This window comes from Elephas maximus, chromosome 13 (genome assembly GCF_024166365.1).
Source record: "Elephas maximus indicus isolate mEleMax1 chromosome 13, mEleMax1 primary haplotype, whole genome shotgun sequence".
Lineage (NCBI taxonomy): Eukaryota > Metazoa > Chordata > Mammalia > Proboscidea > Elephantidae > Elephas > Elephas maximus.
In genome coordinates this window covers 60733285-60805373 of record NC_064831.1, presented here as the reverse complement: position 1 = coordinate 60805373, position 72089 = coordinate 60733285, and positions in this window count along the sequence as shown.

The window sequence follows — 72089 nt, the reverse complement described above, 5'->3', positions numbered from 1 at the left end:
GGCTAGAAGAGGGAGGAGTGGGGAGTGACTGCTTAATGGGTAGGTATGGGGATTCTGTATGGGGTGATAGAAAGTTCTGGAACTAGATAGTGGTGAAGGTTGCAGAACATGAATGTATCACTGCCATTGAATTGTACACTTTTAAACGGTTAAATTTACATTTTGTGAATTTAACCTAAAGGAAAAAAGCCTGTCTTACAGCGTCCCTGTGGAAGTCAAATGAGATGATGGATGGACACACTTGGTTAACTCCAAAGGCCTAATCCATGCTCTGCACATAGAAGGTTCTGGTGGTTGCATTGTGCCATATGAGAGGTAAGGTGTTAGGACAGGAATTAGGCACCTTGGGCTTTTCTTCCAGCTCCACCACTTTCCAAGCCTGAGTTTGGGGGCCAGTGACTTCAGCAGGTTGGCCCTTGGCTTTCTGTCTGACCAGGGCTGCCTTTCCTGTCCTGCCCACTGGCCACGGCTGGAAGGAGGAATTAGTGAGTGATGAGCACCTGCCAGACTGTGAGGCCCACCTGGCAGGGCCGTGTCCTTTACCCACACCTGGCACACGCTGGGTGCTCAATAAATCATTGTGAAATGAGTGAGTGAACATGTGAGGGGGCTGGGACAAGGAAAAAGGTAATACTGCTGGAAAGTGGTGTGATAAAATTGAGTTCTCAGTAATCCCAGCAAATTCCTCTGGGGACTTTGTCGGAAGAGACGAGCCAGGAGAGCGTCTGTTGTTCAGCAGGTTGCTGGAGGCCTGAAAGAGACGACAGACTCAAATCAAATGACATCCTGCTTTGGTCCAGAGAACATTTGCATGCTCGGCAGTTTTTGGAAAATATGGAGATTTGATTCTGATTCAAACTTCCACTCAGGCTTTTTCCAAAGGCAGTTTTGGTGATACTGATAAACATCATGGGGACAGGGGCTGGGTCTGTCTTATTCACTGGAGTATTCAAGGCATCTGACAGGCGCTTGATCTGCAGGAGGTGCTCAATAAATAATTAACGGTAAATGCCTGAAGCTCTCTTCCCCCACCCCCCCCCCGCCTCCACACCAAGCCAGGGTGAACACTGGGTGCTGTACAAAGGATAACTTCAGAGCTGCGGCCAAGACATAGACCACAGTTAGCTGAGGCGTCTGTAGCAGGAGAATTCCCCTGTGGGAATGGGGTGATCACGGGGTGGTGGGTGGTGGGGGTTGAGTCTGTGGGCCAGAACTCTGTTGTTCACATTCTTCTCATCTGTAGCCAAAATCTCCTGAGATGTGCTTACAAAGAAAAACCAGACCCATTGCTGTGGATTCCGACTCATGGTGACCTCACGTGTTACAGAGCAGAACTTCCGCAAAGCTTTTTTCCGGGTGGGAGCAGATGACCAGGACTTTCTTCTACGGCACTGCAGTGTGATTTCGAGCCACCAACCTTTAAGTAAGTAAAAAAAAAAAGTAACTAGCTGAGCACAAACCGCGTGTGCCAACTAGGGACCTGGGATGTGCTTCTTGGGGTCGTGATTTTCTTTTCCGGGACCCAGGGACCCTGCTCCTCGCTCTGAGTAGTTACTGGTTTTAGACTACACCCTAAATCAGATATTCCCCCCAAATCCAAGTCCTCCTCCCCGCTGACTTCTTGCTCTGCATTCTCTCAACCTGCCGTGTTCCATTTGCATTTCTGGCAAACCCATACTAAACCCATTGCCCTTGAGTCAATTCAGATTCATAGCAACCCCATAGGACAGAGTAGAACTTCCCCATAGAGTTTCCAGGAGGAGCTGGTGGATTTGAACTGCTGACCTTTAGGTTAGCAGTCAAGCTCTTAACCACTATGGCACCAGGGCTCTGCATTTCTGGCAAGGAGGCTGTTTACTCTCAAGGTCCTCAGGGATGGGAGCAGTACTGAGAGACCGGGGTTTGTCAGTGGAGCTGTAAGGCTGGAAAGAACTCTTCCATACTTTATTGCAAGGAATGCTAGCAATGGCATTTTCCTCTAGCCAGGAAGAGTGTTGATCCATACCCGTTTCTATGACTCTTAAACCCATTGCTGTCGAGTCGATTCTGACTCATAGTGACCCTAAAGGGCACAGTAGAACTGCCCCATAGGGTTTCCAAGGAGCAGCTGGTGGATTCAAACTGCCAACCTTTTGGTTAGCAGCCAAGGTCTTAACCACTGTGCCAATTCGTGGTACTGGGATAGTTTTGTGACTAACTGGCTATTGTTAGAAACACTTAGAAATGTCTCCACCTTTACCCCAGTTTCCCTCTCTCTGCCAATGTCAGCTCTAACAGCTGGAAGAAATTTCTCCTTCATCTGCTATATGCAGTCTTTCACTAAAGCTCCATCAATTTTGCCTTTGAAATTTCTTTTGTGCCCAGCCCGTTCTCTCCTTTCCTGATGCTAATCCCTGAGGCCTGGTTCTCATCTCCTTTGCACACCCTAGCTGCCTCAAGAACTTCTTGGCAGAGTTTCCTGGCTCTGGCCTCTTCATCTTCTACCCAACCTGCCCAGTCAAGCCAGGCTCATCTTTCTCTAGCTGTTTGCATCTAAGGCTGCCTCAGCCTCAAACCCCTGGGCTCTCCAAAGTACTTGGCATTACCCAGACCGGCCAAGCTCTTTCTGGCATTTGTAGCTCCCTCTGCCTGTAATTTCTTCCCGAAGTGGTAGCCAATTCAAATCATCCCTCTTCTTGCTCACTCAGCACTTGAACAGACATTTTTCGAGCACCTACTCAGTTTGGTTTGATCTGGCACTACCACGCTAGGCTCTGTTCCAGACAATGTGTGTAGTGATGACTGACGAGCCTTTCTGGATCCAGGCTCCTGCAGGGCGCAGTGCCCCCTTTCTGGGCTGTTTAACTCTTGGAACATGATATTATTACATGACATGATCATTGTGTTGTATCACACCGATATCTCTTATGTGCTGTCCACCTGCATTTACGTGAGCCCTTTGAAGGCTAAGCTAACTTCTTATTTATACTTGTTCTTAGTGCCAGATGGGGCTTCTAGATGGGACTCAGTGAAGGCTTGTTAAATCAACGACTGCTTCCCTTCTTCATTCTTCCCAAACATATTCATAATTTGGATGCTATATAGATGGCTTCCATAATACATCTTGCCTCAGGATTAAACATTCCGGGTCTGGCCTTCGTTGGGGTTATCTCCTTGAACCTAGGTGGCTTGGACTGCATACCTAGTAGGCATCTACCACTCTGCTGGCCAGTGTTTCATTCTGTTGTACATGGGGTCGCCATTAGCTGGAGCCAACTGGACAGCAACTAACAACAATGGCAACATTATGGTGTGATGACTATCGGTTGGTTTTGAGGGGGACGTGGATGAGGGGAGTGAGCTCATGAGAGCTTTGCAGCCTCCATCAACTCCTGTGCTGCTTGGTGTTGTTGTGGCATGCCCGTCTATACCAGCTATCTCTGAAATGCTGACACAGCTCAGATTTGGCGTGTGGTGCTCTTGGTGCCCATAGGCAGGTAGGACAGATGCCCTCTGTCAGGCCTTCCTCTGCAAGCCCTGGCCACATGCACTGCAGAAGTGGGACAACCTATTACATACTGCCTTGTGTTATTGGTACCATCACTTAGACGGTAGATTAAAAAAAAAAAATTATGTATTTTTGGTACATAAAAAAGAATATACACATTCATAGCTTATTTCATATTAAGTTATGAAAAAATCATAAAATGAAACTTTGATCCCACCACCCAATTTAAGAACCAGAGTATGACTAATAACTGTATGCTCCTCTCTGATCCCAGTTCTTCTCTCCTTCCCTCCTTCCCTTCTGCTCCTCAGGTAAAAATTATTCTGAATTTCCTTGCATTTAAAAAGTGGCATTCTTAAACAGTACATTGATTAGGTTTGCAAGAAAATCGGCTTTATAAAAATGCTGTCATACTGTTAGGATATTCTAGGAGAATGGATAAATAAACTACGGCATATTTATACAAGAAAATGTTATCTCGAGGTAAAAATGAACAAATTCTGACAGCACACAACCACCTGAATGAACCTGTGTGAGGTAGGAAGCCAGTCAAGTCACCAACGCCCATCCTGCTCAGGCCAAGCTGTGGCTCTCATCTTCACCCCAGGATATGGAATTTAAAAGCTGGGCTGAAATTAAAAGGACTCCCCTTCTTCCACCTTGCACACCCCAGTTAGCTCCTATGCAAAAAAAAAAAAAAAAAAAGAATTAATATAGCCAGACTGAGACTGCTATCCTTAGAAAGGCCTGCTTGCAAGGTGGCTCTTAGCTGGCATCTGGGAACTTGGATTTTAGAAGGGTTCCCACCATTGCCTGATGGAAATGGCTCACTGTGCCTAAATTATTTGTACAAATGATATGGCTATGGCTAATGCCTGCTGAACTCTTCCTCTGGGAGCTGGAAATTGTGGTATCTGCTAGGTAGAGGTGACCAGCCCCTAATAAAAACCCTGGGTGCTGAGTCTCCAGTGAGCTTCCCTGGTGAACAGCATTTCATGTGTGCTGTCACAACTCCTTGCTGGGGGAATTAAGTGCATCCTGTGAGACTCCACTGCGAGAGGGTTCTGGAAGCTTGTGCCTGGTTTCCTCTGCGCTTCGTCCATGCACCTTTTCCCTTTGCTGATTGTGGTTTGTATCCTTTCATTGCAATAATATCATAGCCATGAGTATGAGTGTGCTGAGTCCTGTGAGTTCTCCTAGTGAGTCATTGAACCTGGGGGTGGTCTTGAGGACTTCTAACGTACCTCCAAACTTTCTATTGTCCAGCACTGCCCTTAGACCAGGAATAGAAGGGCCTGTATTTAGAGGGCCTGACATTTCTTGCTTTCTGTCTCTCCCCCATCCAGTCTTCTGCCTCCTTCCCCTCTCTCTCAGACACAGACACACACACACTAAAGAACACATGGATGCCTCTGACATTTAGGATACGAAGCTTGGTGTTTGTCCAGCATAACCTATAACACTAAACACCAGCTTTCCTGGCTAACATCATCAGGCCCAGGGGAACCCCTTCTGCACAGCTCTTGTTCTAAGTCGTGGAAACTTGTGTCAAATACCACGAAGGTTGTGTGTCATACATTTACAACAACGTCAGAGACTGATGCTGCTTCAGAGAGCAGGGAGGACTTGAGTGGTAGAAGTGCTTGGGTAAGAGAAAAGACAAATTAATTAGCTTGTCAAATCCTTCCTCTCAGCTTGAATGCAATAGATTCTTGTATAACAAATTGTTGTTTCCCAGTAGTGCCAAGCATTAATTTTCTTGCTTCTCTTCATGTTCCAATTCCTGGTTCTGGAGATAAGAATTAATGCAGTACTCACACCAATTGCACACGGATGCTGAAGCGTGTTTTACAATAGTAAATGATTTACATTCCTCTTAATTTTGTGTAGATGCAGGCCAAGACATAGCACATGCAAAGTGTGAGTCTTTACATCGGCAACCAGATAGACAGTGAACGCTAGAGTTGTGATTATTTACTTTTTTATAAAAATATTTTAAATAAAATTTTCCAAAAAATTAGAAGTTTCAGCTCTATTTAAGTACCTTTGGTTAAACCTTTTGCTATCCATCACTTAGGATTTATCTTTTGCCCTTTACTTTTCACAGGTGATTTTGAATATTTTGGAAGAAAAATAACATGTAACAGAATTACATTTCAAAAATAATTAGATTTTTTTCCCCTATGTTTACATGTACTTTAGTGTATTTTAAAAATGAAGGTATATTCACAGCTTTTTCTCTTTGGATATAATTACATTTTATTTTTCAATCCTAAGCTAATCATTGTTAATAGAATAAAATTTTGTGAAAATTCACAGAATTAGAGATTTTGCTGAAGTGAGGGCAAAGTAATCTCAGGAAATAAAGCTACGACACTGGGTAATACATGAGTTACGTGTCGCTTTAGTACTCATCTGAATCTTGCCAGCCCATCAGTGGGACCCAGACAGCCGCAATAAATATTAAATTTAGCCATCGTTGATATTTTTAAGACTTTCAGTTCTATAAAAGCCACAACTTTATTCATTTAAAAAAAATTTTTGTTTTTATGAAGATGCACTTATCAAGATAGAAGGATAAACATTTTATTTAACGGTTAGCTTGATCTGTAACATTTAAGTGTTTGTTATTTGCTGCCGTCAAGTCAGTTTTGACTCATAGCGACCCCATGTGACAGAATGGAACTGCCCCATAGCATTTTCTTGGCTCCAATCTTTACGGGAGCAGATCACCAGGCCTCCTCCTGCAAAGCCGCTGAGCTTGCTCTAACTGCCAACCTTTCAGTTAGCAGCCAAGCTCTTAAGCCTTGGGCTACCAGGGCCAACATATGGTATGTGGCCCGCATTGGCACTCTCGCCCGGCCACTGCCAGTGTTATGGGCATGGCTCCTTCCTCCTTCCGTCATGCGCGGCTGTAGAAGACGTGGAGTGGAGTGTGGAGTGGACCCTTGGAGCAGAGTGCCGGCAGCTGTGTGGACCAGGATGGAGCAGACTCGCTGTGTGTGTCACCAGAGGGAAGGTCAAGCCACAGCCAGGGAGAGAAAGCCCAGGCGCCTCCCCTGTGGCCCGGGAGGGAGGCTCAGGAGAGCCTTCCTCCACCCACTCGCTCTGGTCTCCCAGCACCATGCCCTGCACACATGGCTCCACATACCAAGTTCCAGAAACATGGATGCCCTGGAAAGAACGTATGTTTCAGGGCATGTGACTTCTAGTTCTGTCACTTTCTGGTGATGTCACCATGAGCAAATTTACATAACCTCTTTGACCTTGTTTCCACATGTGTACAACGGGAATGCTAATTCTCCCTTTTCAGGGTTGTTGTGAGAAGTTAGAGCACATAGCACTGTCTCCGGAATGCGGCTCAATATATGCTAATCGGTATTTTTGGATGAGGAAAGCGGGGAAAGAAATTAAACACGAGGCTAAGGTCATACTAGGGGGCAGTGGTGGTTCAGCGGTAGAATTCTCCCCTTCCATGCGGGAGATCTGGGTTCGATTTCCGACGGTACACCTCAGCACAGCCACCCCCGTCTGTCAGGGAGACTTATGTGTTGCTATGATGCTGAACAGGTTTCGGCAGAGCTTCCAGACTAAGACAGACTAGGAAGAGAGGCCTGGCGATCTACCTCAGAACATCAGCCAATGAAAGCCCTATGGATCACAATGGCCCAATGTACAACTGATAATGGAGGATAACGGGGATGGCACAGGTTGGGCAGCATTTTGTTTCCATGTGCATGGGGTTGCCCTGAGTTGGGGGACTATTTGATGGTAGCTAACAACAACAAAGTCGTACTGGTGGTTACTAGGAGAAAGAAGACAAGCATTTCGATGGCCAGTAAGCCCTCCCCCCTCCGCCCTGTTCCTCTAGCGCCTGCTTGCTCTCCTGACCATCCCCAGGTAGCTGGGATGCCTCCCTTGTGAGCTGCAAGGTGTCCAGCCTGAGCTCCAGCTCACCTTCTTCAGGGTTTAATATGAAGATTTACAGCCAATTTGAGCGTGCACTGGACGTCTTCTTACCTGTAAGTTATTCCACCGGTAATTAGATTTCTTTCCATTGTGGGAAGGCAGCCTGTGTAAATCCAGAGAAACCTGGGATCAGATGATATAAGGGTCACCTGAGCCTCCATGCTGCCTAAAATGCATCTTCCAGGAAAATGATTTCTCTGGGCACATAAGTTACTGCGGTCCCGGGGTAACGATAGCTCAGGCTCTGACCATTCCCGTAATTCTGTGTTCAAGTGATGTAGTGTTCACGGCTCCCTTGGCAGCCTGTGCACCCACCTTGCCCGTCCTCTGAGCAGAGGGAGCCTCACCCGTGCCTGCTCTCGCTGGATACCACAAACATAAAGGGAGGCAGACAGGAGGGAAGGGGAAAACTTCCTTCCCAGCCCCACCCTGCCTTCCAGCTAGATTGACTCAAGTTCAGAGATCCTTAGTCTTTGGGGTGAGCCATTTGGAGGGCAAAGACACCTTGGGATGTGACACAAATGGCCATCCATTTGCAAGAAGACAGCCTTAGATACTGTCAGGGATTGAATTGTGTCCCCCAAAATGTGCGTCAACTTGGCTAGGCCATGATTCCCAGTATGGTGTGGTTGTCTACCATTTTGTCATCTGATGTGATTTTCCTATGTGTTGTAATTCCTCATCTCTGCCTGTGGTTAATGAGGCAAAGTTAGATTATGTTAAAGTGGATTAGGGTGAGATGCAACATCCTAACTCAGGTCACAGCCCTGAGCCTGTTTCCCTGGGATGTGGCCTGCACCATCTTTTATCTTAGAAGAGATAAAAGGGGAGAGAAGCAAGCAGAGAGTTGGGACCTCCTACTACCAAGAACGAAGAACCAAGAGGGGAACATGTCCTTTGGGCCTGGGGTCCCTGCTCTGAAAAGCATCTAGACCAGGGGAAGACTGATGACAAGAACCTTCTCCAAGAGCTGATAGGGAGAAAAAGCCTTCCTCTGGAGCTATCCAGAACCCAGACCGAATTTGGACTTCTAGCCTCCTAGACTGTGAGAGAATAAACTTCTGTTTGTTAAGGCCACCCACTTGTGGTATTTCTGTTATAGCAGTACTAGGTGACTAAGACAGATACCTACTGCATGCCATAGGAGCCCTGGTGGCACAAGGGTTAAGTGCTTGGCTGGTAACCAAAGGGTTCAAACCCACCCAGCAACTCCTTGGGAGAAAGACTGGTGATCTGCTTCCTTAAAGAGTGTACTACCATGAAAATGCTGTGGGGCCGCTCTACCCTGTCACATGGGGCCACTATGAGTTGAAATTGACTTGATGGCACCTGACAACAATCACCGCCTCATGCCATGCACAATAACACACCCGATGGACTGAAGGTCTGCACAGTAAATGCACAACTACTGAGGAATTAAAAGACAGTGTAAAACCCTATATACATATATTCTCTTGGGGTAGAGAAGGCCTTTCTAAGCTTGGTACTAAACCCAGAAGCCACAAAGGAAAAGTTTCACAAACAGGACTACCTAAAAATGAAACAAAACAAACCAAAGCTGTATTGTGAAAGGCACCATAAATAAAGCCAGCCCGTAAATGGCAGCCTGGGAGAAACTATTTGCAACCTAACTTTAGCAGGAAAGCCACGAAGGTCCGTATTCTCCAAAGCATTCCTCCCAATCAATCAGAACAACACAAACTCAGGACAAATGGGCAATTCACACACACTCACATACACACAGACACACTCTCACACAGTCTTACACACAACACTCACACACACACTCACACTCATACACACTCATACTCACACACACACTCTCACACAGCCTCACACACACTGTCACACACACACAACACACACACACTCACATGTACTCTCACACACACAACACTCTCACAAGCACTCTCACCAGCACTGTAGCACACTCTCTCACACACACACACTCTCACACAGTCCTGCACGCATTCACACACACACTCTCACACACAGACACACTCTCACACACTCACACACATACATGCACACAGCCCCACTCACACACACATACACTATACAAGTGGCTCATTAAAGAGGAAAAAGTAAAAAGATATTCAGCCTCACTAATAAAGCAATGGAAATGAAAACAACAGTGGGGAATTGTTTTAGGTTTGCCCGTCCAAGTAAAAAGAATCTGTGAGGGTTTGAAGGAAGGTGCGCACACGCGCTGTTGGTAAGAATGTAAATCACTACAGCTTTCTTGGAGGGTAATACAGCTATAGATATACAAGCTTGAAATGTGTTTGTCGAGCCACCCAGCCATCTCTTTTCTAGGAATTTATCCTCCAAAAATTACTAATGAATGTGTAAAGACACATGTATAAGGGAATCCATTGTAGTCCTGTTTATAAAAGCAAGAACCTGTAAAAATCTAAATTAAAAAAAAAATTAAATTTCCATTATAAAAACCAAACCCGTTGCCATCGAGTCGATTCCCCAGTGGAGCAGAACTGCCCTGTAGGGTTTCCAAGGCTGTGTGTAATCTTTAGAGAAGCAGACTGCCACATCTTCCTCCCTCGGAGTGGCTGGTGGGTTCGAACCACCAACCTTTTGGTTAGCAGCCATGTGCTTAACCACTGTACCACGAGGGCTCTTTATTTCTGTCATAGAGGCTTAAGTAAACTAAGGTATAGCTATGTAATAGAATTCTTTCCAATTGTTAAAAAAAACAAGGTGTATCTGTGTAATAAGAGCTAACACTTTTTGAGCACTTGTCATGTTCTGAGTGCTTTGTGTACTTAACTTCATTTAACCCTCTCAACAAAACCATAAAGCACGTAATGTTGTCATTGTCCACATGTTGCAGAGAAGGCACAGAGAAGTTGTTAACCTGTACAAGCTCATACAGCTTGTAAAAAGTCAGAGCCGGTGTTTCCACCAAGGCAGGGAGGTTCCCCAGGCACCAACTTGGAATGTGATTTCCAAAAAAAAAAGTTAACTGATAAAAAAGTGAGCTGCAGTAAGATGCGGTAAAGCTGCATTTGATTAAAATGTATCTGATTATGTATACAACTGGGGTCCTGGTGGTACAGTGGTTAAGGGCTGGGCTGCTGACTGAAAAGTCGGCGTTTGGAATCCATAAGCCCTCCCTGGAAGCCCTATGGGGCAGCTCTACTCTGTCCTATAGGGTCGCTATTAGTCGGAATTGACTTGATGACAATGTTTTTTTTTTTTCTTTAATGTGTATAATGGAGTCCCTGTGTGGCGCAAACCATTAATGCTCCCAGCTGCTACCTTGAAGGTTGGTGGTTTGAGTCCACCCAGAGGTGCGTTGGAAGAAAGTCCTGCTGATCTACTTCTGAAAGGCCACGGCCACCGAAAGCCCTATGACCAGTTCTACTCTGACACACATAGGGTCGCCATGAGTCCGAACTGACTCAATGGCAACTTCTTAAAAATGTATTTGATATATTAATTTATATATATGTTTGCATTACCACAATTGTGGGAGAGAATCTGCTGAAGGTAGTTAATTTGGTAGGGGTGCTGAAGGGGCAGTGGGAGTACGTTTATGTCTTTATTTTCTTCCAAAAAAGTGGTAGAATTAGAAAAATAAAACCAGCTGCTCAGTTCCCTTCTGTTTTTTATTTTTATTTATTTTTTATTACCAATACCCACGTGACTTGAATGAAATAAAAAAGGCTCCATCTGATGACAAAAATACATCTCTTGAGAAGTAATATCCCCTGGCTCACAGTAGAAACCAAGATCCCAGCTTGGAAACACAGCTTCCCATAGTTACTATTTAGAAATGAATGAAGGATTTTAAATTAAGGCTTTAAAATGGGTTTAAAAGCATGACATCATCATTGTAGAAAACATGGAATCAGAGAACCAATGGCGTGAACTGGTTGTCTTGTCTATTCTGAGAGATGCCATCGCCAGATGACATCAGAGGGTCCATTTACAGGTGGCCAGAGTCTCGGGGTCATGAGGCCTCTAGTGGCTTCACTCAGGAGGGTTCTCTGGGAGTGGCAGGCACTAAGGGCTCCGAGCACTCTCCTGGGCAGGCTGCAGGTAACGAGGAGCGGTTCAGCAAGCCTGGGGAGCAGAGGTGAGAGCCCAGGCTAACCAGGTCATGAGCAGCAGGGCTGTGGGTTCTGGTAAGCCACGTTAAGGAGCTTGGACAGGATCTAGACCACTGGTCCTCAACCAGGGACAATTTTGCTCCTCAGAGGATATTTGGCAGTGACTGGAGTAGGGGACGCTACTGGCATCTGGTGGGTAGAGGCCAGGGATGCTGCTAAACCTCCTACAACGCACAGGTCAGCCCCCACAACACAGAATGGTTGTTGTTAGTTGCTGTCTAGGGGATCCTGACTCCTGGCGATTCCACGGGTACAGACTAGAACAGCTTCATAGGGCTTTCAAGGAAGTGACCTTTCAGAAACAGATACCCAGGCCTTTCTTCCAAGGTACCCCTGGGGGGGTTCGAATCGTCAACATTTGAGCCAGTACTGGAGCACTTAACTATTTGTGCCACCTGGGGACTCTGAACGCAGAGTTATCCAGCCCCAGATCTCAACAGTGCTGGTGTTGAGAAACCCAGCCAGAGTCAAAGCCCTCTGGTTGGCCTTGCAGAAGGAGGGGCGGGGGTCTTGAGGGTCCCACATCTGGAAGTTCCTCGGCCAGTGTGCTCCGTGCTCCACAGGAGGCGCAGATTTCCCCGAGGCCAGGTGGAGGGGACCAGCTCCGCCCTCCCCGGGGGGCTGCGTTTCTGAGGAGCTGGGAGGAATTCAATCATAATAACCACTAATAATGATACAGTGCTCGGCAGGTGACAAAGCGCTTCCTCCTGGGCTCCGGTTCAGTGTGTACTGGGGTCTGATGCCCGCCCCCTCTCCCATATAGTCGGGGTCAAGGGAAGGGTGCAGGGAGGAAAGGGGGAGGCTACACCTGCTTCTCATTCTCCTGTGAAATGAGTTTCTTGCCATAAAACTCCCCACTTTCTCCCCTTTGATCATGACTCCGGCAATTCAAACCCTGCATGTGATTCCAGACCCAGCTGAAGATGCTCCTCTTGTCGGAAGCCTTCCCCAGCAGATGCTGAGGCCAACATGCCCTTTACCCCAATGCCATGGTCAACTGAGGCTGGCACGCTTGGCTCCAGCTAGGATGCCACGGACTCAGATGCATTAAGGGCAGATTTTGTATACCTGATAAATAGAAGCTTGGAAGGAGGCTGAAGATGGAGAGATGGACTAGGTTCCTTGAGTTGGGTGCTGTATATGCATATATAATTTGTTTCTCATGACAACTCCTTGAATGGGTTTTATTATCATCTCTATTTGTTAGGGAGTCCCTGGGTAGTGCAAATGATTAGCTTTCTTGGCTGCTAAGCAGGTTTGAGTCTACCCAGAGGAGCTTCAGAAGAAAGACCTGGAGAATTACTTCCAAAAACCCTATGGAGCACAGTTCTACTCTGACACTCATGGGGTCACCATGAGTCAGAGTCAACTCCATGGAAACCGGCTTATATTTCAGAGAAGGAAACCAAGCTCAGAGAAGTTAACTTGTCCAAACTTATGCAACTAATAAGTTAGGAGAATGGGGATTTGAACCCTGGTTTGCTGTAATCCAAGCTAGGCTCTTAGGAAGCTCGTTGAGATCCTGAAAAGGGTGTGGGGGACTCTCTGGGCCATCAAGCGCTCAGCAAGGGCCAGTGTGAGGTGAACAAGGATAGACTGGTGAGAACCATGGACCTGGCACGGGTCAGTCCTAGGTGAGTGGGCGCTGTCCCCACACCTGCGAGCAGAGTACCTTTAGGCTGAGACACAAGAGTGGGATGACTGTGGCCACCTGACTGAATGTCACTTCTTTGGGGATCAGAGGAGACAGAGTGAGGGAAAACTGGGGATGAGCAAGAGAGGGCAGTGGTTGCTGGGAGCGGTGCTTAGAAGGGCCTGTGGGCCAGAGCAGGAGTGGAAATAGCACCGAGGGGCTGAGAAGGGCTCTCCCACGTGTGCCCTGTGACTGAAGAATTGAGATGTCCATGTCAAATAGCATGTGGCCCCCCGGGAGTATCATCACTTCCGTTGATGAGAGAAGAGCGTACAATGTACTACCAGGGTAACACTAGCTTACAAGGCTCCTTTGTGTGAATTAGGACAAGGTGTTCCTCTGGCCAGGTGCCTAGAGCAGAGCAAGGGCTAGATTTCTATCCTGATGGTCCTCTTGGCTCGATGCCTTTGGGCCTGGCAGGGAAAGGTGTGGCCAGAGATGATGATAAATCCAGAATTGGAGGGACCCTGGGCATGGCACTCTAGTAGGGCAGGGACCAAGATGAATTCGTATCTGTATCTACAACTCCTGGCACAGGCCCGGCACCAGGTGTGCTCAGAAGTGTTTGCTGAGGAAATGAATGAATGTCTGAAGGATGAATCACCTTCTTTTGGTTCCTTGGGATGAGTCCTCAGCCTTCTTTGGGAGAAGATTGAGAAGTGAAGGAGAGGGTGCTATGGCCCATGTAAGTTGGGGGCTTAAAGGGGTGGGGGGAGAGGACTGACCTGACATTCCAGCCACTTCCTCAGTAAATGCTTTAGGATACAATAATGATAGCTGGACTTTATTGAGTGATTGGTTACCATGGGCCAGCCATTGTGCCAACCCTCCATATGGATCAACTTACCTAATCCTCTCAAGAACTCTGTGAGTAGTTACTATTTATTATTCCCATTTGAAACTGAAACGCTGAGCAGGCAAGTGGCACCAGCAAGCAATGAAGCCAGGATTCAAACCTCAAGTCTTCTTACCTCAGAGCCCAAATTCTGAGCTGCCACACCCAAGGATCCTCAGGAGGGAGCCATGTTGACAGCAGCCTGTGCTGGGTGTCCCCCTGGCTTTCAAATGAGCCAGGAAGCTGTGATTGGCTGGTGGGGGACCACTGGTGGGAAGGGAGGTGGTAGCAGCTACCCAAAGCAGGTGGCTGTGAAAATTGGACTGGGACCTCCCAACAACCATCTGTCCATTACCCTCAATTCCCTGACACTCATGTACACAGAATGTTCCCTGGTATCTTGTATTTGCTTATATTTTGCTATCGAGTTATCTTCCTAAAACTCACTGATGTGTTCACTCAGTCCTCCAAGCTGGGCTCTTTCCTCTGATTCATTCATTCCAGTGACAGCTGAGTACCCACCCCTCTTTGAGGAACAAAGGTAGGTAAAGGCTCGAAAGGCATCTGGGGGCATCAAATAGCTGGGCGTACAACACTTGGGTGAAAACTACCCCTCAAGAGTAATGTGTTGAAGAAAAACCTTTGGGTGTGGTGTTTGGGGCGTTCATTTCACATAATCTTAAAATCGCAGGGTCAACTTCTGCTGTGGCATTTGATCTGCTTCCGTGTCACAGCTCAGCTCCTGAATGCTGACCTCCCCCCACCCCCCACCACTCTTACCACCATGCCTTCTCCTTCTGATCCCTGCAGTTTGGGGTGAAGAGGACTAGGCCCAGCAGTCCCGGAGCTGGAGGGTGGAATGTATTAATTTTAGCCATGACTTTTGGGAAGTGTAGAGTGGAGCAAGACTGTGGGTGTGTGTGTGTGGGGGGGGGTGTGTGTGTGCACGCGCATGCGCATACCTGTGCACTTGTGTGTACCTCTGTCAGAGGAGGTATAGGGCAGCAAGCGGGAGGGTGGCTAATGATGGAATAGGGGTGAGTAGTAGTTCCAGCCCAAGAGGTCGGATTTAAAGCCATGGGACAAAACCGGGGTCTGAATTCATGGGGCCTCCAATAGGTGGCTGGAGACTGAAGGACTGGCTCAGGCTCAGCTCAGACCCAACAGATGAGAAGACAGGAGACCAGTGCCCACGACGTAATTTGAAGAGATGGGGTACTGTTGAAGAGAAAAATTAATAACAGACATTTTACTTTGATTTTAAGGTTTTTCTTACCCAGGAAACCAAATATTAACCATAAAAAAATTCCTGGCCAGAAATTAATCCTGTCAGCTGTCTTTTTCACTCAAAGTTATTACTTTTTTCTTTCCTGTTTGAGGCCAGGCTTACTTAATTTAAATGTCAAAGGTATCACAGCTGCAGGTGGGTGGAGGCCAGAGACCACCTTGTGAAGGGCTATCAGTTGATCTCAGTGAAACGGGGAGGCAAGGTTCAGTCAATCATGTTAAGGTCAGCCAGTGGTTGATCTCTGTTCTTCCTCCTCTTCTCTTTAGAAGCCTCTTCATAACCAGCCTACTTCAAGCCATTTGCTTTTTTTTTTTGGAATCAGAATGGTCTCCCTATATGCATATAGAATAACTGCTCAGAATAAAGTTTATGTTTCAATTTCTTTGAGTTTTCATTATTTTTAACAGTATTCTCTCTCACGTGCGCACACACCATTTTGAAGCAGAAAAGTCATTTACTGAAGAACTATTAGGTGGCATGATGGAAACCCTGGTGGTGTAGAGGTTAAGTGCTACTGCAGCTAACCAGAATGCTGGCAGTTCAAATCCACCAGGTGTTCCTTGGAAACTCTATGGGGTAGTTCTACTCTGTCCTATAGGGTTGCTATGAGTCAGAATCAACTCGATGGTGGCAAGTTTTGGTTTTATTAGGTGGCACACAGACAGAACTGCTGTGAAGATTGACACCCAGACCTTCACAAGGAACTGGACAAAGGGCAGATCCACAGGCAAATTCACGCCCCAGAACCAGGTCACGAGGACGCCCTTGCTGATGCTCTCCTGGACACCGGATGTCCCCAGTGACACTGCTGCTACACAGCTGGTGGACCTGGGTGCTGACATCAGAATCAGGGAAGCTAGTCAAGCACCTGGCATGCCTCTGCTGGGAGTCTTAGAAGTGACCTGAGCTCCACAAGAGCCCACCCAGCGGATAGGTGGAGGTGGCTAGATACAGCTTTATTGTTAGGAATAAAAGATATAACTGGTCAACTTTTGTGCTAGTTGGGCACAGAATATAGACAAGGGACTTCAAATCTCATTTTAGCCTGGAATACTGGCAATCGATTGCCTATATTTTCTGGGAATCTCTAAACCCAGTATAATTATTGGAATGGGTTATTAGAAATCTCCTTCTTTCTCTCGTTCCAGAGGTACACAGTCTCCAGAAAAATGGATTGGAGGGAGGAGAAAGAAAGTCAAGGGCTCAGATACTGGAACTTTCCAGCTGTAGATCCCGGTTTGTTTGTTTACTCTGGGTAATCGGGTTTTTTTTTTTTTTTTTAAAGCTGAGAATTTGGCCTGCAGGAGCAAGCTTCCGTTGTCCTCCAGGGTGGACAGCAGTAATGGCAAGTGGGCAATACTGAGAATTTTCCAGTTGCCATCAAAATGATTCCAACTCATGGAGACCCTTTGTGCTCCACAGGGTTGTTTTCAATGGCTGATTTTCCAGAATTAGATCATTAGGACTTTCTTCTGAGGTACCTCTGGGTGGCCTTGAACCTATAATCTTTCACTTAGCAGCCAAGGATGTCTGGACCCCATACTGAGAAAAGGAAGAGCCAATCCTCTCACTGTACACAGGTCATTGCATTGTCCTTGTGGTCAGTTAAGCCTGCTCGGGGAGAGGAAACTTCCAGGGTCCTGGGAAGTGAGTGCCTTGGTGTGCCATCCCATCCTGGAAGAAATGCACAGCCAGACCCTGGAAGAAGCAGGGAGGGGTTCTCAGCAGGTTACAGAGGGGGAAAGCCACAAGGTTAGCCTCAGGGAAACCACAGACTTTACAACCCTTGGAACGTACGGACTTTCTCGGTTCCTTTGCCTTTGTACCATAGAATGGGACCCACCTCTGCCAGGCCCAGTACTGAAAACAGGAGCTCTGTACCCTGGGCACAAGTTGGGGCTGGGCTGAGGGGACAGACAGCCTGAAGCATGGGACCCTGTCTACATGAGCTCCCTCTTTAGTTAGTTAGAACTGGCCGTTTCTGGGGTGGGGGCGGAGAAAAGGATGCTTCGAGGATCTTAGCAGTATTCCATAGATGTGTATATGTGTGTGTGTGCGTGTATGTATATACGGGGGTGTGTGTGTATTTGTGAATGCATGTGTGTGTTTGTGTGTATGCATGTGTATGTATATGTGTTTATGTGTACGTGTGTGTGTGTGTGTTTATGGTGGTCGGGACAGAGAGGAGGCTGACCCTACTGAACCCCTCCTGTTTGTATCCACTGAGGGAGAAGGGCTGTTTCTCTTGATGGTTCCTAGGAACTGTTCTTTCATCTGCATCTCATGTCCATAGCCTGTCCACGTCAGGGTCTCTTGTCATCCCCTAGTACTACAATTCTTGACCATTTCTCTTAAGTCTCTCTGTTTATTTCTATCTGTCTTTGCAGGGTTGGCCAGATCCTGCCTCTGTCTGTCTCCTCTCTGCCTGTCCCTCCCTCTGCCTTGGTCTGCCTCTCTCAGTCTGTCACTTTTCTTTCTTTTCCTGGCCCTCACTGGCCAAAGAGGCTCCCCCTCGCTAGAGCCAGATCTCAGAGAAAAACAGTGTTTAAACTTCAAACTGATGAGCTATTTTGGATCCCTGCCTGATTCTCCTCCCGTTTGAGTATGAGACCCTCTTGCAGCACTGGAGGTCTGAACACCTTCTTGGCTGTGCTGGCTGGGTTCTGGAGCCCTGGTCCCCCAGCCTCAGCACTTCATGCCTTTACCCTTCCTTGGAGTGATCCTGTCGCTGTGTCTTACAGACTGGGATCGCTCCCTGCATGCGGACGTTGGTGACAGCCACCAGATGGCAGGGAGTGGTTTTTATAGTAACTCATTAACCTCTTGCCATCCTACAATTAAGAAAGCATTTAATTGCTTTTTCACCAGCCATCTTATGAGTGATTTGGGCAGTTTGTATTCGTCATGGGAACCAACTTGCAGCTAGAGGCTGAGAGAGTGGGAACAGCTGGGTGTGGCGGGGCTCAGATGCGTTGAGCACCCTGGGGCGGTCCTGGAGCTGAACACCAGCCTCAGAACCTTCCCCACCACACCTTGTTTTCTTCTAGGCTGACAGAGTCCTATAGACTAGCTCCGAATGAGACTTACAGATCTCTGGGTTCTCTCTCATTCAGCTGCGGAGAAAATTGAGAAAAGATAGATCAAAGTCCTTGCCCAGTGTTGCACAGCTAATTAGCTGTGGAACTGGCTGCAGCCTGAGTCTGCTCACTTCCCACATGCCGTGCTGTGGCCACGTCCCTGCCTTGCTAGCATCCTACAGGAGATGGTGCTTTTGGAATGCCTCTGAAGCAGTGCTCCTGCTGCCTTTGGAACATCCTTCCTGGGAGTGGTTCACTTAGCCTGGGAAGCAACTTCAAGCCTCCCTTGGTGGATTATCCAATTTGAGAGGCAGGATCTTTTCTGCCAACCAACACACCCTGCAAGGCCTCTGTGGGTGCTCAGCTCCCCGACTCACTGTAGCATTGGGGGAGGGGTCACTGAGCTCATCATCCTGTGACCATGGGAATGCCAACTCTCTGCAGACCTCCAACCAGCTTTGCTTAGGTGCCAGCACCATCCTGCCATGCTTGGTGCCAACCCCACACCAGTTGACTTGGGTGGACATGGGCTTTCGTGCCCCAACTACAAGACTCCTTTCAGCTTACAGCAAGACCAGTGAGACCTGGTGCCCCCTTCTTGGTCCATCATTGTGATCACTCTCTGACAAACACCTAATTCCAAAGCTACTTCCATATTTTCAGATGTTTGTTACAGCAGCACCTCACTTCAGATACTCAAATCTGTATTAGTTTCAGTTTGCTGCTATAACAAATTACTACCAGCTTGGTGGCTTAAAACAACACCAATTAATTATTTTATAGTTCTGGAGATAGAAAATCTGAAATGGGTCTTACGGTGCTAAAATAAAATTGTTGGCGGGGCTGTGCTCATTGGAGGCTTTAGGGAAGAACCCATTCTTTGTCTTGCCTTTTCCAGCTTCTAGAGGCCGCCTGCATTCCTTGGCTCATGGCCTCTTCCTCCATCTTCAAAGTAAACAGCATCTTAAGATCTCTCTCTCTCCCTCCCTCCCCTCTGCTTCTGCCACCACATCTCCTTCTCTGCCTTTCCTTCCTTCCTCTTTCCCTTATAAGGACTCTTAAAATTAAAATGGGCCCACCAGGATAACCTTCCCATCTCAAGACCCTTCACTTAATCACATCTGCAAAGACCCTTTGGCCATCTAAGATTTTGAGGATAAAGACATGGACATCATTGGTTGGCCATTATTCTGCCTACCATATGTCCCTTCTCCTGGCAATGGCCACTTCTTCCATGCAAGCTGAGTTCTATCTTAATGACCCCACTCCATTGCCTATTCCCTTCGCTCTATAGCTAAATCTCATCTCTTTCTTCTAGATCCTTTCCATTAGTATCTTAGTTATCTAGTGCTGCTATAACAGAAATACCACAAATGGGTGGCTTTAACAAACAGAAATTTATTTTCTCACAATTTAGAAGGCTAGAAGTCCAATTTCAGTCCACTGGCTCTAGAGGAAGACTGCCTCTATCGGCTGTGGAGGAAGGTTCTCATCTCTTTTGAGCTTCTGCTCCTGGGCAGTCTTCATGTGGCTTGGCGTCTCTCTTCCCCCCTTTCTGTTCACTTAATCTGCTCCTTTTTATCTCAAAAGAGATTGACTCAAAAGACAACTGACACTAATATGGTCTCATTTGCCTTAACAAAAAAACCATCCCCAAATGGGATTATAACCACAGGTATGTTGTCGTTGTTAAGTGCTGTCAAGTTGATTCCGACTCATAGTGACCCTATGTACAACAGAAGAAAGCACCGCCTGGTCCTGTGCCAACCTCACCAAGGCTGCTGTGTTTGAGCCCATTGTTGCAGCCATTGTGTCAACCACCTCATTGAAGGTTTTCCTCTTTTTCACTGACCTTCTATTTACCAAGCATGATGCCCTTCTCCAGGGACTGGTTTCTCCTGATAGCATGTCCAAAGTATGTGAGATGAAGTCTCACCATCCTCTTGTCTAAGGAGAATTCTGGCTGTACTTCTAAGACAGATTTGTTTGTTCTTCTCTCAGTCCATGATATATTCAATATTCTATGCCAAAACCCTAATTCGAAGGCATCAATTCTTCTTCAGTTTTCCTTTACTCATTGTCCTGCTTTCCCATGCATATATTGTCGTTAGGTGTTATTGAGTCGGTTCTGGCTCATAGTGACCCTATGCACAACAGAACAAAACACTGCCTGGTCCTGTTCTATTCTCACAATCTTTGCTATGTTTGAGCCCATTGTTGCAGCCACTGTGTTAATCCATCTTGTCAATGGTCGTCCTTTTTTTTTGCTGACACTTTATCTGACCAAGCATGATGTCTTTCTCCAGGGACTGGTCCCTCCAGATAACATGTTCAAAGTATGTGAGATGAAGTCTCGTCATCCTCGCTTCCAAGGAGCACTCTGGCTGTACTTTCAAGACAGACTTGTTTGTTTCTTCTGGCAGTGCATGGCATATTCAATATTCTTCACCAGCCCCATAATCCAAAGGCATCAATTCTTCTTTGGTCTTCCTTATTCATTGTTCAGCTGTCATATGCATATGAGGTAATTGAAAGTATCATGGCTTGAATGTAGGGTAGTTAAAGAGAATGGAAGAAAGAATGAAGTATGAAACAGCTGAACAGAAGATTTCAAAGGGCAGCCTAAGAAGACAAAAAGTAAAGCATCATAATGAAATGTGCAAAGATCTAGAGTTAGGAAACTAAAAGGTAAGAACACGCTTGGCATTTCTATAGTTGAAAGAACTGAAGAAAAAATTCAAGCCTCAAGCTGAAATTTTGAAGGGTTCTTTGGACAAAATACTGAATGATGCAGGAGTTGTCAAAAGAAGATGGAAGTAATACACAGAGTCACTGTACCAAAAAGAATTGGCTGACGTTCAACCATTTCAGGAGGTAATATATGGTCAAGAACTGATGTACTGAAGGAAGAAGTCCAAGCTTCACTGAAAGCATTGGCAAAAAAACAATAACAATTGAGATGTTTTAACAAACAGATGCAGTGCTGGTGGCGCTCACTAGTCTTTGCCAAGAAATTTGTAAGGCAGCTACCTGGCCAATCGACTGGAAGAGATCCATATTTGTGCTCATTCCCAAGAGAGGTGATCCAACAGAATGTGCAAATTACCGAACAGTGTCATTCATATCACACTCAAGTAAAATTTTGCCGGCAATAACTCAAAAATGATTGCAGCAGTACATCGACAGGGAATTGCCAGAAATTCTACCAGATTCAGAGGAGGGGAACGAGGGATAGCATTGCTGATGTCAGATGGGTTTTGGCGAAAAGCAGAGAATACCAGAAAGATGTTTACCTGTGTTTTATCGATTGTGCAAATGCATTCAACTTTGTGAATCATAACAAATTATGAATCACATTGAGAAGAACAATAATTCCAGGACACTTAATTGTGTACCTAGACTTTTATCCACTTTGTATGTTACTGAGACACCAGCGGGGGCACCTTGCCCACGTGATCTGGCAAAGATTTATCAAGACCCCTATTGTACAGTCCCTGGGTGGTGCAAATGGTTAACATGCTCAACTGCTAACCAAAAAGTTGGAGGTTTGAGCCTACCCAGAGGCCCTCAGAAGAAAGTCCTGGTGATCTGGTTCCAAACAATCCCATTGAAAACCCCGTGGAGCGTAGCACTACTCTCACCCCCGTGGGGCGGCCAGGAAGCAGAATGGACTTGACGGCAACTGGTTACAGAAGATCTGGGGCCTGGAGCTGGGAGCTGGTAGGCCGGGGTTTGCAGCCAGAGAGTGTAGGGGTGTGTGTGTGTGTGTGTGTGTGTGTGCGCGTGTGTGTGTGTGCGTGTGCGTGTGTGTGCACGTGTGTGTGTGTGCACGTGTGTGTGTGTGTGTGTGGAGTGACCTCTATCAACTGGGAAGTGAGTCGAGAGTTAGAGGTGTCCCTCTTTCAGAACTTCTGTCCACTCATCCTCTCCCCAGAATTCCTCAGGGAGAGGGAAAACATTCTGCCTTCTTCCCTGGCACTGGAATTCTCTCCCACTCATGGCTTCCCGTATCTGGTCCCCAGCTGCCTCTTGGAATATCTTGGTGGCAGATGTACAATCATGTGTCCTCAGGCCAGGAAGAATCCTAGACCCTCAGAGCCATGGGTGAAAGGCAGCCTGGTTCAGGAGAGAGGCCACAGACTTCAGAAACCTATGGACCTGGGGCCCATTCCAGCTCTAACACTCACTTGCTGTGTGATCATGGGAAAGCTACTTACTTCTTGAGCTCCTGTTTCTTCCTCTGATAGGATTGTTGTGACGGTGAAATTAATACACACACACACACAAATGCCTGGCAACTCATAGGGCCCAAAATGCTTGATTTGTATCTGTTGCAGGTTGACTTTTCAGGGAAGTAAGCTTTGAGACAGTTTTAGGATTCAGAATGCTTAGTAGGGAATGCGTTGGGGTCAACACCAGTGGAAGGGAGGGGACAGGAGCAGAAGTGAGGAGAAGGAAAAGTCTATCTGTGAGCTGGGCTCAACTATAGCCTCACCTGATCCTTATGGAGCCCTGGAGCCAAAATAACCTTTCATTCTTGTGCTGGGGGTTCCCAGGATCAATGACTTTTAGGAGGTATCATAGGACTCAGCATATAGTTATACACACAGCTATGATTTATTACAATGAAAGGATACAAAGCAAAATCAGCAAAGGGAAAAAGGTGCATGGACGAAGAACAGAGAACACCAGGCATGAGCTTCCAGAGGTGTCTCCCAGTGGAGTCACACAGGATGTGTTTAATTCCCCCAGAAATGAGTTGTGACAGCAAATGTGAAATGCTATTCACCAGGGAAGCTCACTGGGGACTCAGTGCCCAGGGTTTTCATTAGGGCTGATCCCGTAGGCACCCTCTGTGTAGCAGATACCAAAATTCCAGATTCTCAGAAGGAAAGGCGATGAGCAGCATAAGCTGTACTGTTTATATAGTTCAGGCATTTTGAGCCACTCATCAAGGAAAGGTGGGAACCCTTCAGAAATCCAAGGCCCTAGACACCAGCCAAGGGCCACCTGACAAGCAGACCTTTCTAAAGCCAGCAGTCTCAGGGCAGCTGTGTTAACTCTTGTCTGCATGTATCCCCAGCTCAATTAGCCATAGACGGGGTCCTGGGCGATGGGGGGAGGTATGATCTTGGGCATGGCTCTTCTCTGCAGTTGTGGGAAATCTTGAAGGGACTGACCACTGAAGGCTGCCTGCCCATAGCCTTCCCGCAACTTCCAGACCTTCACTGAGGGGGTCCGCATCCAAATGTCCCCCAAGGTCCTTGCCTTTGTGACTGGGTAAAAACAAAATCTCAGGTGTTGGGAATCTAGCTACCTCACAATCAGCCACATTGCAGGCGTGAACGCTGAGAATTAAGCCAAGAGGAAGCTACCTGTGAGGAAAGGGAGCCCCTGACATTGTTCATCCACGAATCATTTACGGAATGTGCCTGGGCCAGACAGCGAGAGAGAGAGAGAGAGAATATAGAGCTTACTCTTCAAAGGAAGAAGTGAGGCTGTAACCACAGATCATCACAGTGGAACGCAGTAGACTGATAGTAAAGACATATTTGCTGAATTGAATTGATTACATTGACTGCCTTTCCCCATGCTGAGTACTGTGGGTTGGAATAAACAGCACTAGAATTCTGCCCTTGGGGGCTCATGGTCTAGGAGGAGACTGACCTGTAACCAGAAGGATGTGATAACTGAGAAAAGCAAGATTTGGAGCAGGAGATGAGGGAGGGACTGGGTGACCACTGTGCCCATTAGGAATGGGGGGTGGGGAGGAAAGGTTTCCCAGAGGAGATGCCATTCATGTTGGGCCTTGAAGGATGTATAGAAGTTCACCAAGTAGACAAGGAGAGGAAAGGCATTTCAGACATGGCCAACCCAACAAACTTACGGTAAATCAAAGCCCGTGAATGCTGGGATCTGGAATCCCAGTCATCTGACTCTTTGAGTGGTTTCTCCTAGGTCAGGGGAATTTTAGAGTTACAGACTCTCAAGTAAGAGAGAACCTTAAAAGAGCTCTTAGATGAATGTCATTGAGAAGCCTCTGTTTGCACAATTCTAGTGATGGGGACCTCACTACCTTCTGAGGTCAATCCTGCACATGGATGGCTTATTATGTTAGCAAAGTCTTCCTTCCACTCAGTTAAAATCTATTTCCTCATTTCTTCTCCTCTTTGATCCTGATTTTAACCTTTAGATTGTTCCACAACAAGTTTAAATGTTAATGGAATCATAAGGGTTTGTGAGTTTTCCATTGTTACCCTTCAAGCAGTTAGTCCCTTCATCCTGTCCCATGGAGAGAGGCAGATGGCTGGAGGTGGACTGCAGCAGAGAGGCAATGAAGTGAAATAATGAGAGTGAAACTCTGGAGCCAGTCTGCCTGGGTTTGAGTCTGCTGTTTCTCTTACTGTGTGACCCCGGGGAGGTAACTTAACCTTTCTGTGCCTCATTTGCAAAATAGGGACAAGCATAGTAACCCTCAGTGGGTGGTGTGAGGATGACTTAACACTTGCGATGTGCCCAGAGCAGTACTGTCATAGAGTTAGCACTGTCAATGTATGAGATTGAATCGCTATTATGAAGTGACTCTAAGTGCTGTCAGGCCACAGGAATGGGGCCACAAACCTATTCAATAAAATTAGATGAAAATAGCCAGCAGAGCTTGGTGAGGATAAGGCTTTTACCTGTGGATGAAAGCCACCAACTTCATTCATATACTTTGTCTCCACTATTCCCCCCGGCTTTTGCAACCTACATGTAAGCGGCAGCCACTTGGCTGTCTCCAAACTCTGCAGTGTATGGAGTTGCCATTTGCTATTTAAATAAAGATGTCTTAGGTCCTCATGGCCTGAATATTGGGAAACCCATGGCCTGGTCATTTCCTTCTACCGTGGAGTCCCTGGAGAAACCGCAGACTCTAGGCTGTTGCATGTTCTGCTGAAGATGTGTGGGCCATCATTTTGTCTCTGTGTGTATGTGCATATGTGTGCATTGGGGGATGAGTTGATCGCATACCACATCAACACTGCTGCCTTGAAGGTTCTTGGCCATCCCTTTCCGGAGAAATTCTCCTGATTCTCTTTTCCAGAAGACCCTCCATCTGCCACTGGGTTTCTCTGGCTCTTCTTTCTGGGGACTCTCCCCACATTTCCACCCTCTCTGTTTTCTCTGCCTCTTCACTCTTCTCTCTTGGGCTGCCCCTAGAAAGTCAGGGTTCCTTTCCTTTATTCTGCAGAGCAGTTTTTAGGCCTCTCCCCACTGCTTGGGTTGGGGCGGATTCCTGTAAATCAGAAACACTACAGGAACCAGCAGGGTTTGGAAGTGCATGCCTTCCCTTTATCATGATCCAGTCCGAGCTGTGGCTCTCCTTCCCTACTGGGCTCTGTTAGTGAAAGGGGTCTGGGCCCTACGTAGTCATTCCCTGATATGAATTATCCTACACCACTGCCCCCCTTTAAAGGCAGATGAGTTACTCTCGTTTGCTTTTTAAAAGCAATTATAAGTGCTGCCTGTGAAGCCTGGAGCATCTTCCTCCCTTTCTTCTCCTCCTTCCCTCTCTCCCTTCCTCCTTTGCTGCCTTCTCCCTGGCTCTCCAAATCCTGCCTACCTGCCCTTTAGGAATGAGCTTGGAATTCCTTCTTCCATGAAGCCTCTCTGACCACTTGTCTTCCAATCTCATGGCAAGGCTCCCGTTTGGGCATTACTTCCCTGCCACCTGGAGTTGCTAGATTTCCCAAGCTTAGGCAACTCATTGCCCCAGCTAGAATATCCTTTCCCAAAGCCTCAGGAGTTCTGGCATCTAGCTCCCTCTTCATGTGGGGACTCCAGGGATGGTATCTCCCCCACGAGGCTAAGGGCCTCAGGCTGCCTACACTTCTGGAGGGTGCCCAAGAGCAGGCTCTGTCTTTCTCCCCTCCCTCCATTCTGCAGATGGGTTGGGCTTATCCCAAGAACATGGTACATGTCTTCTCTATCACACCAGCTGTAGAAAGACACACATCTTCAAGGAATTTTTCCAAGGGCCAGAAACAGTCTTACCTAGAAACTTCTCCAAAGTAGGGACAGTGTCTCCCTGCCAAAGCAGGAGTTTCTTGAGTTCAGGTACCATATTTCTAATTTTTTTCCTGTTAACTGTGTCCCGGACTGAGCCTGCACAGTGGATACTATACTTGTGGCTTGTTCCTTCCTGTCAAATGACCATTTCTGGCGGTCCCAGGGGATGGAGGGGGCTTAGTGCTGAGTTAGAAATGACTCTCACCCTTTAGTCACCTCACCCAGGTGTTTTTATCAGGCCTACTTCCCCAGGTAACCTTGGCTTTCCAGCTCCACATGTTCTTTTTAGAGCAAGTGTTCTCAGGAAGAAGGGCAGTGCTCACTGCTTGTCAAGGGCACCACGCCATATGGTTTTGACTTAATCTTCGTCAAACAAAAGTATGTGTTTCAGGAGCTTACCTTAGCCCCGGGAATTATTAAGCAGCCATTATATAATTCATTAGTTTGCTAACAACCTTTCAAGGGTTCCCCACCTGTGATGCTGTGACTGATGGTATGACAAGTCACCCCAGAGTCTAACTTAATTTGTTTTGGGAGGCTGTGTGTCTGCGTGTGTCTGCGTGTGTGTGTGTGTGTGTGTGTGTGTGTGTGTGTGTGTGTGTGTGGTCCTCAAGGTAATGACCCAGGTAGTGGAAAGGAGGCAAAAATCATTTACTGAGAGTCAAGGCTACAGGATTCTGATGGTACTAGTTGTGTGACCTTGGACAAACCACTTGGCCCTTCTGGGCTTCAGTGAGTTTATAGCCTGGAGACTAACTAAAACAAGCAAACAAACCAGCCTACCAATCAACCAGCCTTCCTTTTAAACAAGCTCCTCCTCTCCCACCGTCGCCATAATCAGAGAAAATAGATAGCAAAAATGATTGCTTCTCTCCCAACTTTCCTTTTCTTTCTCTTTTTTTTGAAAGGTAGAGGTGAAACTACACTTCCGCTTTGGTTCCCAGCCTCAAATTTCTTTCCAGTAAAAAGCAAAGGGAAGTATGTTTGAGATGAGAGAGCTAATGTAAGTCTCTGACTCTGATTATCATGATGGTGTCGGCATTTGAGGCTGGAAAAGGTGGCCCAGTTTGATTTGGGCCACATCATCCAAGGTCAAGGGTGCCAGGTCCAGCTGCTACAAGGCCCAGTGTTGACCCCATGTTGAATCGGAAAGACTCAGAAACCAAGCCCCAAGCTCAAGGCAGATGCATAACATTTTATCTCATTACTGACTGAGTGCCTCCCATTAGACCTGTCTCTCCCAAGGCCACCTTTGGAATTCAATAGCTCACCAGATACCAATCAGAGCTTCACACAGGGAGGCCAAATGCCCGCTGGTTGAGGGAACGGGTGGAGTTGAGTTCAAACCCTAAGTCTACTTCTAGTGTTTGACCCTTTGCGAGTTGTTCAAGTTTTCTGTGCCTTGATGTCTTCATTTATGTATCACAAGATGTCCAGTGGGAATGAAATGAAAACTGTCTTTTAATCTGAAAAAACTACCATTTTAGAGATTCTAAGCAGTTCTGCCACCTAGAATGGTGCCGGGGTGGGGCTGAGGGGTTTGCTCTGATCCAAGGACTGTCCCCTCAGTGTTCTCAGGGAAGTCCTGATCACAGGAGGCTTGGGCATAGGACAGAACTGCTCTTCCATGGAGTCAGAGTAAACTGTTCCCTGTAAATTTGGAGAGAAGATGTTTCCTGCCTGCAAATTATTATTTCTTCTAGAGTGGTGTTGGGTGTCTGCGTGTATGTGCAGTGTATGTGTGTGTCTGCATGCATGTGTCTGTCTCTCTGTTCTTGTCCGAGCTTTTGCTCCCAGGAGATTGGAACGTAGACTTCACCATAGCAGGTGGGAGGTGTGGACCTGACTTGGCCCTTCAGGCTGGAGATGGTGAAAAGGAACTCGACTGGGTTGCTGGCCAAACTTGAGAGATGTTATATTGACACAATTTGGGATAACGCATGGTGCACTCTTGTGGGTGTCTTATCTGGGCTAAAACCCTGTAGGTGTAGGTTTCTCCCTGAAACAAATATAGGTGAGCAATAGCAATTGTCTTGGGATAAAGTTTAATCCTGGTGTAGGAGTCAGAGGCAGCCTAGAAGCCAGGCCGGGAACCACCCAGAGGAAGGCCTTGGCTTGGGTTGGGTTTGCACCACTGGGCTTAAGGAGTAGCCATTTTCCCCTGGGTTGTATTTCTCCTCAAGCCCCAGGGGGAGATTCTGGTGCATGGGCTCATTTTGATAAGCTGAGGTCTTAAGGAAATAACTTCCTCCAGGGCCTGCCTGGGCCTTCCTGTCTTCTCCTTCATCGCACTTAATGAGGCCTCCTCCTGGCTCAAGCCCCAAGGCTTCCTTGGCTTACCCTCTCCCTCCCAGACCACTTCCTTTCTGATGCCAGGCCTCTCAACCCTTCCCCTGTCAGGATTTCACATCTCTTCCCTCCTTTTCATTCCTATTGTTACCCTCAGGTGAAGGGTCTTGCTTGGACCGTTGCAAAAGCCTCCAAGCTGGTTGGACTATCCTTAGACTCTCTTCCTCTTCCATCTGCTCTGAATGTTGTTGCCAGAGAATTCTTTACACAATACTGCTTTGATCACATCCCTCTCCCCTTCCAAGTCCTTCCAGACTTTCCAGTCTAGCCTTCCACAAGCAGATATCAGCTACCTTCTCCAGCCTGCCTGGGACAGAAGGTATACCCGCCAAATCAGACCACTTGGCACTTTTCCTTTTGGTCTCTGCGTCTGCAATTGCCATTGGTGAAACCTCCCCTTCTTTCCAGGAGCAGGTCCAATGCCAGCTCCTTGCCATTGTCATCCCCGACCCTCTCAGATGTGAGCAATTTCCCTGCTTCTGAACTTCTTATCTCTTGGCACTGATCATGCAGTGCTGTGCAGCGCTGTGGCCATGCCCCCCTGCCTCAAACACATGAGCAGTGCCAGGGACTTAGTCATCTTTCTGTTCCCAGTGTCCAACACAGGTATTTGCATGGCATAGGAGCTTAATACATGCTCGTTTAATGAATAAATAAATAATGCTTACCCAATGTCCTGCCTTCTTACAGTGGCACTCAAATCAATCCCATGAGAAAGTATGTCTACCTTTCTAGCATTATCTCCCACTATTGGTCAAAATAAGAATACAGTAGCCACCGCCTTCCCCCACCACCATCTGCAGTTTTGATTTCAGTTACTAGCTGTCAACAGGTTAAATGACAGGTTAAATGAGTAGCATGATGAAATCTCATGCCGTCCCACTCCGTCCCACCTGGGATCACGTTCACACAATGTTTATTGCCGTCTATTGTTCTACTTGTTCTATTTTATTATTATTTATTGTTGTTAATCTCCTACTGCACCTAACTTATAAATTAAACTTTATCATAGGTAGGTATGTATGTATGTATGTATAGGACAAAACATAGGCATCCATGGGGGTCTTGGAATGTATCCCCCAAGGGTAAGGGGGGACTGCCGAATATACCCTGTAGATTAAGATCTGAGTTGTCATGTTGTATTTGAAAACATTAAGAGCCAAGGTTGAAAGCGCTTCACAATTTTCTGTCCATGAGTCTAAGATGTCAGCAATAATATGGCCCGCCTGATAGGACACTTCCTGGGCTTTGGAGCAGGGAGAAACCTGTCCTCTCCCTTTCAAGGCTCTTCCTGACATCACACAGTGTGTACCCGGTCAGGGTCTGCCGCTCTGGTGTGACCCTTCTCCTGGACCACTGGGTCTTTGACCTTGCTATTCACTCCCTTCCTGCTTTTGTTTCCCAGCTCTTACTGGCCAGGGTGCTTTGGATGCGGCAACTCTCTGGCTAATAAAGGAGTTTACCGGAAGGATGTGGGCAGAGCTCAGGGAATTAAAGAGAAGGCTGGAGAAGCAGCTCAGTGGGACTGGAGCCAGGACAATGTAATGGATGGGGTCTCGGAAATGGGGAACTACTACTGAGAGGACAAATTCTTAGGGGGCCACCATTGTTACTGTTGCTGACAGGGGGATTTGGTGTCAACCATTTCAATTATCACTCTGCTCCAGATTCAAGTTCCAGGGAGAATGCATTTGGGCCTTCCCTTTCACCACCATTGCTCTGCCTTCTGGCCCTTTTCTAGTTACCTGCCCTCCCCACCCCTCAGTTCTACCCATTACTCTTTCCCACCCAGGTCTGCTTAGATTACCCCATATGGCGTTTCCAGAGCTGCCTCCCCAGGTGCCAGAGACATAGCGAGGTGGGGCAGAGGGGAGCACTTGCTCCCAGGTGCAGGTCCAAGGGGGTACCAGATGAGGTCCAGAATGACGTTCCAAGGAGACACAGATATGAAAGGTGCCTGACCGAGGCAGCAAAACAAAAGGGGGTCGAAGGCGTTTCTGTTGATGCCTTGCTGCTCTCAACGTCTATTCATCTTGAAATTGGGGGAGGGGAGGGTTTGCAATTTAAAGTTCACCCCGGCTGCTCGTTACACTTACTGTGCCTCTGGTGCCAGACCTCTACCTGGTCCAGGTGACACAGCCCTCTGAGCTGTGACACAGAAGCTGCAGAACAATTACCCACTAGGGGAGTTGTTCAACTGTCTCCCATCATTTAGAAACCAACCCTAACGGTTTCCTTATCGGGCCGAGGTTACAGGCCAGTAGTGGCCAATACAAAAAAGCTAATTTAGATGTGTGTTCAATGAGTCACTTTAAATCTCACAAGCCTTATATTTTCTTTCTGGGGCGGAAAATGTATGGGCCAATTCTGACCAAGGTGTAAGCGTCCGGCACAAACTCACAAATGATTTGATCTCACAATGTAAGTGCCAACTTGTGGACAATTCACTAATCAGCTAATTGTCCCTCTATCCTGGGCATTAGCAAAGTGATCTTTAAGCACAACAGATACAGTCTAAATGTTGAGCCTAGTTGTTTCTGTACCCACAAAAATTTCTCAGAAACTAGGCCTGAGCAGAGGTCATAAACACAGTCCTCTTAATTTCTACCAGTTGGACTTGTGGGTTGGTATAATGCCAGCATTCTCCCTAATGAAAGACAAGGGTAATATCAGCTAGAAATTTCATAATCAGAGTGTTTTCCTGGTTTGCTATTTTTGAGCACCACAGCCTTGGCTTTCAACGAAGGCTGTGCATTGGCTGGGCAATTGCTGCTGGTGGACACAAACTGAGCTCCTGTCTATAAAGATGCACTACCCAGCCCTGGAGAGGACAAAGAGCGGGCATAAATAATGGATTAAGTGTGGCTCAACGAGAGCCTGTTCGTCCTGCAGCCTCAGAATGAAAACACGCGGCCGATGATGACTCATTGGATAATAGCAAATATGACGGGCTCATAAAACCGCTGGTTCCCAGAGGGGCTGTTCAGCCGTCTTTGTCTGGTCTTGAGCTTGTTATGTGCGGAAGCTACCAATTTAAACCTCCCTTCCCCCAGCAAGGCCACAGCTCCTGGGCTGAGAGTTATTTGGGTGATTTGCACACTCCACCCGCCCGGCAGAGGGAGAGGAGGCCTGCCTCCCCAGGGAAGCTCCTCTGCTCCCCTGCATGTGCCCTGGGCCAGAGCCAGGCCTGTGCTGGTCCCCATGGAGACCTAGATGTTCTATGGGCTTCGTCAAGGGGAAGGCAGAGACCCTGGCCCCAGGAAGCCCACAACTGGAAAAAGGCATGGCCTTGACATAAAGTAAGGGTTCTGTACCCAACCTGGGAGATGAGTAAAGAACGTAAACATGTCTTCCCTCCGACCTAAGCACTTCAAGCCCGGAGTACAACTGATAACAACAATGGAAGGAACGTGCATTTGTAGAAATAGCACTGCAATGAAAGTGGTTGTCTTCAAAGAGCAGGTGACCATGGGGGCAGAGGAACTGGGCTGCTCATGAGGTCTCCAAGGGCTTCACTGGGACCCAGAGGAGGAAAGCGTCAGCTGACTGAGTTGGAGAAATTTTCTCGACTTTAGAATTGCCTGAAGACGGAATGTAGCCTATAGGGTCTCTATGAGTCAGAATCGACTCGATGGCAATGGGTTCAGTTTTTGGTTTTACCTGTGTGCCAGACTACGCTCATTCAATCCATGAATTCTCTTTAGCTACTGACATTCGTTGATGGCTTAGGCATAGATCAGACATCCATTTGTGTGACTGTTGTTGCGTGCTGTCGAGTCCATTTCTGCTCATAGCAACACCGTGTGACAGAATAGAATTGTCCCGTAGAATTTTCTTGGCTGTATCTTTACAGAAGCAGATTGCCAGATCTTTCTTCCACGGAGCTACTGAGTGGGTTCGAACTGCCAACCTTTTGTTTGGCAGCTAAGCACTTCACCGTTGCACCACCAGGGCCCCTTCATTTGTGTAATAGACTAGATGAAAGTGGTGTTGACTTCTCTTTTCAGATGGATTGGATGCCCTAAGAGTAAGTTCTTCACTCATATTCCTCAAGAGCAGGAGTAACTGACAAAGAAGGAATTAGCCTCAGCTATGGGCAAGGGGTGAAGGTGGGGAGACTAGAACATACTGAGTTTATGCTACATTCGAGGTGTTTGGGCTAGTCACTTTGAGTAAGAACTCCGGACTAGGAGTGAGGGGTTCACTGACTGTGTGATCTTGGGCAAGTCACTTACCCTCTCTGGTCTTTAATTTCCTTAGCAGTCAAATGGAAATAATACCTGCCCTTACTACCTCCCAAGGCTATGGTGTAAATTAATTAATTAATCAGTTAATTAACTAAGTAACTAATTTGTGTATCCATTCCACAAACACTTTTTTAAAAAATTGTGCTTTAGGTGAAAGTTTACAGCTCAAGTTAGTTTCTCATGGAAAAATTTATACATACATTATTGTGTGACCCTAGCTGCTATCCCTATAATGTGACCACACATTTCTCCTTTCCACCCCGAATTTCCTGTGTCCATTCAACCAGCTTCTATCCGTTTCTGCCTTCTCATCTCGCCTCTGGACAGGAGCTGTCCTTTAAGTCTTGTATATCTACTTGAACTAAGAAGTATACCCTTCACAAGGATCATTTTTTGTCTTATAGTCCAGTCCATTCTTTTTCTGAAGAGTTGGCTGCGGGACTGGCTTTAGTTCTGGGTTAACAGAGAGTCTGGGGGCCATGTCTTCTGGGCTTCCTTCAGTCTCAGTCAGACCATTAAGTCTGGTATTTTTACTAGAATTTGAGTTCTGTACCCTACTTTTCTCCTGCCCCATCAGGGACTCAGCAAACACTTCTGATGCCACCTTGATGCCAGGCACTGTGATAGGTGCTGGGAAAATAAAGACAGATAGGACCAGAATTGCTGTGAGCAGCTCACAGCCTCATGTGGGAGGCCAGCTTGCAAATATGACACAGTGTGGCAGGTGACATACACCGCGGTGGGATAAATGAGGACTTGAAGAACTTAGGGCAGGGAGTACTTCTGTTGGAGGCTGGGGAGGGTAGGAGACACCTCTCAGCTTTCCATACTAGGGGCAGTTGGAAAGAAGCATAAGCCCAAACATGTTATTATGGTCATAAGGAGAGACAAACAGAAGCCAGTAGACCCCTGTCAACAGGAGGGATGTGTCCTGAGATCTGTGCAACACCCCAGGGTCACAAGTATCTCCATAGCAGTAGCACTGGCTTTTCTCCTGGGTCACTTTCCCAAAGGAAGAAAACTCTTGATCACTTTCCAGGAGTCATTGCACGTGATGAAAAGTGAACAAGGAAGGGTCAGGCTCTTGCTTCCTCACTCAACGGTCCCTTCCCCTACACCAGCCTTGCAGGGTCTGTAATTTAAATGAATGGCTCAGCCAAACTAACTGGTTACAGACTTTGGGATTCAGGGGTTGCTAGCAAACACGACGGCACTGGGATTCTGGGTAGCAAACAATCAGAAACCCTGGTGGCATAGTGGTTAAGTGCTATGGCTGCTAACCAAAAGGTCAGCAGTTCGAATCTACCAGGCACTCCTTGGAAACTCCATGGGGCAGTTCTACTCTTACAGGGTCGCTATAAGTCAGAATTGATTAGTCCATGGATTAGCTTTGAGAACCACTGCCCTACTGAGGTCTCGGGGCCCTCCCTGTCCAGGTGGATCCAATAATCAGAACCTCTGAATGACATTTGCTGCCAGAGTGGCCGGCCAGCTTAGCTGGCTTTCTCAGGCAGGCTGCTCGGATGAGTAGGCCGAGGCCAGCCACCACCACAGACTTGGTGATTTCTGAAGTTTCTCCTTTTTTCTACCTAAGACCATTCACCCAGATTCTTGAAACCAAAAACTAAGTAAGAGGAATCTCAGGCTTCCTGGGTTGTAAGTCCCACAAGGGCAGGGACTTGGTGGGCCTTGTTCTCCACCATCTCTCCAGTTGTTGTTGTGGGGTGCTGTCAAGTCTATTTGGACTCATAGTGACCCCACGTGACAGAGTAGAACTGCCCCATATGGTTTTCTTGACCGCAATGTTTATGGAAGCAGATCAACTGGTCCTTCTTCCGTGGAGCCACTGGGTGGGTTCGAACAGCCAACCTTTTGGTTAACAGCAGAGTGCTTAACCATTTGTACCCCCGGGGCTCCTGGACATTTTTGTCAAGTGAATAAATAAATCCGTGAGGGCTGGTGCCTCCCCCAGAAGGGTTGCTCGCGGTTGATGCCCACACCCGTAATGTCAGAGAAGGCCTAAGGCGCTTCACGTCGGGTGTTACTGCCTTCCCTGGACTTGGTCCCCAGGGACAGCCAGCCCTTGGAGGCCCTTCTCACAGTTAATGAACTGGGATTTGCATCAGCAACAGCTGTTTAGACCTGCAACCTCGCATGGTGTTGAGGGTCCCCCAGTGTCCCAGGCCCTTAAAGTCCCGCCATAAGTATGATCCCAATGCACTTCCTCCAGGAAGCCTTCCCTGAATGCTGGGTTTGGTGCTCTTTCTCAGTGCTTCAGGGGGAGCCACTGCACACCCCCTCTACCAATTCACCTATCCCATCGTTCAGAAATGTTTTCACTCCCTGCTTCAGAGTCTCCCTCTACTCGATGGAGAGTTCTGTGAGGACAGCAACTGTGTTTTAGTGACATTCAACAAGTGTTTGTTGAATGAATAGGTGTGGAATCATCTTGAGTCACATGCCTATTAAACACGTATTGAGCACATTATGCTAAAATATCATGGGGATGTCTCCTCGTGCTTTCCCTGCACGCAGCCCTGACACCCCCTCCTGGGATCCTCACAGGTGGCTCCTGTGTGGACGTGACATCAGCATAGAGAGTGAAAGGGCTTTAGGGGGCACTGCTTTGATACCTCTAAAGACCTCCCTCAGTTCCTCCAGTCTCCACAAGGGGGCTCCTGGTATGGCTCCTGGTATGGCCTCTGCAGGGACTGGCACCCTGCTCGGTGCCCCAACCCCTTTGTTCTACCTCCTATATGCTGCCTGCCTGGAACTCAGCATCCTACCTGCCCCCCCGTGCCCCCGTCTGCTGGACCACTCTGCCCTGGCACCTCCTGACTGTTCCTGTGTGGCATAGCCCCTGCCACCTGCCCACCCCAGCCCAGGGCTCCTCCTGCCTGGCTCCCTGTCCTTGTTACTGGCATCTAATCCCATCCCTGAGCACCTGGTACTTCCAGTTGACCATACCCCTTCCCTGTAAAGCAAAACAGGTGCATGTTGCTGTCTTTTCCTTCCTCAGACTTGACTATGTGTTGGAAGGCACTGCTGGGAGACCATCCACGCCTGTAACCACCCTTGCCTTCTCCTGGGAAACACCATGCCCAGTCCTTGTCCGCCCTCGATGCTGGTTGTTTGGTTCTCATTTACTGCGTACACACTGATATAAAACAGCACAAGCTGGAGGGGAGATGCAAACACCCAGGACTTTCTGGGTCCATCTAGATAGGGTCCGTTTTCTTTTCGCCATGTCAAAAAACAAAACAACAGGCAAATCCAGCAGAAGGTCAGACACTTGATTTTAATAGTTGGTTTTGGAAAGTTCTCCCCTAGTCAGAGCCGTGTTGTTTCAAAGACTGCTTTGGGGCAGCTGAATGTATCCTGTGTTATGAGGCTGGGCTCAGGGAGCAGAGCAACAAGCTGTTACACTTACGGATGAGGCAATTATCATAAATCTATTTTTAATCCTTTCCTCCTTTTAAAGTAATTGAGGCTGTCTTTTTTTTTTTTTTTTTTCTTAAGGGGAAGGATCCAGCCTTTGCTATGAGAAAAGGTGCAAAGACCTCGCCTTCTTCCAGCTGAAAATGCTAATTAACAACCAGGTATTTTTCTAACCTTCATTAACGGTATTAGCCTGCATTAACACCTTTTAAAACCTCTTTTTAAAATTGTGCTCACTTCACTTTCTTTAATCTCTTCTCTTTCCGGGAGTGTGGAATCACTTTGAGCCTCATCTTCATCTTTTCTTTGATGACAACTTTGGGTTTCATTTTGTATTTTGGAATTGAAATGCAAATTTAGCAATTACCCACAATCCTCCCCTCATCAGCTGTGCGGGCTCTGCTGGGGTGGTGAAAACCCTGGGAGCTGATTAATGTTGATGCTGCTTGTCCCTGGTCCCAGCCCCTTCCAGGTTCTGTGGGCCGTTGGGGGAAGATAGTTTACTCTGCTCTTGCGGGCTCTGGGCACTCGAGATAAGTTGTGTAAAGTGTTCAGCACTGTGGCTGCACATGGTAAACCTTCAGCTGCTGGTAGAAACAGGCGTGTGTGTGTTTAAAAAATCTATAGAGATTCTTTCTTATCTCTGAACATTGTTTTTCTCTGTCCTTTGCCACGGTGTTTTGATGTTGGGAAGAAGGTTGCGGAAATTTTCAAGAGAAGAAGGACATAAAACTAAACCAGTTCCTCAATAAGTTGAACATAGAATTACCATATGACCCAGGAATTCCACTCCTGGGTTTATGCCCAAAAGAACTGAAAAGGTGTCCAGACAAAAGGCTGTAGTCAAATGTTCATAGCAGCACTATTCATGATAGCCAAAAAGGCAGAACCAACCCAAATGTCCATAAATGGATGAATGTCATTGTTGTTAGGTGCTGTCGAGTCGATTCCAACTCATGGCGACCCTATGCACAACAGAACAAAACAGTCTGGTCCTGCCCCATCCTCACAATTGTTGCTGTGCTTGTGCCCATTGTTGCAGCCACTGTGTCAATCCATCTCATTGAGGGTCTTCCTCTTTTTTGCTGACCCTCTACCTTACCAAGCATGATGTCCTTCTCCAGGGACTGATCCCTCCTGACAACATGTCCAAAGTATGTGAGATGTGTCTCACTATCCTTGCTTCTAAGGAGCATTCTGGTTGTACTTCTAAGACAGATTTGTTCGTTCTTTTGGCAACATCACAACTCAAAGGAGTCAATTCCTCTTCAGTCTTCCTTATTCATCGCCCAGCTTTCGCATGCATAAGAGGCTATTGAAAACACCACTGTTTGGTCAGATGCACCTTAGTCCTCAAGGTGACATCTTTGCTTTTCAACACTTCAAAGAGGTCTTTTGCAGCAGATTTGCCCAATGCAATGTGTCTTTTGATGTCTTGACTGCTGTTTCCATGGGCATTGATTGTGGGTCCAAGTAAATGAAATGAAAATGAAATCCTTGACAACTTCAGTCTTTTCTCCATTTATCATGATGTTGCTTATCGGTCCAGTTGTGAGGATTTTTGTTTTCTTTATGTTGAGGTATAATCCATACTGAAAGCTGCGGTCTTTGATCTTCATCAGTGTTTCAAGTCCTTTTCACTTTCAGCAAGCAAGATTGTATCATCTACATAATGCAGGTTGTTCATGAGTTTTCCTCCAATCCTGATGCCCCATTCTTCTTCATATAGTCCAGCTTCTTAGATTATTTGCTCAGATACAGACTGAATAGGTATGGTAAAAGCATGCAACCCTGACGCACATCTTTCCTGACTTTAAACCATGAAGTATCCCCTTGTTCTGTTCGAACAACTGCCTCTTGATCCATGTACAGATTCCTCATGAGCACAATTAAGTGTTCCGGAATTCTCATTCTCTGCAATGTTATCCATAATTTATTACGATCTGCACAGCCAAGTGCCTGAGCATAGTCAATAAAACACAGGTAAACATCCTTCCGGTATTCTCTGCTCTCAGCCAGGATCCATCTGACATCAGCAATGATATCCCGGGTTCCACGTCCTTTTCTAAATCCGGCCTGAATTTCTGGCAGTTCCCTGTCGATATACTGCTGCAGCTGCTTTTGAATGATCTTCAGCAAAATTTTGCTTGCATGTGATATTAATGATATTGTTCTATAATTTCTGCATTCGGTTGGAGCACCTTTCTTGGGAATAGGCATAAATATGGATTTCTTCCAGCCAGTTGACCAGGTAGCTGTCTTCCAAATTTCTTGGTGTAGACGAGTGAGCATTTCCAGTGCTAAACCTATTTGTTGAGATGTCTCAATTGGTATTCCGCCAATTCCCGGAGCCTTGTTTTCTGCCAACGCCTTCGGTGTAGCTTGGAATTCTTCCTTCAGAACCATTGGTTCCTGATTATATGTTACCTCCTGAAATGGTTGAACGTCGACCTATTCTTTTTGGTATAGGGACTCTGTGTATTCCTTCCATCTTCTTTTGATGCTTCCTGAGTCTTTTAATGTTTTCCCCCATAGAATCCTTCAGTTTTGTAACTAAAGGCTTGAATTTTTTCTTCAGTTCTTTCAGCTTGAGAAATGCTAAGTGTGTTCTTCCCTATTGGTTTTCTATCTCTAGGTCTTTGCACATGTCATCATAATACTTTACTTTGTGTTTTCGAGCCGCCCTTTGAAATCTTCTGTTCAGCTCTTCATCCTTTTTTCCTTTTGCTTTAGCTACTCGATGTTCAAGAGCAAGTTTCAGAGTCTCTTCTGACGCCCATTTTAGTCTTTTCTTTCTCTCCTGTCTTTTTAATGACCTCTTGTTTTCTTCATGTATGATGTCCTTGATGTCAGTCCACAAATTGTCTGGTCTTCTCTCATTAGTATTCAACGTGTTGAATTATTCTTGAGATGGTTTCTAAATTCAGGTAGGATATACTCAAGGTAAACAAAATGTGGTATACTATGGAATAGTATTCAGTCATAAAAAAGATGAAGCTGTATACATGCTGCAATGTGGATGAACCTTGAAAACATTATGCTAAATGAAAAGCACCCTGGTGGCTCAATGGTTAAGAGCTAGGCTGGAAACCGAAAAGTTGGAACCCACCAGCCATTCCTTGGGAGCAAGATGTGACAGCCTGCTTCCATAAAAATTTCAGCCTTGCCATAAACAGAATACAAAACATTACCAAAAATGAAGAAGAGAAACCAGATAACTGGGAGCTCCTAAAAATCAAACATCTATGCTCATCTAAAGACTTCACCAAAAGAGTAAAAAGACCACCTACAGACTGGGAAAGAATTTTCAGCTATGTCATCTCCGACCAGCGCCTGATCTCTAAAATCTATATGATTCTGTCAAAACTCAACCACAAAAAGACAAACAACCCAATCAAGAAGTGGGCAAAGGATATGAACACACACTTCACTAAAGAAGATATTCAGGCAGCTAACAGATACATGAGAAAATGCTCTCGATCATTAGCCATTAGAGAAACGCAAATTGAAACCACGATGAGATTCCATCTCACTCCAACAAGGCTGGCATTAATCCAAAAAACACAAAATAATAAATGTTGGAGAGGCTGCGGAGAGATTGGAACTCTTATACACTACTGGTGGGAAGGTAAAATGGTATAACCACTTTGGAACTCTATCTGGCATTATCTTAAACAGTTAGAAATAGAACTACCATACAACCCAGAAATCCCACTCCTCGGGATATACCCCAGAGAAATAAGAGCCTTCACACAAACAGATATATGCACACCCATGATTATTGCAGGTCTGTTTACAATAGCAAAAAGCTGGGAGCAACCAAGGTGTCCATCAATGGATGAATGGTTAAATAAATTGTGGTATATTCACACAATGGAATACTACGCATCGATAAAGAACAGTGACGATTCTGTGAAACATTTCATAACATGGAGGAACCTGGAAGGCATTATGCTGAGCGAAATTAGTCAGAGGCAAAAGGACAAATATTGTATAACACTACTATTATAAGATCTTGAGAAATAGTATAAACTGAGAAGAACACATACTTTTGTGGTTACGAGGGGGGGAAGGAAGGAGGGAGGGTGGGAGAGGGTTTTTTACTGATTAATTAGTAGATAAGAACTGCTTTAGGTGAAGGGAAGGACAATACTCAATACATGGAAGGTCAGCTCAACTGGACTGGACCAAAAGCAAAGAAGTTTCCGGGATAAACTGAATGCTTCCAAGGTCAGCGGAGCAAGGGCAGGGGTTTGGGGACCATGGTTTAAGGGGACTTCTAAGTCAATTGGCAAAATAATTCTACTATGAAAACATTCTGCATCCCACTTTGAAATGTGGCGTCTGGGGTCTTAAATGCTAACAAGCGGCCATCTAAGATGCAGCAATTGGTCTCAACCCACCTGGAGCAAAGGAGAATGAAGAACACCAAGGTCACACGATAACTAAGAGCCCAAGAGACAGAAAGGGCCACATGAACCAGAGACTTACATCATCCTGAGACCAGAAGAACTAGATGGTGCCCAGCCACAATCGACGACTGCCCTGACAGGGAGCACAACAGAGAACCCCTAAGGGAGCAGGAGATCAGTGGGATGCAGACCCCAAATTCTCACAAAAAGACCATACTTAATGGTCTGACTGAGACTAGAGGAATCCCGGCGGTCATGGTCCCCAAACCTTCTGTTGGCCCAGGACAGGAAATATTCCTGAAGACAACTCATCAGACATGAAAGGGACTGACTGGACAGTGGGTAGGAGAGAGATGCTGATGAAGAGTGAGCTAATTATATCAGGTGGACACTTGAGACTGTGTTGGCATCTCCTGTCTGGAGGGGGAATGGGAGGATAGAGAGAGTTGGAAGCTGGCAAAATTGTCACGAAAGGAGAGACTGGAAGGGCTGACTCATTAGGGGGAGAGCAAGTGGGAGTACGGAGTAAGGTGTATATAAACTTATATGTGACAGTCTGACTTGATTTGTAAACGTTCACTTGAAGCTCAATAAAAGTTAATAAAATTAAAAAAAAAAAATTTCAGCCTTGGAAACCCTCTGTCCTATAGGGTCGCTATGAGTCGGATTTGACTCCATGGCAGTAGGTTTTTTTTTTTTTTTTTAACTTTTTAATTATTATTATTTTTTTTTAAGTGAAAGAAGCCAGACACACAAAGCCACTTATCATATGGTTCCATATATAGGAAATGCCAAGAACAGGCAAATCCATAGAGATTGAGAGCAGATTAGTGGTTGCCAGACACGGGGGAGGGAAGATGGTGATTGTTTGCTTAATGGGTACAGAGTTTCCTTTTAGGGTGATGACAATGTTCTGGAGCCAGGCGGTGGCAGATAATCAACACTGTGAGTGTATTATCTCTAGTGTTAAATTTTCTGTCATGTTATTTTACCACAATTAAAAGAAATAACCAAGACGACTATATTTACTCCTCTAAAAGAAATTGGGTTTGGACTGAAGATAATGTCAATGTTAGACTTAGGGTTATGGGGTGTGTGGAGACATGGGGGTGGGGGGCGTAGGGGGAAGAGGACAGCCTCTGCAATCTGACAGGTCAGGGTCAGATGATCAACGCCACTCCTTCCTAGCTGGGTGCACTTGGCCACGTTATGCCTCGCCTATGAAGCCTAGCCTCAGTTTTCTCATCTGTATGGTAGAATATTTTCTATTTTGTTGGTTTTAGTGCTTATTGTGAGGATAAAAAGAGATGAGAATGGTTAAATTTCCTAGCATGTGTGGGCAGGGGCCTAGCTACAGAAAATAGTGCCTGTGGCAATTAGTTTTAAATTGCTGGTTGATCTCTCACAGCTGGTGATGGAAACTGGCTGGCCAATAGATGCTCATTAGTGTCTGTCTTAGTTATCTAGTGCTGCTGTAACAGAAATACCACAAGTGGATGGCTTTAACAAAGAGAAATTTATTTCTTCACAATAAAGTAGGCTGAAACCCCAAATTCAGGGTGTCAGCTCCAGGGGAGGGCTTTCTTTGTCTCTCAGCCTTCTCATCAATCTTCCCCGGACTAGGACCCCAGGTCCAAAGGACACACTCTGCTCCCAGCACTACTGTCTTGGTGGTATGAGGTCCCCTTCTCTCTGCTTTCTTCCCTTTCATCTCTTGTAAGATAAAAGGTGGTACAGGCCACACCCCAGGGAAACTCCCTTTACTTGGGATCAGGGATGTGACCTAAGCAATTGGATGTGATCCTAATCATCTTTAGAATAAAATTACAACCACAAAATGAAGGACAACCACACAATACTGGGAATCATGGCCCAGCCAAATTGACACACACATTTTTGCGGGGACATAATTCAATCCATGACAGCACATCTCTTCAAGCAGCGCCCAGGGCATGCGCCCTGGCTGTCGTGCCTTAGTTGCACCTCTGCGTGTGAGTGCTCAGTGAGAACATTGCCTGCCTCTGCTTCTGTATCAGCTCTGGATATTTTTACCAACCTTGGTAAAAATAATAAAAAAAAAACAACCTTAGTAGACCCAAGCAAAATAAGAAACTTTATTGAAAGGCTCCTGGGGTGTTGCAGAAATCAAAAGAGAGTTACTTCGAGAAGGCAGGAACCAGGGCTGTTCCGGGGGTTCCAACAGCCTGCAGGGGGTGAGTCTTCTCCCTGCCACCACCACCTTGACTACCGTGGGTCTCCCAGCTCCGTTTATAATCTATTAGACGAGAGAGTCTGATCGGCCAGGCTTGGGGAGTGGTGTCTTCCTTGCCCAGGGCAGGATCTTGGAGTACCTTCCTGGCCCTGGGGGCCCACCCCTAGGCACCCATCAAGGACTGCTTTCAGAGAATGGGAGTCCTGGGACAGTCACCCACTGGTGCCCACTGCAGTGTGCCTTAGTGACCAGTGCAGGGTGGAGGGTTAGGAGAAACAGGAACACGAGAAGTAGAGCAGCAGCCATGCATTCAAGCCTGACCTCCCCTGGCTGCCATGGACCTACGTTGTTTCCACCTTCCCTTCCCCTCCTCTGACCTCGAGGGGCAGTTTCATGCATTGTCATAGCTCTGCACCTTTGCTCATCTGGTTCCCCTTGCACTGTCCCCACAATCCAAGACTGACTTAATTCTCATGCTCAATTCTAATTTTGTCTCCTCCTTGAAGCCTTCCCTGGTTAGCTCCCACCTTAACTTTCATCTCCCTCCTCTCTTTCGGTATCATGCACGTGGCTCTGAGCACAGGCTGCCAATTGCGCGTGAGTGTGAGAGAGTGTGTGTGTAAATGTTTGAGTGTGTCTGTGAGTGTGTGTTTGTGAGTATGAGTGTGTATGTGAGTTTGTGTGTGTGTGCATGCATGCTTGACTGTCCCTGAGGATGTATTTGTAAATGTGGGTGTGTGCACATGTGAACACCATAGAAAACGTTGTGCTTGTTACATTTTTCTTGGATGTGGCTGCTTTTTTGGGCTGTAATCTTTTTTTTTTTTTTAATTGAACTTTAGATGGAGGTTTACAGAACAAACTAGTTTCTCATCAAACAGTACACACATCATTGTATGACATTGGTTAACAACCACACAACATGTCAACACTCTCCCTTCTCAACCCTGGGTTCCCTATTACCAGCTTTCCTGTTCCCTCCTGTCTTCTAGTCCCTGCCCCAGAGCTGGGGTGCCCCTTTAGTCTTAATTTGTTGCATGGGCCTGTTCAATCTTTGGCTGAAGGGTGAACCTCAGGAGTGGCCACATTACTGACCTGAAAGGGTATCCGGGGGCCATACTCTCAGGGTTTCTGCAGTCTCTGTCAGGCCAGCAAGTCTGGTCTTTCTTTTTGAGTTAGAATTTTGTTCTACATTTTTCTCCAGCTCTGTCTGGGACCTTCTATTGTGATCCCTGTCAGAGCAGTCAGCGGTGGTAGCCGGGCACCATCTAGTTGTGCTGGACCCAGTCTGGGGGAGGCTGTGGTAGATGTGGTCCATTAGTCCTTTGGACTAATCTTTAGCATGTGTCTTTAGTTTTCTTCATTCTTCCTTGCCCCCAAAGGGGTGAGACCAGTGGAGTATCCTAGATGGTTGCTCACAGGCTTTTAAGGCCCCAGACGCTACTCACCAAAGTAGAATATAGAACATTTTCTTTATAAACTCTGTTATGCCAACTGAGGTAGATGTTCCCTGAGACCATGGTCCCCACAGTGGCTGTGGGTTTGGCTAAGGATTTGGCATCATAACTCCCAAGCCAGACAGCCTGGCTTAGCTGCTTTAGTTCTGTGTAGCATCTTGCCTCTGTCTTCCAACTTGGAGACAGAGAAATCATTGCCCAAGAGAAAAATAGAGTACTAAGTCCTCCCAGCATTCCACGGTCTCCCTTTTAAAGGGGCCACGCTCTGGCATCAGAGAAGTGGAGACTTCTGCAGATCTCAGCATTGCACTGGATGGGATGAGGGCTCCGGCTTGTCCCACGGCCGTCACTTGTAGCCCGAGCTCAAGAAGCACTCTTACTACATCAATGCAAACAGAAGCTCTAGAGCAGCTCAAGCAAAAGAAAAATAAACAGAGTCTGCACGGCCAACTCTGCCAATGTGTTATATCCCAAAGAAGAAAGCATCCAACCTACAAAAAGAGATAATTCATGGAACGGGAGATTCTTCACTACTCCTTCACGTATAGAACAACTTTATCAGGACAGAAATTCTAACTAAGTCAGAAGATACAGTAACAGAAGAGGATAGAGAGATTACAGAGCCAAGAAAGTAAACTGAGGACCAAAACCTTCGCATTTACTACACGAATCAGAAAGAGCCAAGAAAGAACTGACACGGTTGAACAAAGATGGAATTCAAATTATTGACCCAGAGAAAAGGCTTGAGATAATTAATCACTGTGAAGGTGGATGAAAAACACAGTGATTACAGCAGTTAGAGAGCAGCTCCTAGATACCACAGTGAGCCACAGATGCTCCAATGTAAGGATAACAGGCGTTGCCTGAACTCAAGAACCCAACAAAGAATAAAGACGATGTACTCAAAGATGTCCTAGAAAATTTCCCTGAAATGAGGAAAGAAATAATCCTGTAGATCAAAAGAGCCTAGGACGTTCCAGGAAAGTTTGATTATAAACACTCAGTGCTGAACATAATCCAGGGAGGGTATTGAACTTCCAAGGTAAAAAAAAAAAAAATCTTCAGATATCCAGGAAGCCAAAGCAAATCACCTGCAAGAGTTGTGGGAAGATATTAAGCTGACTCTGAACTTTGTTCACATTAATCATCAATTCCTGAAGGCCATAAAGTAACGTTTCCAGAGCTGGTGGAGAGGTGAAGTGTCACCTGAGAATACTTACGTGGACTCACTATCATTCCAGTGAGACTGGGTGGGCACATTCTTCCAGGTAAAAGAACTTGCAAACCAATCACTCGTGAACCCTTGCAGGTGGGGATGATTGATAAGAAAATGCAGCTGAATAAATTATGAATGAAAGCAAAGAATTCAGGAATTAAGAAGAGGTGACCATGAAATCCACCGAAAAGTGTAATTTTAAACAACTATGGAAGTTATGATTTTCAAATATGTGTATTGTAAACCTTATTCAAGCACAGTGAAACTTGGGAGAGTCAGACTGCCTTGTTTTTCCGGATCTCGAAAGTTTTCCGCCTTTGACAGGGTGCAGTCGTATCTCTTTTCTATTGCCCCTTTAAGAGGAAAATATTTTGAGTTTTCCTTCTCTGACAGGTTTCTGCCTCACACAGTTCCTGGATTTTGCAAGTTTACTGTAATAAGATAACGAAAATTGAGAAATGAGAGGTGTGGAAATACCAGCACCCTCATACAAGGGGATGATCAATTGATATTATTTACAAGACAAACATGCCATTTAAAAAATAAATCCAATAGATAATGCTTTTCATAATCTCTTTAGTCAGCCTTATGGGATCTTTTAAAAAATATCTTTTATGGTAAAGAAACATTTACAGTTCAACAATACTGTCCATTTCATTTCAGTTTCTTTTTTTTTCTGATAAATTCAGGCAAAAATTAAACTTAATCCTTTTTATTAAACTACCATATACAGTATTGTTCCATTTTTATAAAATTACTGCTGACTTTCTACATACATATCTAAGTATATGGCTTTCTGTCCATGTAAATACAGAGAATGTTATCTGCAATGTTTACCCAGTGTTAATCATAGCTATTTCTAGGTCATAGTTAACTTTTATTTTGTGCTTTTCTACATTAAGTTCTTTATGATAAACTTTTTTAAAAAAAAAACAAAAACTATACAGTGATTTGTTTGTTGTAAAGTAGAAAACCTTGAAAACAAGTAGACTTTATTCAGGACTTTGCAATAGGGGTGTGAGACCAGAACTAAGTCTGAATTCAGCTCCTCTGAAGCCGAGAGCAGGATGGTTTTCAAAGACTGAAGTGATCCATTGGAAAAGTACTGCAGGCTCTTGTGTTAGCTGCCACGGAGTTGGTCTCTGACTCATGGCGACCCGAGGCACCATGCGATGGGACTATGTGATCCATAGGGTCTTCATGGCTGATTTTTAGAAGTAGATGGCCAGGCCTTTCTTCCTAGTCCATTATAGTCTAGAAGTTCTGCTGAAACCTGTTTAGTATCATAGCAACACACAAGCCCCCACTGGCAGATGGGTGGTGTCTGAGCTCGAGTGCATTGGGCAGAACTCGAACCCAGGTCTCCAACATGGAAGGTAAAAACTCTACCACTGAACTACCACTGCCCCCTGAAGGATGTTAGGTGGAGGTTAAGCAATGGGGCATGTTGATTCCATGGAGTTACTACTGAATTTATTGTTAAGGCCAGATGAAACGTGTTCCATCTAGATTCTGTAAGGGCCAAAGACTGAACAATATATATCCACATGAACACTGTATATGGAAATTAATTCCAAATGAATCAATGACTTACATATAAGAGCTAAAAATATAAAATTCTTACAGGTGAACCTAGGGGTAAATCTTCAGGATCTTGTATTTGGCAACGTATTCTTAGATATAATACCTAAAGCGCCAGCAACAAAAGAAAAAAATAAATTAGACTTTATCAAAATAAAAAACTTTTGGGCATCAAAGGACTTTTTCAGGATGATAAAGAGACAACCCTGAACCCGCTTGCTGCTTTACGGGAGAAAGATGGGGCAGTCTACTTCCGCAACCTTGGAAAATCTATGCGGCAGTTCTACTCTGTCCTATAGGGTCGCTATGGTGGCAACTGTTTTTTTTTTTTGAGACCACTCACAGAATGAGGGAAAATATTTGGAAATCATATATCCAGAACATATGAATATATATATATATAAAATAAATATATGAAATCATAAATATAAAACATTTTATATTTTAATAATCTTATATTTTTAAGTAAATATTTAAAAAATGTATCTAGAATATATATATATAAAAAAAACACTTCTATAATTCAACAACAAAAAGCCAAACAAGTTAGTAAAAAATGGGCACAGGACTTGAACAGATATTTCTCCATAGAAGATATACTAATGGTCAATGAGCATGTGAAAAAATGAGATGCTCAACATTGTTAGTCATTCATTGTTGTTGCTGGGTGCCATAAAGTCCATTCTGACTTGTGGTGACCCGTTGTGACAGAGTAATAGGGTTTTCTTAAGGAAATGCAAATCAAAACTACAATGAGATACCACTGCACACTCATTAGGATGGCTGTTATCAAGAAAACTGAAAATAACGAGTGTTGGTTAGGAAGTGAAGAAACTGGGACCCTCATGCCTTGCTCATGCAGCCTTTATGGAAAAGAGTTTGGCAGTTCCTCAAAAAGTTAAACATGGAATTGTCATGTATCATGGGTTGAATTGTGTCCCCCCAAAATATGTATCAACTTGGTTAGGCTATGATTCTCAGTATTATGTGGTTGTCCTCCATTTTTGGGGTTGTAATTTTCCTATGTGATGTAAATCATAATTTCCGCCTGTGGTTAATGAGGCAAGATTGGATTATGTTGAAGAAGATTAGGTTGGGATTGTAACACCCTTACTCAGGTCACATCCCTGATCCAATGTAAAGGGAGTTTCCCTGGGGTGTGGCCTGCACCACTTTTTATCTTACAAGAGATAAAACGAAAGGAAAGGAAGCAGAGAGTGGGGACCTCATATCACCAAGAAAGCAGTGCTAGGAGCAGAGCATGTCCTTTGGACCTGGGGTTCCTGCATGGAGAAGCTCCTAGGCAAAGGAAAGTTTGATGAGAAGGGCCTTCCTCCAGAGCCGACAGAGAGAGAAAGCTTTCCCCTGGAGCTGACACCCTGAATTTGGACTTGTAGCCTACTAGACTGTGAGAGAATAAATTTCTCTTTGTTAAAGCCATCCACTTGTGGTGTTTCTATTAAAGTAGCACTAGATAACTAAGACATCATAAAAACCCAAAAAAACCCACTGCTGTCCAGTCGATTCCGAGTCATAGCGACCCTATAGATTGGTGATTGGTTGTTAATCTAAAAGGTTGGTGGTTTGAACCCACTTAACGGCTGCGTGGGAATAAAGGCCTGGTGAACTGCTCTCTTAATGATTACAGTCAAGAAAACCCTATAGAGTAGTTCAACTCTGTAACAAATGGGGTCGCCATGAGTTGGGGGCCTACTCAATGGCAGTTAACAACACGAACAACACAGGACAAGCCATTTGCTCTCTCTCTCTGTTTATCACAGCACTTTACAGTTTACGAAGCACGTGTATTCCTGTTGACTCTCAGGAAACCGTGGGATGAGAGGGTGGGTAGTGTTTCGCGCGTTTCGGATGTGACAAACCTAAGGCTTAAGGACATTAGGTGAGGGCTGAGTGAGTGGAAGAGCAGACACGGGGTGCGGGGCCTACTGACCCCCACACCTTTGAGGGCATGAGCCGGCCTGCTTCCTCTGCAGAACGGCCTCTGTGAAGGCCACACTGGCGTCTCTGGACATGGCTCCCCCACAGTTGTGCAGCACGAAGCCTGGGCACCAGTATTCCGCGGCCTGTGCCTGGCCCGTGCCCTAAGGGAGCCAGAGGCTCCATAAACGTGGGTAGAATCAGTGGCAGGACACCTCAGACAGCTCTTTTCCTTCCCTCCCGTTTCCTTCCCGAACCTGTTTTTTTGCTTTTAACTCCCTGCTTTTCCCACTGAATTTTTCATTGGGAAGATGTACGTTTAGAGATGTGAAGGGCACACTTTGCTGGGCCTCAGCTTTGATGAATCTTTGATGCTGAGCTGGGAGGCAGGAGCTGCAGTGGACTGGGAGAAGGGGGGGTGAGGCTCTAAGGGCCTGAGTCCCCTCCCCCACCCCGCCCCAGGGGGTCAAAAGCTGCAGCCTGCTAGGCCTAAGTGTGCTCTGCAGCAGGAACGTGTGCGCGCTGTGTGTGTGAGGGGCCAAAAAGAGGCTGCGGTGGGGGGGCAGTTGGAAGTCGGTGCTGTCCCTGGTATCACCCATCTAATTCTAGCCCCTCCATTTCCTCTCACTTCTTCTCCAGCTCTGAGGTCGTATCAATTGCTGGCTGTGTGGCTTTGGGCAAGTTACTTAACCTTTCTGAATCTTAGTTCCTCAATAGTAAATTGGAGATGCTAATGCCTTCCTTCTGAGGCCATTTTGATACCCTATTTAGTGTACCTGACTCATAAAAACAAAACAAAAAACTCTCTGCAGTCGAGTTGATTCCAACTAATGGCAACCCCACGTGTTACAGAGTAGAACAGAGGTCCACAGGGTATTCTTGGCTGTAATCTTTGTGGAAGCAGATTGCCAGGCATTTCTTCCATGGTGCTTGGGTAGGTTTGAACCTGCCCCTCCATTTCAAATCTGCCTGATGAGGCAAAGTTTTTTCAACATGAATGCCCACACCACTTCTGAGGCCCTGGGGAGCCCTGCCTTTGAGGATTGCTCCTCTTCTCGCTGTCTGCACAAAGTGTAGAGTATAATGGATGGAACAAACAGTGTCCTTGGCATCAGAAGACCTGAGTTTGAGTTCTGCCCTGACCTCAAGGTTGTGCTTGTGGCTCCAACAGCCCCTTCTGGGGAAGAGCCTGCCCGCGTCACAGCTGGGTACCCTGTGATGCCAAGCACAGGTGCCTGGCCCAGAGCACCACTCTGCAATAGACGCAGGAGGTTGATGGTGGTGGGCGTTTATTTGGGGGTAGTGGGGATGCCAGCCCTGCACCCCTGACTTGACACGCTGCATGGCCTGGTCAGGTTCATGAAACCATTACCAGGGGCAGAGGTGGTGACTTGCTCTGTGGCCCTCCCCTGTGATCTGCTTCACACTGTCTTCGCATGATTTACCTTTGGGTAAAAGACACAGGCTTGGACTCCACCCCGGGCACATGCACCTGTGGCTGGGCTCATCCCACCTCCCCTGCCACCTGGCTTTTCTTGCCCACCAAGGCTGGAACCATCCCTTTGACCTCTGTGAAGTCTACTGGAGGCTGCTTTGGACATTTCCAGTAGGAGATTGTTGAATGACAGGCTGGATTCTGGCCATCAGCTTTATACTGCTCCACAGAGTTCCCTCCAAGGGTCTTAATGAACTCCAAAAGCATGCTAGTTTGCATGCATTTCATGCTCCCTGGGCCTGGCTGGCCTGTGAGGTCCTTCTGACTCTGAGTGGCTATGATTCTCTGATTAACCTCACAAACCCGTAACGTATGCTGAGGTCCTTTCCCATGTAGGACCATCAGGGAGCCAATGTACCCGCGCCCCCCAAGCCTGTTCTCTCTAACTGCCTCCAGGCCGGGGTCCATGAGCTGGTGGAGTGAGCGATGGGGTTGCTGTACCTTTCCCTCAACAGCGTTTTTCTCAACACCCGCCCCCCCGCCACCTTGAAACTCTACTTTTCTTTGTCAACTGTTTGAGATTCCTCCCTCTATTTGGGATTAGCAAGACCCATAAAAAGGAGCCCTGGCGACACACAGTTAAGTGTTTGTCTGCTCATTGAAAGGCTGGAGGTTCAAACCGACCCAGCAGCTCCAAGAGAGAAAGACCTGGTGATCTGTAAAGACTGCAGCCTAGAAAATCCTATGGGGTTCTACTCTGTCACATGGGGTTGCTGTGAGTTGAGATAGACTCGATGGCACCCCAAAACAACAAGACCCTTAGAAGGCAGTCTTCCCACCTCCTCACCCCCCACAAAAGTACTATCAGCTATGCCTGAGTGTGAATTACTTTAATCAGATTGCTCTCCTTTGATATCCCCAAGGGAAGGGGATTTTCATAGCAGTAGAGTGAATGCCCGCACCACTCAGCACCCCTGGACAGGCTCTGCCTTTCAAGACAGTGCATCTCATGTCTGTCAGCACACAGCCCCGTACACAGAATGGAAAAACAGCCTTTGGCATCAGAAAGCCCTAGTTTCAGCAGATGAAAGTAGTTGGAGAGGGTGAGTCTGGGGGACTACCTGAGGGCCCCAGAGGACCGGGGAAGGGGTCTCCCTCAGCCACTTTGCTGTCTGCATGCGTGGGTCTTACCCACTGCCCATCTTGCTGTTCAGACTGCCCTAAGGTGTCCCAAAGTTACAGCCTGGAGATGCAGACCTCTGGCTACCAGCACGGGTCACTGTTTTTTGGCATCCAAGGCCAAACTAAAGCCAAAAAAACCAAACCCACTGCTGTCAAGTTGATTCCGACTCCTAGCGACCCTACAGGACAGAGTAGAACTGCCTCATAGAGTTTCTAAGGAGCGCCTGGTGGATCTGAACCGCCGACCTCTTGGTTAGCAGCCGTAGTGCTTAACCACTACGCCACCAGGGTTTCCAAGGCCAAACTAGAGCTGTTGTTTCTGGTGGCTGGGGGAGTGGCCGGCAGCTGGAGAGTGAAGGGGCTGACCTTGTTAGGGATGGATGGTGTTTGCCTCCTGCCAGGAATTCTTCTGCAACCAAATAGTGACCCTCCTCTTCAACCTCAGGGCTCTGAAACTTGAATTGGGCTCCCAAATCTAAGCCCTCATAACAGAGGTTCGGGATCCATTGAGTCCCCCAGGGTGGAGGGTGCCTGGTGAAGCTCTATAGGCCCTTTGCCCCTCAGATGCTCCCATCTACTGTTGGCTGACCCCATCTAGGCTGCTTATTTCTGCCACAGTTCATATCACACGTCTCTGTGATCCCAAGAAGCTGTCAGTGAGCCTCTTAGGAAAGAACATTAGGCTAGGAGTGGGGGGCCAGGACTGACTCGCTGGGTGACACGGAGCAGCTCCCAGCCACTCTTGAGGCTCCTTGTACTTGTTTGTGCAGTGAGAAGTGCAAGAGGCGTTCCTCAAGGAACATTCTGGAACTTGTGTCTGCCTTAGTTCCACCCCTCTTCTTCACCCAGGGCAGCCCACTAAGGTTCAGGGGATCCTGCAGGTAAAGCAGACATTTAGGCTGAGAGGTACTAGCAGCAGGCAGAGTGGGCAGCTGGATAAAGGCTGCTGAGAGACTACTTGCCCCACCAAAGCCTCCTTCATTACTGTCACAAAACCCCATTGAGAACCCTTATTTGGGTTCTAGAGAATTTCTCCCCATTAACATGCCCATAGAGAGACGTAATGCTTAAGCTGCTGCCACTGACTTTAGGATTGCACTCTCTCCTCACTTATCGACATGATTAGGTTCCAAAGACCAGGTCGTTATGCAAAATCGGCATTATCCAAAAATAGAGGATGACCACATCAGATCACAAAATGGAGGATGACTACATCATTACATAAAAAAAAAAAAAAAAAACATAGCTACCAAATTACGTCACTACATAACTGCCAAACCACTGAGAATAGCAGCCTAGCCAAGTGGACACATAACCTTAACCATCACAGCTAGCGTCATTCTCGCCACACACCTCGGTGTTCGTTAATGCCAGGCATATGTCGTTAATGTGCAAAATAGTAGGATAGTAAATTTTTTAGTATTGCTGTTGTCATGGATTGAATTGTGTCCCCAAAAAATGTCTGTCAACTTGACTAGGCCATGATTCTCAGTACTGTGTGATTGTCCACCATTTTGTGGATGATCTGATGTGATTTTCCTATGTGTTGTAAATTCTACCTCTATCATGTCAATGAGGCGGGATTGTGGTAGTTATGTTAATGAGGCAGGACTCAATCTACAAGATTAGGTTGTATGTCTTCAGCCAAGCTCTTCTGAGATATAAAAGAGAGAAACGAGCAGAGAGACAGAGGACCTCATATCACCAATAAACAAGAGCCAGGAGAATACTGTGTCCTTTGGACCCAGGGCCCCTGTGCTGAGAAGCTCCTCGACCTGAGGAGATTGATGACAAGGACCTTCCCAAGAGCCAACAGAGAGAGAAAGCCTTCCCCTAGAGCTGGCACCCTTAATCCAGACTTCTAGCCTCCTAGACTGTAAGAGAATAAATTTCTCTTTGTTAAAGTCATCCACTTGTGGTATTTCTGTTATATCAGCGCTAGATAACTAAGACAGTTGTGAATTCAAAATGTCAGATAATGAGATAGTCAATAGATGAGGAGAAGGTGTACATAAGAGGGCAGGGCCCCAGGGCAGGGTGGCATTTATGGGAGTAAGCTTGGCTGCTAACCAAAAGGCTGGTGGTCCAACCAACCCACCCAGTGGCACCCCACAAGAAAGGCCTGGAAACCTGCTTCCGTAAAGATTACAGCTAGGAAAATCCTATGGTGTGGTTCTACTTTGTAACACAGGAGTCTCCATGAGCTGGAAGAGACTCAACGGCACCTAACAACGACAACAACGAGAGGGAGTAGGGGAGGGGAGGCTGCCCCAAAGGCAAGCTTTTCTTCCTTTGATCTTAATGTCTTACTTCGTGCACAGAGTTTTACTGATTACTAAATTCTAGCACAGACCTGGCTCTACTTGGGACTCATGGTAACTGTGGGAGGGACACAAAGCTCCTTGCCACATGTTACAGATGGGAACACTGAGGCTAATGGTGACCTGATTCAGCAGAGCCCAGACCTGTGGCTGTGAAGATGACACAGAAGGGCTTGGGAGCCCCAGAAGGCTTGGGATAATTCAGGGGAAATCTGGGAGGTTCTAGCAGCCATGTGGTCACCTCAGAGCCAGCTCTCATCCTCAGTTGCTGTTCCCTGCTAGGGGCTCAGGGCTCCAGGGGCTTTGGCACCGCAGGAGGAAGCCTGAGAGCTATGGGCGGGGGCGAGTTGTGGGGTTTTAGAAATAGAAGGATTTCTGAAGTTCGGCATGGTCAGCCCCGTCTGTTTATAGTAGAAAAAACTGAGGCCTGGAGAGTTAAAGGCCCTGAGCAATTCCCCAGCAAACTAGGGACATGGTGGAAACTGAGCCGGGTCCCCTGACTGTTTTTCCACAGCCTGCCCAAGAGCGGCCACGTGGCCCTGGGCTCACCTCTCTTCTGCGAACCCTCCTGTAGATACGGGCTGCAGCCTTTCTAACCCCACCCACACTTCAGTTAAAAAGAAACAGTTCCTGTTGAGTCAACTCCAACTCGTGGTGCCCCCAAGGGCTTTCAGTGGCTGATTTTTCAGTAGTAGATCACCATGCCTTTCTTCCGAGGCACCCCTGGGTGGACTTAAGCCTCCAACTCTTAGCTGTTTATACCACCCAGGGACCCCACTTCAGTGAAACCTTTCTCTTCTACATTCTCCCTCAGGCTTCCATGTTTGTGCCCCCCCCTTCACTGACCTCCCACTTCAACATTCATTCATTCAGGTGTTTATGGGGCATCTCCTTGTACCAAGCTCTGTGCTGGGCAAAGCAGACCTGGTTCCTGCATGCTCTAGAAAAACAATAGAGACCTCGAACGGACGATCCCACCAATGTATAATGGTGGGTGTGCCAAGGCAGGAAAGGACAGGGTGTGAGGGGAGTGCATGGCTGGGCCCGGGCTCGGGGAGTCAGAGCGCCTTCCTACAGGACGCGACTTTGTCCTAACCACCTCCTTACACCATCGGCTCCCTGTGGACAGGACTCTATTCCTCTGGCAACCTCCTCAGCAAAGAAAACAGCTGGGCCTATGGGAGACAGTGGGGGGAGGTGGAACGGCACGTCTTTTGGACTCTGACAGGCCCATTGCCAGGAAACTGGGCAAGTTCATTAACCTCTATGAGCCTCCATGTCCTCATCTGTAAACTGATACTGAAAAGGCTACCTTGAGGGATTAAAAGTTATAAGAAATACAGAGGACTCCTCCTGCCTTTTGACTTGACATGGTGAGAATCCGTGTCTCAAGATTTCTTGTGTGTTATTTCTAGCTTGTTCCTTTTTTCATCTTGAGATTTAAAGACGTAAATGAATGGCAGAAAGACTGATAGGAGTGGTTGTCTTTGCTGGAAAAAGCGCTGGCTTTGGCATCAGAAGACCTGGGCTCAAGTGCTGCTGTATCCCAAGTAGCAATGTGGACTTGGGCAGGTTGCTCTCTGGACCTTACTTTCCTCATCTGTAAAACGGGACTTTTTATCTTCCAGGTGATGGAGGTGGCAGATGCCAGCCCCTATCACCACTAAGCATTGAGACCTCCTCAGAAGGTTCATCTGCTAGAGAAAATGCTGGGCAGACTGGAGAGTGTGGCCTGGGCCCGGGTGGGAAGGAGGGTAGGGCAGCCTGCTGTCAGAGCCCGGTCGGTACCCCAGCCCTGGGTATCAGCCACAGTGAGGCCTGTGGCTCCTTTGGTGTGGGCTTCTATTGGAATAAACAAACAGTGCTTGGATGGAAGGGCGGGTGTGGAGAGGGAGAGCCCAGCTGGTTTCCAGATGCAGGCCCGGCTAATGCAGGAGGGGACCCAGAGGGGCTCATTACCAGCTCTGCCTGCCCCGCTCTCTGCTCCCTACCCAGGAAGCGCTGTCCTTCCTGCGGGGCCATCAAATATTCAGAGCAGAGGATGGTGGAGCTGTTGGTGAAAGGAAAGCAGCCCGTCCTGGCATCCAGGTTGGCCCTTAGGAGAGTGATGTGGGTATGAGGAAGCGGAGGAAGTCCCCCCATTCCCCTCTCATCCCCTTTCTTCTAGACACCACCCTTCTTGCTTATCAGCGTTTTCTTCTTTTTCCTTTTCCCCTGAGTTTCCTATCCTCTTCCCATCTCTACGGCCCCCTCTTTCCCTTCATTCATTCAGCACCACCTAGCTGACCGCTTCCTCCTTACTCAGCCCAGGGCCTGAGCAGACACCCATGACAGGTAGTGAAGTGATTTGCAAGAGTTTGCTTTTTTTCAAATGAAAATTTGTGGAGCCCCAATATATAAAACAGACCAGAGAGAGCTGCACCATCTTGGCCTGGTCCTCCCGGCCCCATGGACACTGAAGTGTCCCCAGACAATGCAGTTTGACATCCATAGCTTTAGCCCTGCTGAGGAATCTACGAAGAAGAACCAGGTCCGGAGCGGAGAAAGGATTTGCCCAAGGTCACCCAATACATTAGTAACAGAGCTGGGACTGGAACCCGCTGGCCATGACCCCCAGTTTAAGGTCTTGTGTCCCAGATGACACAACCCTCTTTCCATGTGAGCTGTACCTTCTCGTCCAGGTCCCCTCAGTCTCTGAGCAGAGAATCAAATCTTTCCTCCAGCACCCCAGGATCGTGCAGGGACATTTCATGTGTCCCTGAGGTACTTTCTGAAAATGAATTGAGTCAGGGCATGATGCAGGGTACAGGGGACATTGGGGTGAAATGGCCATTGAGGATGGGACAGCTGTGAAGAAAGAAGAAGTCCCTGGAGGGAGCACTGGCAGCAAGTGGGGTATGGGGGAAGGAAGAAGAGGGTCAGCTCAACTCTTAGGCCTTCATCAGAAGAGCTTATGGTAAATAATAGTGTCATACAGGTGTTGATTGTGTGTTACACCTCAGGCGTGTTCATTATGATTTAGCCCGTTCAATAACTTTGGGAGGTAGCTTCATTGTACCCATTTTCCTGAAAAGGAAACTGAGGCTCAGAGAGGTTAAGTGACTTGCTCAAGGTTACACGGGGAGTGAGTGGCAGAGCTGGGATCTGAAACCAGTCTGGCTCCAGAGCCAGGCCCAATCACCCCACCGGAACAAGTTCCAGTGACTCTGAATTGTTTATGTCTGAGGGGAGGTGGAGGCAGGGGAGCCTCAAGCTCTTGAAGCAGCAGCGGGTAATATGGCTTCTTCTCCTCTCATTGCCTGGCCACCTCCTCCTCCCCTAGACACCGCCCATCCAGTAGTAGTCCTGGTTGTCCCTCAAGGTATGATGACTCTGATTGGTCTGTCCTGGCCGTTGAAGACATTTCAGGCCTCATCCCTGAGTAGTGCCAATGGTCAAGGGCTCAACTACTAACTGAAAGATCAGAAGTTTGAACCCACCCAGAGGTGCTGTGGAAGAAAGCCCTGGCAACCTGCTTCCAAAAGGTCGCTGCCATAAAAACCCTATGGAGCAGGTCTACTCTGATACACACGGGGTTGCCTTGAGCTGGAATTGACTCAACAGCAGCTGGTTTGGTTTTTGGTTTATTTGCGTGCAGCCCTGAGACAAGAAATCATTTCTTGCAAGTTTCTGTAAGAGGCTGTTTGCATGATCTCAGAAGCCATGCCTATGCAGGCAGGTCTGTGACATTCAGAGCTCCCTGACGCACGTTGTCAAGATGTTTGGCCTGACTCAATGATCACAAGGATACTTAGAGCAGGGGACTCTCCAAACATTGAGTCTTCTTCTTGAAGTTATGAGCTGGTCCCCTCCATCCCTGGATAGAATTGCTCTGTGCATTTGGCTTGTCATATCCTGGGTGCTCCTAGAAGGACATTCAAATGTGAGTCCCACTATAAGAAAATTCAAGATACCATCACCTCTCACCCCTTGACATCAGTGAAGAAAAGGGGCTTCCTTTTCTCCTTCCTCAGGCCCTGGGACCAGTGGGCACCAGGGACCACCTGGTTTTCCCACCCACCTGCCCACCTGAGAGGAACAGAAAATGCTTTCCTCCTGACTGGGTTCATTAGCCCAGGACGTTGGAGATGGGGGCAGGGGGAGAATTTCCTGATTTCATAAAACATTAAAGTACGGAGGCAGAAGGGCTTAGCTGTTTATTTCCCCTCTCTTGCTCAGAGGTGTTTATCCACCTCTGTTCTTGGCAAGGGAGATGTGTACTGGAAGACAACGAAGCAGCTGATGGGGAATGATTGTTTTTGTCTGGGGGTGTGTTGCCTATGGTGGACTCATGTGAATAACCAGCATTAATTGAGCACCAACTACATGCCTGACACTTTATATATACTTTATCTCAGTTAATTTGCAAAATGGCCTTGTGAAGTAAGGATTCTTTTCTGAACTTCACACATGGAGAAACTGATGTTTAGAGAGGTGAAGTAACTTACCGAAAGTCACACAGCTGGAGGCTGGCAGAGTTAGGACTCCAACCTGGGTCCACGTGGCACTAAGGAATGGGCTATGTGACTTCCTGAAATGAGTGGCAGTGGCTGACAGCCTCTGAGTGACTGGGTCAGTTTGAAACATGCTGGCTCCTGGCCTCTGACTTGCAGGCTCAGTCTCTTCCTTACTAACCCTATGCTGGGCACCAGAGGCTGGTGGGGTGGAGCTTGTCTAAGGAGGAGCTGGAAAGCCAGGTTCTAAGTAATAAAAACCGGTTCCCTTCATTTGTGCTTTGAGGGAAGAAAGCTTCAGGGCTTTGGAGTCAAACTCAGGGGATCTGGATCTTGGGTGGCTGGCTAACTTATCATGTGCCGTGTTCTAGTGACATACATTCTTTATGCCTCAGTTTCCTCATCTGCAAAATGGAGCTAATGATAGCACTTAGTTCTTAGGACCTGTGTGAGGGGTCAATGCAATAATAATGCCTGCAAACAACCCAGGGCCAGTCATGGAAGAGGCACTTGTGCCACGCTAGCGCTCACTACAATTCCTTTCTGGAAAGGCACTCCTGAATTCTAGGCATCTCCTTTTGCTATAACTGTCTGCTATGCCCACGGCAGCTCTGTGGAAGGGCAGAAGACTCTGTTGGAAGAGGATGTTCAGGCAGCCGGACAGCCAGTATTGGGAAGGTCACAGGGTAGGCGGTGGGACCCACCTGGCAGACAGGGAAGGAGATGTCCTAGGCTCTCCAGAGTTGCTTTTGCATGTCTATTTCTCCTTCCAGAGTTTCTTCATCATTTATTTCTCCCCACAATCTTGTGAGGCACGGGCAGTTATTTCCATCTTAAAGTGAGGGAAATGAAGCTCAGAGACTTACATTACATACCCAAAGTCACACAGCCAGTAGTGAGACCCTGAAGGGGAACCCACCGCTGTCAGGTTGTAAAATCAAAACCAAACCCGTTCCCGTTGAGTTGATTCCTACTTACAGCGACCCTATAGGACAAAGTAGAACTGTCCCATAGGGTTCCAAGGAGAGGCTGGTGGATTTGAACTGCCAACTTTTTGGTTAGCAGCCGAGCTCTTAACTACTGTGCCACCAGGGTCATAAGGTCTTTGTTATTTCCACTATTCCATGGAGGGGAGGTCTGGCATGAGCCCCCATCTGGGCGGTAGTGCTAGTTGTGATGGCTGATTGAGTGCCTGGGGTAAGTTCCTAATGGTACGCAGTGTTGGGTCCTCATCTGTAAAGTGGGAACCATTTTAGAACACAATAGAGCCATGAAGATGAGATAAGAAAAGAATTTGGTGCTGTTCGGCCCGGGAATCACTCAGCAATGACAGCTTTGCTGATGGTGGTGTACAGAAGAGAAGGTGATTCCCCCGTTAAGGTGGGGATCAGGGCTCATGGTGCCAGAGTGGAGTTCTGAGGGATGAGAAAGGATCCTTTAGGCAGGTGAGGATGGAAGAGCCTTAGACGCAGCAGAAATATGATGGGATCATACCTAGGCCTCTCGAAGCATGTAATAGTATAATCTTCAAGTATATGGTCAGAGAACCTTTAACACTTGGGTGTTGCTGAGGTTTAAAGGGCTGGAGGTGAGTGGGATGGGAGAGGAGTGGGAGACGAGGCTGTGGCCCATTTGGGAACCATCTTAACTGCCATCTTATGGAGCCAACAACATCAACAACAAAACAAAAACAGAAGCTGTTGACTCAGTTTTGACTCATGGTGACCCCATGTGTGCAGGTGTAGAACTGCACTCCGTAGGGTTTTCAAGGCTGTGATCTTTTGGAAGCAGATTGCCAGGCTTTTCTTCCAAGGTGCCTCTGGGTGGGTTAGAACCACCAACCTTTTGGTTACTAATTGAGCACACTAACCAATTGCACCCCCCCAGGGACTCCATGGGGCCAATAGGAATGGCTAATAAGCTGGCAAATGTACTGCTACTTTCTGATTCTGCACCCATGGCAGACATTGCTAATCAATCACAGAACTCGCTCTTGCTGAGTCAGGATATGGCTTCAGCATCATCTTTGAATTCTCTAGGCAGCCACAACCAACTGATTAGCACTGACATGTAAGTTGAAGGTTAATTGCCATCCCGATAGAGGACTAGATATTGGCCCTTTTAGAACCCACTCCCACTTTCCTGCCCCCAGGTGGGAGTTCAAGCCTTTCTTGCCTTCACCACACTGTGGTTTGGGCTTCTCTGGCTGGCAAACCGAATCCTTCCCTTCTCATGAACTGGCCATCTCTGGGTCTGTGTCCTAAACACAGGCCTAGGAGATAGCTGGAGCAGCCTGCCATTAGAGGTTTGACTGGGCCCAGCCTGTTCCACCACACCCTCCCCATGGGCAGGGCAGCAGCACCACCTGTCCCTGGCCAGTGTTGGACCACTTGGGTGGGTGGGTCCCTTTGTGGCAGCAGACTCCATCTGCTTTGCCCAGCCTGGCTCACTCCCCTTTCTGTAGCAGCTGAAGCCAAGGGGCCAGCACATCAGGGCCCAGGGACTGCTTTTAAAGCTTGCCCAGTGCTTTTAGCATGGGCAGTACCTCCTGGTGCATGTATAAGCAGGGATGTAGGCGGGGGTAGGGGGTGAGGACAGAAGAACCTAGAGAGGGAGCCTTGCTTCCCACAGGGCCTGGTCTGGCAGCTCTGCCATGGCCAACTGCAGCAGGGGCTAGGAATAGCCCAGACAAATACCACGTCATACAGGCGTGCTCCATTTTGAGGCAACCCTATATTTGGAAAGGCAGTTTTGGTATCCAGATGGCCTAGGGTCAAATCCTGGCACCGTTGTCCCTGGGTGGTACAAACCGTTAAGTGCTTGACTACCAGCCAAAAGGCTGGCAGTGCAAACCCACCCAGGGGCACTTCACAAGATTGGCCTTGCTATCTGCTTCCAAGAGGTCACAGCCTTGAAAACCCTGTGGGGCAGTTCTACCCTGCACACATGGGGTCACCATGAATTGGAATTGATTTGGCGGCAACTGACAACAGCAACAACTCCTTATCTACTCTGTGCCTCAGTTTGCTCATCTGTAAAGCGGGGATAATAGTAATTCCTCACGAGTTTGTTGCAAGGATTAACGAAATGATCCTAAGTAAAGCACTGGCAAACAGTAAACCTATATGAATATGAATTACTGTTAGAAGGAAGGCTGGACAGAACAGGACCACAAAGAGCTTGTGAAAGGAGGCAGTGAACCTGAGAGACCTTTGCAGGAAGGAAAGGCTGCACAGAGGGTGCGAGATAACAGCGGCCCCAGCATGCCAAAAGCCAGTGCTTCCCTCCCAGCTATCAGGGCTGTCAGGAAGGACCTGTCCCCACCACATTGCCCCGGGGCAGACGTCCCTCTCCCCCTCTGAAAGCAGCCTCTGCTCACCGAAGACACTGGGCTCCTGTGAGTTCCCTCCAGGCTACTCTCTCTAGCCTGCTGAGATGGGGAATTAATTTTTTTTTTTTTTTATATATACATAATCCTACTCTTCATGTACAGGGTGCCGCCCTCCCAGTGAGAAAATGAAATTAATCTACCACTAATTTTCTGTTTGCCAGCCCCACCCCTGGTTTCAGTATTTTCAACCCTGCTTTTCCAACTGTCTTTTGTCCAGAGAAACAAGGACCTAATCTCTTCTCTGGTCTTGTTTATTTTGTGTCTTTAAAACAATAAGTCACCCTGCATTTTGCTCTCCCGGTGTGGGGGAGGAGGACAGACTGGGGGTTCCCTGTCTTCACCGGAGGACACATGGATTCCAGGCTTTTTACCCAGCCTCTCCCCCAGCTTTCTGGGTGTGAGGGGATTAGGGGCTCCATTATCTGTTTGCTTGCACCGAGTCCAAGTGCATCGTTCACATGATGACTCACAGGCGTCCTCCTTGGGAACTGGGTGGGAGGCAGAGGCCCTCAAGTCTGAACACCATGTTCTAGTCGTGATGCAAACACCTGGGTCCCTGCTTCCTGGGATGCGTGCGTGTGTGTATGCGTGTGTGTGGGGGCATCATGACCTGGCCCCATCTACTTTTCTAACCTTTATTCCCTGCACCTAAGTGTCCAGGCACACGAGCTGTTTCCTGAACATGTTATTTTCTAAGCTGTATCTTTTACTTGGCACTCCTTTTCCCCTACCTTGAGTAAGTTACTTGACCTCTCTGTGCTTCAGTTTCCACACTTGTAAAACAGGAATAATGATAATTAATACCTACTGCATAATGGTTAAGGGTTCAGCTGCTAATCAAAAAGGCCAGCAGTTCAAATCCACCAGCTGTTCCTTGGAAACCCTATGGGGCAGTTCTACTGTATCCTATAGGGTCGCTATGAGTTAGAACTGACTCGATGGCAGTGGGTTTGTTTTTTTGGTTGGTTACTACATAGGATGGTTATGAGGACTAAATGAGAATCTCACATAACGACTTAGAGGTGCATGATACTAAAAAAAAAAAAAAAACCCATAATACTAGCAAGTGCTTAATAAATACTAGCAAGTGCTTATGAGTAAATAATTGAGAAGCTGGATTATATGAAGAAGAACTCGGCATCACGATTGGCAGGAGACTTATTAACAACCTGCGTTATGCAGATGACACAATCTTGCTTGCTGAAAGCAAAGAGGTCTTGAAGCACTTACTGATGAAGATCAAAGACTACAGCCTTCATCATGGATTATGCCTCAACATAAAGAAAACAAAAATCCTCACAACTGGACCAATAGGCAATATCATTGATGAACAGAGAAAATATTGAAACTGTCAAGGATTTCATTTTACGTGGATCCACAATCAACACCCATGGAAGCAGCAGTCAAGCAATCAAACAACGTAATTATTGCACTGGGAAAATCTGCTGCAAAAGACCTTTAAAGTGTTAAAAAGCAAAGATGTCACTTTGAGGACTAAGGTGCTCCTGACCCAAGCCGTAGCATTTTCAATTTCTTCATATGCTTGCAAATAAGGAATAAGGAAGACCAAAGAAGAATTGACACCATTGAATTATGGTGTTGGCAAAAAATATTGAACCTATCATGGACTGCCAGAAGAATGAACAAATCCATCTTAGAAGTACAGCCAGAATGCTCCTTAAAGAACGAGGACGGCAAGGCTTTGTCTTACATACTTTGGACGTGTTATCAGAAGGGGTCTGTCCCTGGGGAAGGACATCACACTTGGTAAAGTAGAGAGTCAGGAAAAAAAGAGGAAGACCCTCAACGAGATGGACTGACACAGTGGCTGCAACAATGGGCTCAAGCATAGCAATGATGGTTGTGCAGAACTGGGCAGCGTTTCATTCCGTTGTACCTGGGGTCGCTGTGAGTTGGAACCAGCTCAACGGCACCTAACAACAACAACATTCTTATTGTCATCTCCTGCCTCAAATGTCCTTACTTCTAACATACCTTCCCAACTCCCTCTGACAGAAAGAGCGTCTATCCTCTGGCTCCCACAGCACTTTATTCACACCTCTGATGGGCCGGATGTCCCACCCTGAGCCTGCCAATTCCCCTTATCCCAGAGCCACAGAACGTGATCTACGTTTTATTTCCCTCAACAGCAGAATAGAATTAACGATAGTAATGACCTCATTGGGGTGGCTGTGAGGATTAAATGCGATAATGCTCATTAAGGGCTTAGCATGGGAACTGACCGAGAAGCAGCAGTAAGCACCTGTTATGGTGTTGTTCTTGTTAACATTGCATTGGGGGTTTGCCCTTCCCCCGGCAGAAAACAAAACCAGAAACCAAACCTGTTGCTGTCTAGTCAATTTCGACTCATAGTGACTTCGTAAGACAGAGTAGAACTGCCCCATAGGGTTTCCAAGGCTGTAAATCTTTGTGGAAGCAGATCACCACACCTTTCTCCTTCGGCGTGGCTGGTGGGTTTGAACCACCAACATTTCAGTTAGCAGCCGAGTACTTAACCGCTCTGCCACCAGGGCGCCTCTTCCCCCAGCAGGAGTACCTTAAATTAAGGCAGAGACTGGACCTCAGTTTTTCTCGGGACCCTCAGTGCCCACCCACTGGGCAGGAGCAAAGTCCTGACTTCCAGCAAGTGGTGAATGAGGCCAACCAGGTAGAGGGAGGTCTCAGGGTTGGCCTGTCCCTGTGGTGTGCCTCTGGGGCACCTCCTGTGCCCTATCGGAGCGAGCTCATATCCCCAGTGCTGGTGTCACTGACCTGCTGCCATCACTCTCACAGATAAGCTGCACCATCCCCTGATGGTCATCATAACCACACCCGACTCACTGTCATGGCCGCCCCACCAGTGTCCCTGTCCCAACAGCACCAAGCCCCTGTCCTAGAGTGACCTTGGATACCACCTGGTTCCACCCTACGCTTATGCATAAGGAAACTGAGGACCAGAGAGGTGGTCCAAGTAGCTTAAGGCCACACAGCAAGTCGGAGGCAGTGCTGGGAATGGACTTATAGTCTCTTGACTTCCAGTGCAGTGCTTTTCCCTGCACCGTGTGGCCTCTCATTGCTTCACCAGCAACACCGTTGCCCTACAGAGGAAGCAGGACAATCGTATTTAATGAGCACCTACCACATATTGGACACTGTGCAATGCAGCCTTTCACATGTTTTAGTTTGATGACGTCTCCCAACACATCTGGAAGAGGTGCTATTATAAAACTCATTTTACAGGTGGGGAAACTGAGGCTCAGAAAGGTGATGTCACTTGATCAAAGTCACAGTTCCAAAAAACCAAACCACTTGCCGTGGGGTCAATTCTGACTCATGGCAACCCCATGTGTGTCAGAGTAGAACGGTGATGATTTTTCGGAAGTAGATTGCCAGGCCTTTCATCCAAGGCACATCTGGGTAGACTTTTGGTTAGCAGCTGAGAGTTTAGCCTTTTTGCATCACTCAGGGACTCTAAGGTTACAGTTAGGAGATAGCAAGCTGGAATTCAAACCCAGATCAGCCTGACTCCAGATCCAGCACTGTTTCTGTTCTCCCTGAAGCCTCCCTGGAGAGATGGGCCCAGCTGGGCCCCAGCCCTTGGTGGATGGGTGGTGGCTGCCAGCTCTGATGTGGGCAGGCGTGGAGGACCTGCCGACAAATTACAGACAGGGGCTGAGAATGCATGGGCAGCCAGCGCTGGGTTTTCCTGTGGGGTTTTCCAGCCTGTTGTGGCCCAGCCTGTGACCCCTCCACGCAGAAAGGCAGACCCTGTAGAAGTGGGCTGGGGCTGGGCTGGGGCCTGGTGGAGCAGCAGAGACCAGAGCTGTGCAGCTGCCCCGAGCCTCAGGCCACCGGTGCTAGGAACGGGGCAGGAAGTGGTTTGTGGCGAGAAGCGCTGGGCCGGCGCCGCTGCGATGTGGCTCTGCCTGAGGTTTCTGCTCTGGAAACCTGAGTCATGTGGACAAAGCCCAGGCTCCCCTGCCTCCCTTGGGGCAGCTAGTGTACTACAGGCCTGGTTCAGCCAGGGGAGGGAGGATGTGCTCGGAGGCCTCAGGAGCTCAAGGCCGCCCCTGGAGTCAATGGTTTCACCACCACCCTCGCTGGGTGGGTGGGCAGAGGGCGTGTCCACTCAGGCAAGTGCTGGGCTGAGGAGCAGGGAGGAAACGGCAGGTCACAGGGCAGTGCCGCACTGCTGAGGAGCCACTGTGCACTTGGCCTGCGGAAGGGCCTCCCCTGGTGCTGCATGAACTTGGGCAGGGCCCTTTTTTTCTCTGGGCCTCACTTTTTTTTAATCTCTGACATGAGGTTTCCTTCCCCAGCTCTAAGAACTGGATGACTCCCTTTTGCTTCCACCCAATCAAAGCAGCAATCAAACCACAAGGGAGCAAAATAACAACACGGGAAACCACAGCTAACATGTAATAAGGGCTCAAGACCTCCTAGGCCCTTTACACGATGTCTAGAATCTTTCCAACGGCACGGTATGCCCATATCACAGATTAGGAAACAGACCATAACATTCACGCTCATCCGTGGGTGGAGCGCCCTGGCCTCCACAACTGTAGAGAAGGTGACATCTTCTAGGTGTGAATAGAGGGGTGATCCCAGATGCCCCCTTCCCTCACCCTAGTGCCACTGGCCTACATTGTCACCCCCTTCCCCAGGCCACCTCCTTAGAGTCATGTCAACTGCATAAAAATTTCTCTCCTCAATTGTTCTAGAAAAGAACAACATTGGCTCAGTGCAGACATTTCACTGTTCCTTGTTTTCTGAGTCGCTCCTTTTCTTTCCATCACCCCTGCCCACCCCTAAACCGGAAAACCAAACCAGTTGCCGCTGAGTCGACTTCAGCTCATAGCAACCCCATGTGTGTCAGAGTAGAACTGTGCTCCATTAGGGTTTTCAATGACTGATTTTGGGGAAGTAGATTGCCATCCCTTTCTTCTGAGGCACCTCTATGTGGACTTGAACCCCCAAGCTTTTGGTTAGCAGCTGAGTGCATTAACAGTTTGCACCACCGAGGGACTCACCCACTCCTACTCCCTGCCAAATCCCAGGATGACAGAACCAAAGGGGACCCTGTAGAACAAAATGAGTGACGGTTTGGAGAGCTGTCGGGTGCGTCCTCAGGGAATGAGTGGGTGGGGGGAGGGGAACGAGTGTGCACAGCCTGAGGCCTGAGCTCCTGCTTCTACCAGATCCACACTGATCATTGTGTGTTCTGCACTCAGTTTTATTTAAAGAAAGGGTGGTCTTACACAGAACAAAATTGAACATCCCTGTTCGATGAGTGGTGAAATTGAGACCCAGAGAAGGGAAATGACTTGCTCAAGGCCCCACAACCAGTTGATGGACAGAACTCAGGTGTCCTGGCTCTGCTCAGTGCTCTGTGCCTCCCAGGGCTCCAAGTTGGACCAGGCATTGCTTGCTTCGAGTGAGGATTGAAGTTCCTCTTGGCTCTCAGACAGAAATCCCAAGAAAGACTTTCAGATTTTGTTGAGCAGGCCATGGCTACTACAATAGGGTAAAGTCCCTCTTGCATTTTTATCTTGGGGAACATGGAGCCGTTCTGGCCAGAAAGAGCAGGTTTTCTAGAAGAGATGCTGGAAGTAGAGCAGTTAGCAAGAGTGTTCGAAGACAGTAGGTACTCAAAACTGCAAACCGAAGTGAAAAACAGCTGTGTTTGCCTACACAGAGTTACCTTCCCACTGTCTGACTCATGGAGCAGAATCTCGGAGGAAGAATTAGCTGAAGGTACAGCACAGAAGGCCAGAATTTCCTCTGGTGGCTGAAGCCAGGGTGGACAATTTCCTCCTCTTCTCTGTATTTTCTCGATCCTGGGCTGACTATTGTGGACACATTAGTTTGGGGGTGCAAAGGCCCCTGGCTCCAGACCAGTGACTAGGTCCTGAGCCCTAGGCCTAATGTGTCACCAACTTCTCCCTCTGAACCTCAGCTTCTTCCTCTGTAAAGTGGAGCCCTTGGATCAGATGGTGCTTCTCAACCCTGGCTGCCCCCAAGAAGTACCTGGGAATATTTTAGACAACTCTGAGGCCCAGGCATCACCCCAGATGAACTGATCTTTTGTGGGTGCTGTCTACACCATCTGTTTTTTATTCTGATGCCCACCGAAGGGCAAGAACCACTAGACTGGGTGGCTCTAGGGTCCCCGGTGGTTACAGCAGAGGTTCGCTGCATGGTCTCTCAATAGGTTGCTTCGAGCAGGGCTTTGCTTCTCCAGTTAGCCCGTGCGTAGTTGAGAGACAGAGTTGATTCAGTATCCCTCTCAGCCAGAAGCTGTCTCCCAGCAAGGGCAGACATTGCCTTCCTGCCATGTCATAGGTGACAGGTGGCAGACCCTTGGGAGCTGCAGGGAGGAGGCCACTCCAGGGGGTTTATCTCCAGGGCTGAGACCCTGGAAGCTTTATTATTTTCCTGCAGGGCTGCCTGGGTCACATGGCCCCAGGGAGCCCCCAGCTCCAAGGCAAGCTCCTCCAGCAGGAGTTGGCAACCTGCGGACTCAGGAAACCAGAATCCCAGCAGGCAGCTTGGGCTGGGATAGTCCAGGGATGCAGTAGTAGCCACCCAAGGTTAGCACCTGGAGTCAGACACCCAGCCTCAGATTTGGACTCTGCTGCCCCTGGGGCTCAGTGATCTCATCTGTAAATTGTACACACTCCACACCCAGTTAGTGTTGGGGCCCTGTTGTGGGGATCTTGGTGCTGGAGAGAAGGTCAGCACCAGGACTGAAAATCTCAGGGAGAATGACTCACCGGTTGCCATCAAGTCAATTCTGAATTATGGCAACCCCATGTGTGCCAGAGCAGAACTGTGCTCTGTAGGGCTTTTCAATAGCTGATTTTTCAGAAGTACACCATCAAGCCTTTCTACCGAGGTGCCTGTAGGTGGACTCGAACTTCCAAACTTTCGGTTAGTAGCAGAGTGCATTAAGCATTTGCAGACAGGAGGTCAATCAAAGCTAAGGAAGAAGGGGTCAGATGATCTGGAGCTGCGAAAGGTGAATGGAGAGATCCCTTGTGAAAGAGAAAAAAAAAAAAATCCCCACACAGAGCCATCCATGGTTTTCAAACATATGTAGATGGATATTTTTAGCTGTGGATTCCTTTAAAAAAAAAAAAAAAAGTATTTTACAAGGAATTCCGTTTACAAAATATGTATAAGTGGAGCTCCTCTGCCTGAGATGGGGGTCAGCTCCTGGAGCTGGCCCAGGCCTCCCCTTTCTTCACCCCCCACAGTAGCCTAACATGGGAAGACATTTGAAAGCCATTGACCTACAGCAGGAAGACCAGCTTTTGCCATCTTCTGAGATTCAGTTAAGGGAAGATTAGTATAAAATGCAGCAGGAGAGCTTGGGGTCAGATACCAGGAAGCATTTCCCAGCAGTGGGGTTGGGAGCTGCTGAACATCTGAAGGGCCCGTGGGATGCCGTGGAGGACTGGTATCTTAGTCCTGCCTGAGGCTGGAGGAGTGGGCACATGGCCTCCTGAGGGGCCCACAAAGGGCTGGTGGGAGGCCCCTTTCCTGTCCTGGTACTTGGTTCTGTGGGGGAGGGAGGAGGCTTCTCTCAGAAAAGTTGGGTATTGGCCAGTTGGCTAGGTCCTCTGGGTGGCATGGAGGCCTTGAGTAGGGGAAATTAAAAAAAAAAAAGAAAAAAAATGGCTTCTCTTCCTCTTCCCTTCACTGACCTGACTCCTGAAGAGGAGTAGGGGCGGCTCAGTCAGAAGGTAATGGGGTGAGGAGGACACACAAAGTGGAGAGGAAGGAGGAGGGGAAGTCAGACCGAGGTGGAAATCCAAGTACAGGTGTTTGAGGGGGCAGAAATGGACAGAACAAAGGCAAGAGGAAACAAGACTCAAAGAATTTGAAGGTGGAGTTCCAGCCAGCTCTGCTGTCAAATATACCCAGAATCCACCACGTCCACCACCTCTGCCACAGCGCCTTCCCTCACATACATACTGGCAATCCCTTCCAGCTTTCCCACTCACCCCCTTCAGCTTATTCTCCATATATTTGTCAGAATAATCCCTAAGAAAAGATACATTAGCCATGTCACTCCCCTCTCAAAGCCTGCGGCAGCTCCCATCTTCCTTAGAATAAAATATAGAGTCTTCATTGGGGCCCCTGTCTGGGCCTCCAATGTCATCTCCTACCTCTCTCCCCTCTTCACCCCTCTCTAGTCAACAGGTCTGCTGGCTGTTCCTGGAACCCTCGAAGACAGCTGTCACTTTCTCCCAGTCCAAAATGCCGTCTAACCTAGGGTTGCCAGGTAAAATGCAGGGCATCAGTTGTTAGGGGTTGAACTGTGTCTCCCAAAACGGTATGTTGAAGTCCTAATCCCCAGCATCTGTGAATGTGACCATGTTTGGAAACAGGGTCTTTGAAGACAGTGTTGGTTAACATGACGCCATACTGGATTACGGTCCTGATCCAATATATGGCGTAGTGGTTAAGAGCTGCGGCTGCTAACCAAAAGGCCTGCATTTTCAGTCTCCCAGCTGCTCCTTGGAAACCCTGTGGGGCAGTTCTACTCTGTCCTATAGGGTGGCTATGAGTTGGAATTGACTCCATGGCAATGGGTTTTTTTTTTTTTTTTTAATCCAGTGTGAATGGTGTCCTTCTAAAAGAGGAGGAGAGACACATAGACACAGGGAAGAAGGTCATGTGAAGATAAAAAAAAAAAAACCATTGCCATCGAGTAGATTCCGACTTGTATCAACCCTATAGGACAGAGTAGAACTACCCTATTGAGTTTCCAAGAAGTGCCTGGTTTCTTCAAACTGCCAACCTTGTGGTTAGCAGCTGTAGCACTTAACCATGACGCCACCAGGGTTTCCCAGGTGAAGACAGAGGCAGATATTGAAGTGATGCCTCTGTAAACCAAGAAATGCTCAGGGTTACCAGAAGCTGGAAAAGACAAGGAAGGCTCTTCCCCTCGAACTTTCAGAGAGAGAATGGGCCTGCCAATACCTGAATATGTACTTACGGCTTCCAAGACTGAGAGAATAAATTCCCGTTGTTTTATGCCACCCAGTTTGTGGTGCTTTGTTATTGGTTACCCCAGGACACTAATATGCTGATGAAATTTTAATTTCAGGTAACTAGTAAATACATTTTTAGCGTCTGTCCCAAATGTTACGTTTATTGTTTATTTGAAATTCAAGTTCAACTAGGCATCCTGCGTTTTTATTTTTAAATCTGAAAACCGATACTAGTGGCACTGTTTACCAGATAAACTACCCGATGCTTACGGGCTACTGGGAGAAGGTGGGGAGGCTGTCTCCCAGGTATTTTATTTTAAATAAAGTTATTTAAGCACACTGATCTTAAATAAATGCTTTAATATTAAACAAAGGCACATTTTATTTTAAATAAATGTATTTTAAGTGAATTTATTTTAAATAAATGTATTGATTTAAAATTTATTTTATTTAAGATAAATCCACGTGTTTTAAATGGGGTGTCCTGGAGGCCATGTTCTCCCTTCTCTTTCCTGTTCTTTAGAGACCCAGAAGGTGGGGGTTTTAAGACAAAGTGAGGGGATGTTATTTTAAGTCAGAAAAGCTGGATTCAGATTCAAGTGTAGGATCTGTCTTTAATTCCCTGAACTTGGGAAGTTCCTTTTGCTCCTCTGGCCTCAGTTTTATTCTTCTGTAGAAAGGAGCTAGGGCCGCATCTGGTTCCCAGGACGCTGTGTGATTCATAATGCATGAAAGTGCACGACGAGCTAGCTTCGTGATGGCTTTGGTTATTAAGGCCTTATGTTGCCTGGTGTTGCAGAGTAAGCTCCCCCATGGACCAGAGGGCAGGGGTGTGGACTGATCCACAGCCTCTGTGCGGGGCAGAACTTGTCCTGGCCTGTGGCTCAGCC